General features: G+C 35.9%; 1 protein-coding gene and 2 long non-coding RNA genes across 17 annotated transcripts in view; 2 read left to right on the top strand and 1 right to left on the bottom strand.

Moving 5' to 3' along the window:
- The window catches only part of LOC110910851 (zinc finger MYM-type protein 1), a 24,174-nt gene extending 3,891 nt beyond the window's left edge, over positions 1–20,283 (top strand). For 3 of the 8 annotated variants that reach the window (XM_022155432.2, XM_035984194.1, XM_022155433.2), the window contains exons 3-5: positions 12,445–13,221; positions 19,751–19,874; positions 19,977–20,283. In XM_022155432.2, coding sequence (XP_022011124.1) covers positions 12,451–13,221; positions 19,751–19,831 — 852 coding nt within the window. In that variant the 5' untranslated portion in view covers positions 12,445–12,450 and the 3' untranslated portion in view covers positions 19,832–19,874; positions 19,977–20,283. Of the gene's footprint in view, positions 1–9,512; positions 11,972–12,444; positions 13,222–19,750; positions 19,875–19,976 lie in introns of those variants that run through there. The other 5 variants (XR_002576519.2, XR_002576520.2, XM_035984196.1 and 2 more) reach the window with 3 other exon arrangements.
- A 25,332-nt stretch (positions 20,284–45,615) lies between these two features.
- On the top strand, positions 45,616–50,322 carry LOC110910856. 6 transcript variants are annotated; one of them, XR_002576528.2, is made up of 14 exons: positions 45,616–45,960; positions 46,034–46,112; positions 46,282–46,356; positions 46,498–46,548; positions 46,717–46,817; positions 46,903–46,967; positions 47,039–47,161; positions 47,380–47,716; positions 47,811–47,898; positions 48,168–48,219; positions 48,484–48,589; positions 48,802–48,995; positions 49,082–49,163; positions 49,810–50,322. It is a non-coding gene; the product is annotated as an uncharacterized LOC110910856 (long non-coding RNA). The 6 variants fall into 6 exon arrangements; XR_004881717.1 differs by having other exon boundaries at positions 47,320–47,716; XR_002576523.2 differs by having other exon boundaries at positions 47,294–47,716; positions 48,799–48,995.
- An 8,956-nt stretch (positions 50,323–59,278) lies between these two features.
- On the bottom strand, positions 59,279–59,922 carry LOC110914835. Of its 3 annotated transcripts, none has more exons than XR_004881714.1 (2): positions 59,554–59,922; positions 59,279–59,444 (listed from the first exon to the last, which is right to left on the bottom strand). It is a non-coding gene; the product is annotated as an uncharacterized LOC110914835 (long non-coding RNA). The 3 variants fall into 3 exon arrangements; XR_004881715.1 differs by having other exon boundaries at positions 59,565–59,922; XR_002578634.2 differs by having other exon boundaries at positions 59,571–59,922.
- Between the last annotated feature and the right edge of the window lie 12,167 nt (positions 59,923–72,089).

Here is a 72,089-nt window from a genome sequence, read left to right as displayed (position 1 = left end):
TTTGAGGTTTTGTGAAAACAGTTTACGAAAAGCAGATGTACTCACAAAAAGAGTTTATAAAAGGGGATGGCTCACATTGTAGATTTAAGTAAAACTAAAGCTTCCTGGGAATCTCCTGGTTATTATCTATTACAATTAAACAATGCACACATGTTAGTAAAATAACCCAAATCATATTAACCGTACAACTCGAGACAGAACTCCAATGGCTGAGTCAGGCAGAGCTTTGACATGCATTATGGAGCCCTAGATCAATCGGGTGTAACACGAGACAGAATTCCAACGACTGAGTCGGGCAGAGCCAACATGCGTTACGGAATCCTAAATCGATCGTGTAGGGTAATAGCAGGGTTATAGTACTTACAACGAGGTAGAGCTTCGCTTTATAGTGGGTATTATGCCCGAGTATAGTAATAGCGTACAGAATATTAGAGAGAATTCAGAATTTTTGAACGAGGAACAACTGAGCCTCGATCTCCTATTTATAGGGCTGGACTAGGGCGGCCGCGTAAACCATGGCTAACTCTCCCGCGGCCCGTGAGAGAGCACATGTCGAGTATAGGCTTGGCCAGTCATGGCCCTAGCCTTGATGAGTCACATGCCTTGTGGCGGTCTGCCTTGACCGGCACTCCAGGCCAGTCGCGGCCCGCGAAGGACGAGGGTAAGGAGGTCGCACCCCGCGAGCAACTCCTGAATTTTGTTTTTCTTGAATTTAATAAGTATAAGGGTATTTAGGGTCCGTTTCTCGCGTACGAGGTATATTTTAGGACATTTAGGGGTGTCCAAAAATATTTTAGGAGGGCTGTTATAGTTTGGCTCAGAGTTTCCAGTAATCATGGCTGCAAAAGTGGGGTTGCAGGTTCAAAAACCTACCCTCCACCATCCTTGCCACACCATCGTCATCCTTGCCAATAAATCAATCGGCACCACGGGGCACCACCGGCACCACGAGGCACCGCTTGCAAAATCGGTCACATGTAATCACAAAACCCAACAAAAGCCAGCCGACAGAAGCACCCATCAACATCTCTATTAATCACAAAACCCATTAAAAATTCAACAGAAGCCAGCCAATAGAAGCACCCATCAACAGAAGCCAGCCAAGAAGCACACAAAACCCATCAAAAAATAAAAAAACATACCCAAAAATCAAAACAAACCCAGTAGTTACCGGAGTTGGAGTCTGCTTCTTCGGCGGTGGTGGCGACGAAGGGGGCGGCGGTGATGGTTTTGGTCGGCGTAGTCGCCGGACAGGAAACAATATGGGGATAAGAATGGGTGTCGGCTTGGTCAAAACCTGCAACCCCCCACCAACGTTCATCACACCGTTATCGGCTGGAGATATAAAATCACCGGTGGTTGAGGTTGGGGTGTTGAATGTTGCCGGAGGAGGAAGGTGGAAGACGTTTTAGGGTTGGGGTGGAGGTGGGAGACGTTTGCGTGTGTGGAGGTTTCTAGAATGAAGTTGGTGTTGAATGAATTTGAGAGAGAGAAAGATGAAAATGAGGTGATTTAAATTTGAGAGAGAGAAATGATTTGATGGTTTGATGGTTAGTCAGACTTTAAGAGGAGAGAGAGATGATTTGATGGTTTTGATTAAATGACTATATTACCCTTTTAGTTGTCATTATCTGATTGGTGGAGAGTGGTTCTCGCGGTTCTCGCAACTGGGGTTGGTTTTCATTTTATCGCTCCCATATATATATATATATATATATATATATATATATATATATATATATATATATATATATATATATATATAGGGTAATGCTAGACAAAAAACCCTAAAATTCGTATCTAAAAGCCGCCTATCTCAGAGGAACATTCACAACTGTGAAGACTCGTCAGTTTTCCTTGATTGCAAGAAAGAGTGCGGGTAACTTGAGTCCATGAACGATCACCCAGGTGATAATGTTTCCATTTCGAGTTGTAAGTAGGCTAGTGACAAAATCCATGGCAGTCTGTTCTCATTTCCATATATGTGTTTCTGATTGTTAATATCCCACCTTGACCTTCCCACATGCCAGACTTCCTTCCCATGCGTGGCTATGTGGGCCTTCAGGCCCGGTCACCCGTACATGGTCTTCCGGTTTTAATACATCCTATCAAAACTCAGATGAATAGGATATCGAGGCCTGTGTGCTTCGCCTGCACCAGTTCCTTAAGGTTGCTGTACAGTGAGGCCCATATTCGTTCCATGAAGTAGCAAATATCGTCCGACCTGCCAAAGGTTGCTTCCCCATGCCCCGCATGGGTCAATCTTGAGAACTCTCCTCCTTCAGTTCTTCAGTTTGAGCAAGACGAGTCTGATCAGGTATGTTAGAGTCGATAGCAAGCTGCCAAGCTCGTGCACGTCCAGGTTTCACGGTCCTATTCATTCAAAAGTTCCATCCAGCGGTGCCATCACATGTTTAGCTTACACGGGAGGCCCTTGTGATCGGTCTAGGTAGTGCATTTGGTACCGTCCAAGTAATGCCTCCAACTTAAATCCAAAGACTAGGGCTTCCACCGCGGTTCGTGACTCGTGCAGTTCTTCCTGTAAGTCCATTACGTAAGTCATCACTTCCTCGTGTTGTGTCGGCGTGTAAACATTGCAGAGTTGGGATTCGAAAGCTGAAAAGACGTCCTCCTGTTTTGTCCTTCACGAACACAGCACCCTACTGTGCTAAAGAGATTTAAGCTACGTGATCTTCGAAAATCCTGTGGTGAATCTGCAATAGAGTCTAGTGTGACCAAGAAATTGCTGCATCCTCGAAGGGATCTTTGGTGCCGAACAATATCTAACGAAATGGGTCTTTAGCGAGATCCACGTGTATTCCCACTTTGTTGATCATATGACCAAAAAGGTATCTCTCGAATCCAGAAGTTACCTTTAACAAGACTTCGCGCGGAGTGGCTCTTCCCTCAGGAGCCCTAAAATAAGATACAAATGCCGCCCATGATGTCCCTTCCTCTTCGAAATGATCCAGAACGTCATCCATAAATACGGTCAATTCATGTGGTCCATAAAACTGCTGGTGCGTTGATCAACTCAATGATCAGGATGTACAAAGTCGAAATGGCTGTATTACGTTCGATATGCCGTTCTAAGAGCATTCGCCTGTTGGACTCCCTTCTGATGATAGTTCGTTCGTTAGTCAATCCTTGAATAGAAGTTCGACCCTCGCAATTGGCCAACAGGTTGTCAACACATGGTCGAGACGAACAGTTCTTGACTGTCACCTTGATGAGTTTTTGATAATCAGCACACATGTCTAACGATAAAGCTTATCTTCACGGGTATAATCGGGGCTCCCCGAAGCGAAAAACTAGGTCCGACAAAACTTTTGTCCAATACTTCCTGTAGTTGATTAAACAGTTCTTGCAACCCTCCTGGTGCTAGACGGTATGAAATATGAGTAATCAGGGTTGCATCTGGCGCGAGATCAACTGAGATTCTTCTTCTACAATTGTGGAAGTTGACCGGTAAATTCTACGGGCAGAATATCGAGAGAAATCATGAACAACTGGTGGATCCTCGATCCTCTCTTCCTTAACCCTAACATCAGTAACGGTTGCTAACGTAGCGGGGTAATCTCCCTGTAGATACTTCTTGGTCTTCATGGCTTAAATGGCACTAACCTTTGTACCACTCTGATGCTTTAGAACAAATAACGATTTTCCACAAAAAAAAAAAAAAAAAATTTCTCCTCATCGGGTATGTCTGCGTGATTTCTGCATAACCAATCCACACTAACTACTGCATTGTAACTATTAGGGATAGTAGAAAGAAGGTCGACGTCGAACACTTGTCCCACAAGGTCGAGTTTACATCCCAACGGACATATAAGGTTTCATTTGACTTGCCCTTAGTTGATTCCACAACAGGTTCGGTTTCAAGAAGCATCAGGGTTAAGCAGAATAGTGATGAAGTGATTAGTTACCAAGAACATGTAGGCCACCATGTTGTTATAATCTTGGCGTCGCCCACGCCAATCCTAAATGTCCCTCCATGAGCATCATTTCCAGGGTTGTTGTACTCGTTGCGAGGATTTCCAGTACGCCCGTCGTTCCCTTGGTTGTTGTCGTTTGATTTAACAACGACCACTCTAGTCGTAGGCACCTTCATTTTCCATACTGTTGGTTACCATTACAAATACCTTGATGTTGTCGTGACTATTGCCTCTAATGCTGTTGTTTGAAACGGAGCTCTACGATCTTTCACCGACAGGGTCCACCTCTTCACATTCCATGGTACGTGCTAAGGCACTACTCTCCGTGCGGGGAGTTTCACATTCCATTCTACAGTCAGTTGTCATCGCTTATGTCCTGATTGGTTCGTAATGGTTGTCTCACATCAGTCGCTGACTAGGGTTGGAGATTCGGTTGTAGTCACTTTGCTGGTGTTCGTTGCCGATAATCAGGGTTCTCCAATTACTGAGGTCGGTAAAATACTACGCTCACCCTTTTGTCCATCGATCTAGCAGGTCAATTGAGTAATGCGCGGTATGCTGCGGGAGTGTTGCAGAAGTGATCACACTTCGGAGTCTAAGACGTCAATACATAGAGTTCCATCAAACGAAGAGAAGCGAGAAAGGTATAAACCAACTCAAGGACGTTCGTGCAAGCACCTAACATTCTACACGTTTCGTTAGGCGTTCAGATGTGTGTTCAAGTACAACTCGATAGCATCGAGATTCGTAAGGGTTCAGAGAGGAGCGAAAAGATGATGTTCGAGTAAGAGACAATCACTGCTATGACTCCTATAGACTATTATGTTTCTTATCGATCAAATAACGGAACGGAACCCCTTTTCCACTTGTTAAGCCTCACTGGGACTCACATGCACCCCACATTATTATTGTGTGTGCACCCACAATAATATTGCGATTTGCATGCTCATTTCAGTTCCTCTTAACTGATATAACCCTACAGACCTGCAAGCATGCAGACAAGTGTGTCAGACGACGCTGGTGAGTTCAAAGTTTTGTTAACGTGTTTAAATACCAGTTACCATATTAAAACGTTGCACAGTTTCGATGATTTGATTTGATGTTGTTATTAACTCGATTACCGTATGTGGCGACTAGATGTGAATGCCCAACCCCAATGCCTCCATTTAGGCATTGGTCATGAGGTCAAGGTATCAAACAACCTTGAATATATGTAAGGGGTCTTATATGTACACGATGAGAATGCCCAACCCCAATGCCTCTAACTAGGCATTGGTCATGAAGTCCAGGTAATTAGTTCACGCCCGTCCTTTCGGCCCGGTGTGAGGGTGCCAATCCTAATAGCGCTATCAACTAAATACCTCGTTGCTTCTTCAGCAACATGGTAGATGTATGGGGTCTTACATGATTTATACTGTGTTCAATAACCAACATCCCAAATAAACAGTTTACCCAGTATTCCCTTTAGAAACGTTTACCAGATGTCCCAAACCACCGGGACGCATGCTTAGAAAAGTGCAGTGAACTCACCTTGGTTTGCTCGGTAAGATTAGTTACTCGTTAAACAGTTGATCAATCAAATCCTATCGTGGTTACCAGAGACAGTCAGTTTCGTGTACACGTGAAACATGTGTTCTTTGCATTTATCACACAGTTTACAAATAAGCAGAACGCATATCATTACGCAAGTCATAGCAAGTGTTTGGGTCCTAGTTTCAATCACAACACAAGTTAATATCACACCATGGTACATGTCAAGTGGTTTGGTTCACATTCAGGTAAGCATATAAGTTGTGACAAGAAATCATGCAACGTAATTAGTCAATTACCAACACGTATTCATCTAGCAAGTATCTGGGCCTCATATGATTCTATATTTCAACTTCATGTCTCAATAAACAATTTGCAAACCAATACATATGTCCTGAAAATGGACGGCCTAATTATCATGCAGAACCTGACCAAAGCCAACCCCTCCCTAAAACTTGTGTGACTGGGCTTCTGTGCAAAGGGCTGGACCCGTGGCCCAGACGAGCCCTAGGCCCACGAGTGACATGCGACAAGTTGAGGGTGTGCAACCCAATCCCAGACCTGGCCCCAAATGGCCCAGCAGTCCGCATAGGACTGTGTGGCTGACTGGTGGTTTACGGCCCAAATTAAGTTGATGCGAAGCCCAAGTGTTCAACTAGTTTATTAAATCACATCGATGTGCAATATCTGTGAACATATGCGATCATTTCCCCTAGGCCTTAATTCATGAAATCGGTTACACGTTGCCCAATTGCTCAATTCAATCAAATAATACATCACGTGATTTACTTGTTCAAAAAGTTGAGGCCCAGTAGAATTGTGATTTGTGTTAATATTGTCAGCCATGCTTTTGACAAAAGAATTAGTCATTCAATATATTCACATGAGATTCATTATTGCATTCAATCAAACAGTCTATATACCATGTGATATGTCAGCCTAATGAGATCAAGTGGTCCAATAAAGGAATTGCCTAATCTAAGTTGTCTGCCACTTAGCTTTTGTTTCATTCACAATTGTCAAACCCATGTGATATCTCTTGTTTATAACCATAATTCAAATCGGATCTTCCATATTATATCACACAATCAACAATCATTATCAACAAATCAAATATATATACAATCAAGTTTAAAACATAAGCCAAGGTCACAAACACCTATCGGTTACATTCAAGTTCGCGTAATACATGTAATTCGGGTGTGTGATACTAACCAGTTAGCGGATAAGACAAGAGGTGGGCGAGAGATTAATTCCAAATCCAAGATTGCCGCAGCGAATTACAAGAGGGTGTGCTAGGGTTTTGGGTGTATCTTTGTGTTTGCAACCATAAAGCATGCATTCGAAAACACTATATAGCGATTCGGCCCTGCCCTTGGGCTTTATATTGGGCTGGCAACCGGACTCTCTGATGAGGGGGTTTGGGCCGAGGTGAAATGCAACGAAGAAAGGGTTGCGGTCGTTTAACGTGTAACAATAATCTAACAAATACTTAGCATATAGTTATGATACGTGACGGAACATATGCGTATAACCGTGACGTTTATTATTGGTATGCAACAACTCACGACCATTTATTCGTAGTGATTAGGTGTAATTAAACAGTTTTAGTTATACTTAAGAAAATGTAGACACAAAGACGAAGTATAGAAGGACATGAATAATAGCGATACAAATCAAGTGTCACGAGTTTAAACAAGGTTAACCTTGGGAATACGGGTTGTCACACTTCCCCTATATATATATCCATCCTACTCTCTGTCTTCTTCATTCTCTTTCAAACACATGATGGTGCGTGGTGGTGCTGCTGTTGGGGCTGCAACGAAAGAAAGAAGGTGAGATGGGGAGTTTAGGTTTAGATCATCTGAATCTAGTTTTGTTACGAAGGAAAATTTAAGTTTAAAATAGATTTAGATCTGGTTTTTGTCATGAAGGAAAGAAAGATGATTTTTGTTACGGAGGAGAGAGACTGATATGATTTAAAGAGAAAAAGATGTCAGTGTAAAGAGAATAAATGAAAGGTAAAATGTCTAAATTACCCTTCTAAAATGTCCTTTTCTTTTTGTGACATGACGCGTTTTAATTGGTTGAAATAGGTTCTTATGGTTTTCACAAGTGGGCTTCTTTCTTCCTTAAACCGAATCCTATATATATATAGGGTCAGGATTTAGAGAAAACGGTGAAAAGTGTGAGAACGGTGAGAACGCTTATGGGTCGTCCGATCAAAACAATCCATGGACTAGATTGCGCGGTGGCGTTTTCGTAAATAACATCAATTTTCTTATGTGGGACGCGCTTCGTTAAGGGTAAAAGGGTCTTTTACTGCTCATATTCAAAATGCCATCAAATGATAAAATGCCATTAAAAAAAAGCCATTAAAAACAAAACGCCAAAAATTAGTGATAAAACGCGTTGGATATTACAGGAAGATGAGATAACACAATAACTGAATTTCAGTTATTAACATTTATTAGAAGAAATTCACTCCTAAATCACGCGCCAAAAACAGCATTATATAAACGAGGTAAAACATAGCTTCCATAATCACTTCAATCTATATCCAATTCTGCAAAAAAAAAAAAAAAACATCTTTAACCAAAAACACCAACTTAACCAAAACGCCAAAAAATGGCAACAATCGTTTCTTGGAGATACACTCTGGGAATCAGGCGGTACATCCTCCGTTTTGACAACAGAAGGAGGGTGTATTTAAGATGGTCAGGGCAATTCTGAAGATGGAAGAAGAGATACAGAGGGCAGTCTTATCCCTTGGCATCGCTCTAGACAACGAATGCCATGAAACACATATGCTTATGAAAGCATTAACTAGGAAATTTGGTCCAATCAAAGCAGATGTGAAGCCGGACCCTGTCATGACATCATGGCGTTTTGATAATGAAACAGATATGGTGACCGTTGCATACGACAGCGGAGAACAGGAAGTCTACTGGCTAGAAAACATCATGACAAAGCAGCGTATTGGTTTCGTGGAAGAATTGCATAACGCCACTTGTACCAACACAGAAATAGACACAAAATTGGAGTTAATGCAAGACATGTTTAAGTGGAGGCTTCAGAATCTTCAGGAACAAGAAGCTGATGAAGGTGAAGGTGATGACATGGATGAAGATCCAGATGAAGACTCCAAGGAGGAAGAAGATGACGCAAGTGATGGATACTATTCGGATAAAGTACCTTCTGAAGAAGGCTTTTAATTTTTTTTCCTCTTTTTTTTTCTTCTGTGTAATCTCCTTTTTTTAAGATAATTAAATGATATATTTCTCTCTTTATTAGCAAAACGCCAAAAAAAAAAACTAAAAATGGTTATTACGTACAAAACGCCAAAAATAACAAAAAATATTTTTCCTGCTTAATATTTTATTTACTCCGTTATCGTATTTTGTCATCTTGATCTGCATAACGCCATTTAAAAAAACGCCAAACTTAGAAGATGGGACGTCTATCACCTGGCAACAATCGTTTCTTGGAGATACACTCTGGGAATCAGGCGGTACGTCCTCCGTTTTGACAACAGAAGGAGGGTGTATTTAAGATGGTCAGGGCAATTCTGAAGATGGAAGAAGAGATACAGAGGGCAATCTTATCCCTTGGCATCGCTCTAGACAACGAATGCCATGAAACACATATGCTTATGAAAGCATTAACTAGGAAATTTGGTCCAATCAAAGCAGATGTGAAGCCGGACCCTGTCATGACATCATGGCGTTTTGATAATGAAACAGATATGGTGACCGTTGCATACGACAGCGGAGAACAGGAAGTCTACTGGCTAGAAAACATCATGACAAAGCAGCGTATTGGTTTCGTGGAAGAATTGCATAACGCCACTTGTACCAACACAGAAATAGACACAAAATTGGAGTTAATGCAAGACATGTTTAAGTGGAGGCTTCAGAATCTTCAGGAACAAGAAGCTGATGAAGGTGAAGGTGATGACATGGATGAAGATCCAGATGAAGACTCCAAGGAGGAAGAAGATGACGCAAGTGATGGATACTATTCGGATAAAGTACCTTCTGAAGAAGGCTTTTAATTTTTTTTCCTCTTTTTTTTTTCTTCTGTGTAATCTCCTTTTTTTAAGATAATTAAATGATATATTTCTCTCTTTATTAGCAAAACGCCAAAAAAAAAACTAAAAATGGTTATTACGTACAAAACGCCAAAAATAACAAAAAATATTTTTCCTGCTTAATATTTTATTTACTCCGTTATCGTATTTTGTCATCTTGATCTGCATAACGCCATTTAAAAAAACGCCAAACTTAGAAGATGGGACGTCTATCACCTGGCAACAATCGTTTCTTGGAGATACACTCTGGGAATCAGGCGGTACGTCCTCCGTTTTGACAACAGAAGGAGGGTGTATTTAAGATGGTCAGGGCAATTCTGAAGATGGAAGAAGAGATACAGAGGGCAATCTTATCCCTTGGCATCGCTCTAGACAACGAATGCCATGAAACACATATGCTTATGAAAGCATTAACTAGGAAATTTGGTCCAATCAAAGCAGATGTGAAGCCGGACCCTGTCATGACATCATGGCGTTTTGATAATGAAACAGATATGGTGACCGTTGCATACGACAGCGGAGAACAGGAAGTCTACTGGCTAGAAAACATCATGACAAAGCAGCGTATTGGTTTCGTGGAAGAATTGCATAACGCCACTTGTACCAACACAGAAATAGACTCAAAATTGGAGTTAATGCAAGACATGTTTAAGTGGAGGCTTCAGAATCTTCAGGAACAAGAAGCTGATGAAGGTGAAGGTGATGACATGGATGAAGATCCAGATGAAAACTCCGAGGAGGAAGAAGATGACGCAAGTGATGGATACTATTCGGATAAAGTACCTTCTGAAGAAGGCTTTTAATTTTTTTCCTCTTTTTTTTCTTCTGTGTAATCTCCTTTTTTTTAAGATAATTAAATGATATATTTCTCTCTTTATTAGCAAAACGCCAAAAAAAAAAAAATACTAAAAATGGTTATTACGTACAAAACGCCAAAAATAACAAAAATTATTTTTCCTGCTTAATATTTTATTTACTCCGTTATCGTATTTTGTCTTCTTGATCTGCATAACGCCATTTAAAAAAACGCCAAACTTAGAAGATGGGACGTCTATCACCTGTAAAACTGATAAAAGCTTATCAACACAATAAATACAAAAACAGTAACCGAAAAGACAATTACTTTATTACTATCATTTTTTACAATAAAAAAGTCCCGCCTAAACTATGCGCCAAAAAACTCCTATAAGACAGGGGTCTATACACAAAGAAATTGATCACACCCAGAAAACACAAACGCCACATCCTCTAGAAACCACTCACTTTAAAACGCCACAAATGGCAAAGCTTTCACTGAAATGGATTCATCTTCTGAGGGGGTTATCTCAATAATATTTTGCTGAATGAGATGGACAAATATTCAAGAAAAAGAGACTGATGACAGTGCTATGTCATCATGTGAGCTTTGTTCTTGATGAATATCGGCATGGAATAAAGGGATCAACACAAGTGTAAAATGCTATTTTGGACTCCATTATTATAAATAGCATCAAGCAAGAGTTGATCTTCAATGACATGCCACCAAACAAAAATATCACACCAAAACACAGGATGCCACTAAGCAGCCTCTTCTGGAAAATACGGGGTTTATATAGGAAAGTTTGCATCTAGCTAAAATATTCAAAAAAGGTTCAAAACGCCAAAACAAATTCAAGAAGATAGAGGCTTATGACAGTGAAGATTCGGAAGTGAAATTAGATTACCATTTTTTATTTTTTTATTTTCATTTTATACTGTTTTGATATCAAGTTATATGTTGTTTTGTTATCTAATTCTCTACAAATAAACTACATTATTATATAAAGCGCCAAAAACTACAAACACCAAAACGCTAGAAGTATGAAAACTAGGAGAACAGGTGCTGGCAAAGCACCTTGTAAAACAGGGGCGGACCCACCACCATGCCAAGATGGGCAGGCGCACCCCCGGGGAAAAAAAGAAATAGTGTTATTATCCGACCAAAATCCCGTCCGCACCCCTTGGATTTTTTCGACCGCACCCCTTGGATTTATTCGTCCACACCCCTTGGGATTTTTTCGTCCGCACACCTTAGGTAAAAAATATTATGGATTGTATTAAAAAAGAATTAGTAAAGTCAAATTTTTCTTTTAAAAAAACAACCTTATATTATATAAACTTATACTACCTAAACCCAATCCAAATCCATTATATAAACTTATCAATAGCCCAATAATAATCTAGCCCATTAACCCACCTAAATTAAAACTAAAACAATTAAAATAAGCCCAAAACCCTTCAACTTCAATTACTCTCCCGCGTCCCTTCTGTGCGTGCGACTGCATCTTCATCAGCGTCCATCGACCATCACAGCAACAACATCAGCAGCTGATATCAGCCGGAATCCGACATCAACGTGACCGGAATCCGCTCCAAACCAACCGGACACCGACAAACGGTAAGCTTTTATGTTTTTTATATGACTTTTCTTGATATTATATGAGAAAAGGGGTAATAAAAAACATAAATAGGTATGAAAAATCGTGTGTTTTGACGTTGCGTATAATTGTTTAGATGATTTTTAAGATGATTATTTTATTTAGATGATTTTTAGGGATGATTACACAATTTTAGGGCTTGATTATGTTATAGGAAAGGAAACCATATATGAATGTTTGTTACGGATGTTTGTTGATCTCCTCTGCATATACTAATTACTAAATGCTAGTGGTTGAATAGTTGCATAGTAACTGACAAAAACATATATGAACATATGTAACTGGAAATATAAGGTTCATGGAAAAAGATCTTTTTTGGAGTCAAAATAGTTAGTTTTTTAAGTGTATGTGTATAGCGGTTAGTTTTTAAGTATATTGTGATTTGGAATTTGATTGAATAGTTGAAAATTAAAATTGAAACATTATGTTATAGGATACCATGAGTAGGGGCGTTATGGCGCGATTTCTCAAGAGGAAGGTGGATACATCTTCCGAATTAGTTGATGTGGCTACTCTTCCTTCGGATCCGTATGATCGCAAGCCGATAGAATCATATAACGTGAATCAACGAGATGAGATTAGAAGGGAATATTTACTAAGAGGACCATATCAACCAAGAGGTATCGAATTCCCACAAACAACGTTTCAAGGTGACGAGCTAAGAAAATTTAAGGAAGAATGGTATGACAAACATGAGTATAAGGGATGGTTAGAGTACAGCTCAAAATCGGATCGCGTGTTTTGCTTATGTTGCTATTTGTTTAGGATCCAATTCGGAGATCATAGAGACACATTTATGTGCGGTGGGTATAACAATTGGAAAAAGGTACATGCGTCACTTAAAAATCATGTTGGTTTAGTTAATAGTCTCCACAACAAATGTTTCCAAATGAGTGCTGATTTAGTTAACGAAAATCAAGCGGTATACACACAATGGGACAATAGGACCACTAAGGAGAAACGTGAATACCGACTTAGACTTAGTGCTTCTACTTTGCTTGGGAAAAGGTTGTTGAATGGCGGATTGACGTTTCGTGGACATGATGAATCAAAAGATTCATTAAATAAAGGGAATTTCTTAGAGCTTTTAGAACTCATGGGTGAAATGAATGAAGAGCTTGCTAACGTTATCTTAGAGAATGCACCCGCGAATAACCAAATGACAAGTCCTAAAATTCAAGCGGACATCAGACATTGTTATTCTCAAGAGGTAATCAAACAAATTTTAGAAGAACTTGGTGATGATGTTTTTTCTTTATTAGTAGATGGATCATGTGATGTATAAAAAAAAGAACAAATGGCAGTTGTTATTCGTTTTGTTGATAAAGTTGGGATTGTTAAGGAGCGTTTTATTGGGCTTGTTCATGTCAAAGAGACAAGCGCAATAACACTCAAAACGGCTATTCATGATATATTGGCACGTTATGGGTTAAGTTTGAAAAGGATTGACGTGTTTGACAAATATATAATTTAGTTTGATGTTCTTTTGTCTTACATGACCGACCCGATCGGATACAACCGATTTTTATACTTATGTACCTAGGGGCCTAAAATTTTTAAAAATGTTCCGCACCCCCATGGAAAAATTCCTGGGTCCGCCACTGTTATAAAAAGTATTAAACGCCAAAAAATTCACTAAACGCCAAAAAATTGGTCTTATTGTAATCTTATGCAAATATTAATGACTCGTAGTGAATTTTTATACAAAAACAACACAAAACGCCAAAAAAATTGACTAGAAAACGCTATAGCGCCAAAAAATTATCTATGAGACAAAAACAATTAATTCAACACCAAAAAGTTTAATAAATACAATTAACGCCAAAAAAAAACTTAGAAACCAGAAAATATTATACCGCGTTGGGAAAATAAAAGAAGATTGAAAAGACAGAAAAACCCCTTCGCCCTTCTCCACGTCACGTGACACGTGTTGGGCCAGGATGTGTTCTCACCGTTCTCACACTTTTGAGCGTTATCTCCTGATCCCGTTTCTATATATATATATATATATATATACATACATACATACATACATATATATATATATAGGGGACGGTTCAAATGAAAACCACTTTTATTGTGAAAACTCGAAAACTAATTAAAAAAAGCCTAAAAAACACACAAAATTTTTTTTTTCAATTTCTTTTATAAAGATCGCTGGGTTTTATATATAAAAAAAACTTTTTTTCAAAAAAAAAAAAATTGTGTAGTGCACATGTGTAATAATACACATGTGTAGTACACATACACATGTGTAGTATTACACATGTGCACTACACAAATTTTTTTTATATATAAAAAAAACCTGCGAATTTTGGTTTGCAAAAAAAAAAAAAAAATTTGTATGTTTTTTTGGCTTTTTTTAATTAGTTTTCGAGTTTTCACAATAAAAAGTGGTTTTCATTTGAGCCTTCCCCTATATATATATATATATATATATATATATATATATATATATATATATATATATATATATATATATATATATATATATATATATATATAGGGTCAGGATTTAGAGAAAACGGTGGAAAGTGTGAGAACGGTGAGAACACGTATGGATCGTCCGATGAAAACAATCTATGGACTAGATTGGCGCAGTGGCGTTTTCGTAAATAACATCAATTTTATTACGTGGATGCGCTTCATTAAGGGTAAAAAGGTCTTAACACTTCTATACCAAAACACCAAACTAATGAATAAAACGCCATTACGGACTAAAACACATCCCTATATAAAAAAACATCCCAGACATAAAATCACACCCCCAGAGCCTGAAACGCCATATTTTCTACTATATACCATTCATCTTACAAACGTCAAAATTCCCAAAACATCAAACACACCTACTAAAAAAACGCCATATTTTACTATATACCAATCATCTTAGAAAACGCCAGAACACTCAAACATCAAAGATTCCAAAAAATCGACGTTTCTTTCATATACACTATTTCCTCAGTAAAACGCCAAAAATGGCAAATATCGTTTCTTGTCTATTCAATATTGTTCTACGCCAAAGTTTCGAAGAATGCATTCTTCCCTAAGGTGCTGTGACTCAAATAACATTTTGCTGCACGAATTTGGACAAATCATAAACAAAAAGATGCTGGTGTCAGACTTATGTCATTTTTTGTGTTTTGTTATTGATGAATATTATAATGGCATGAAGAGACGAATGACACTGATGAGTTGTTTGAATATACATATTCAAACAAAAAACTCATGTCATCTTGTCTTTCCAAACGGCCACAAAAACACGAGCATGACAAAGCCAAACCGCCAGTGAACATGTTTCAAAGAAGAAAGAGACTATGATAGTGAAGATTTGGAAGATGAATTGTTTCTATTTTTATTTTTTTAATTTTCTTTTTCTGTTGTTTGTTATGTATCTTTCAACTTAGAATAAAAAAATACATTATATTAATAAAACACCAAACTGTCATAATGTTTGTGAAACGCCATAATGCAGTAAAACGCCAAAAACTCCCAAACTATAATAAAAGTAATTTGCAGAAGTATTATTAAAAGAAAAAAATGAAAAAAAAAACGCCAAAAACTACTTAAAGCCATTAAAAAACGCCAAGCTTGGGAGATGGAAAGTCTATGACCCTAAAAACTCATAAAAAGCTGAACAAAAACAGTAAAAATACACAGTAACTGAAAAGACGGCTACTTTATTAATATCATTTATTATAAATAAAATCACGCCTAAACTATGCGCCAAAAACATCCTATAAAGAGACGTCTCTGCACAATCAACTGATCACAAACCAAAAACAAACGCTATATTTCCTAGAAACCATTTACTTTAAAAGCGCCAAAATAATAGTTAAAAAGCCACAGATGCATAACCTTGTTTCTTCTATAGTGAGTATTATTCTGAATGAAGTTTCACTGAATGGATTCTTCTCTGAGGTGGATATCTCTATAAGTTTTTGCTGAATGAGATGGACAAATATTCAAGAAAAAGAGACTGATGACACTGATATGTCATCATGTCACTTTGTTCTTGATGGATATATTGATGGCATGAAGGGATCAATACATTAGAGCAGGCGTTGGTTTTCAACATGTCATCAAACAAGAATATATCAACCCACAATAAAGGATGCCACAAAAAATAAGCATCTTCTAAAGACGGGCGTTATGTAGGAAAATAAGGATCTACATAAGGTATTCAAAAACAGGTTCAAAACGCTAAAAAAAGTTAAAGTAGAAAAGGCTGATGACAGTGAAGATTTGGATGAGAAATTAGATTATAATTTTTAATTTTGTTTCATTTTCTATTGTTTGTTATCTAATTCTCTGTTGTTTGTTATCTAATTCTCTACTAATTTAAAAATATTGAGTATTAAACGCCAAAAACTACAAACACCAAAACGCCTAATAGTGTGAAAACTGAGAGAACGGATGCTAGCAAAGCACGATGTTGCTATATAAAACGCCAAAAACGCCAAACAAAGTATTAATCGAAAAATCAACACTAATTGACAGATGAAATTGAACGAAACAGTAATTGCTAAACAGTAAAATGAAGAGACGGTAACATTATTGACAAACATTTATTATATTAAAAGTCACTACATGGAAAATAGAATTTATTTATCTTTTCAAAACGCCATAATTGCCTGTCAAATTATAGGTCTGTATCCTACATGGCATAACACTTGATAGAAAAAAAAAATAATAAAATAAATATCAAGAAAATTACTGATATTTTTTACATTATAGGCCTGCATCCTGATCTAAAAATAATAAAAATGCCAAACATACTTAAAACGCCAAAATATTTACTATGATCCTGATCTAAAAACAATAAAAACGCCGCGTATTTAATAAACGCCAAAAATGGAAAGGTGATGTGACACGCGTTTAAAAAAAAGAAATATGAAAGGACAAAAAAGCCCCTCCACCCTTCTCTATGTCGCGTGACACGTGTTGGGCCAGGATGTGTTCTCACACTTTTGAGCATTTTCTCCTAATCTCGTTTCTATATATATATATATATATATATATAGAGAGAGAGAGAGAGAGAGGTTAACGTACAAGAGCCCTTATCCTACATTACGTATGCAATATTTCAGCCGTCAGATCTTCATCCCACATTGAAATCGCATATTGGTTTTTTGTAACAATTTCGCATGTTGGTTTTTTAACATGCGATTTTATCAAAATTACCACATGCGAAATTGTTATAAAAAACCAACATGCGATTTCATCAAAATTATCACATGCGATTTCATCCATGCTATTTTATAACATGCGATTTCACATCACGTACGTAAAGCCATTTTGTGCAATACACTTTTTCTATATATATATATATATATATATATATTATAGGGAAAGGGTAAAATGAGTTGTCATGGTTCTCACAACTCGTTGTGGTACTTAATTGAACCGAAGCTTATACATATCTATACACCTATATAAAGCATTTCAGATGTACCGAAATGTAATTTCTTGCACAATTTTTAAAATAACATGTAAAAGGTCAAGTTAAAAATGCCTGTTTTTTTTTATCATTTTGTTCCCTTTATGCCCCTCCTCACACAAAATGGATACACCATTTATCAATATTGATTGATTCTCTCTACGCCGTTCCCTTCCCCTTCAATTCCATTATCAGTTCTTAAACTCAACAGTTCCTCTTTCAATGCAATCAATAGATTCTTTAATTCAGTTGTTCCTTTTCAATAACCCCGTCGAAACGGCCACCCCACATATTAAGAAGTCCTTCTGAGATGACGTCGAGTCAGTGATAATGGTGTTCGGATGATGGCGGTGGTATGTTGTGGACAACGCGAAGCCCTAACAACGGTGGCTTTAGGGTTATGTCGCAAGTCAGTCAGGGGTTGTTAGGATTCGGGCAAATGAATCTTGTGGTAGATGATGGTGAATGTTTGGTTTTCCCAGTAGAAAATTCAGTAGCAAGTAAGATTTCTCATGTGAATATTGAAACCCCTTTCTTCTTAGCCTACCCTTCCTCCTTGAATGATACGATTCATCTTCATCTTTTAAAACATGTATTCCGTATAAATTAAACGAAGTTGATTTTGGGTTTCATACTTTAAACCAAGATGGTGAAACGGTCTCAATTCTGACATCATGTTGTCCTTATAACTCTGCAATTGTCCATATATTCTGGCTAACTCAATAGCTTGTTTAAGCTCGGCTTGATTCGAGCTTTCAACGAGCCGATCTCGAGTACTTTACATACGGTTTGGCTCGTTGACACCTCTAATGTTAACCAACCAGCTTATAGGTGACTCGCCGGCTAATGTTTTATTTTCATGTTTATGAATTTGAGCTAATTTGCATGCGCAAGTTATCGCAACTTTGAAATCAAGTGGTAGTGGTGGTGGTGGCAAGGGTACTGGGGAAAAACTCCTTGACACTGATGTAGCGTACACATGAGTGGCTATATGTTTATGAAATTTTAGGAGCCGTTTCTGACCCGTTAGATGAATATAAAAGAAAAGTGGTATCCATCATTGATGAATACTTCTCCACTGGTGATGTTGATTTAGCTATATCTGAACTCAGGGAACTTGGGTCAGCTGATTACCATCCTTCATTAAGAGACTTGTGTCAATGGCCATGGACAGGCATGATAGGGAGAAAGAAATGGCCTCGGTTCTTCTTTCAACACTATATTCTGATGTCATCAGCTCTACACAAATCAAGCAAGGTTTTTTTATGCTTCTGGAGTCTGCTGATGACCTGGCGGTTGATATATACGATACAGTTGAGACTCTACTTTCTTTGTTGCTCGTGCTGTTGTTGATGATATTTTTCCCCTAGCCTGTGACCCAAGCCAAAAAATCACTATCAAAATCATTAAAAGGGTTTGAAGTTCATCAAACTGCTGAACAAAGCTAAATCTCGACTCCACATCATTTATTAAAAGGTACAAGAAATGATGATTTAGAAACACCAGAGACACTGGTATATAATCTTTGTGTTAAAACAGAAATAAACTTGCATCCCTTCCATGGTTGGCTTGTTTCTTACGAGCCCGGCTCGATTCAAGCTTTGTTTTTATAACTCAAGCTCGGCTCGTTTAATAATTGTTAATTAACTTTATATTAGTTATGATCTTTATTTCATATATAAGTTAGTTATTTTTTCATGATATTATAAATAGTATTTCTTATTATCTAAATATATATTTGATATATTAATTAAAGTTATATAAATAGTGGGCTCGTATAAGCTACCGAGCCGGCTTGAGCTCGATAAGCGAAGCTCGGGATTATTTCCCAAATGACCTCGTTTTTAGGCTCGGGCTCAAGCTCGAGATCGTTTAAGCTCGGCTCGTTTCGAGCTATTTTTTTAGCCAAGCTCGAGTAGGTATGCTCATTTGCACCTCTAATAGGTGCCATTTTTTACCTGTGTTATTATGCATGAGTCAATTTCGATTATGTAACAAATCAAAAGGCTCAAATAGAAAAACTAAAAGATGTGGTTTTATAGTGCTATATTAAAAAAGCATTCCGTAATCAAATCATTAAGTTGTTATAACCAAACGCTAGAAAATGGGCGAAAAAATGTATTTACATGATATAACACAACTCGGCCTGGGCAGCCCTCCTATTTTAACCATAATCCATTGACCCGTTAATTGCCTAATTAGCTAGGGGAGTCGTTCTACCACGTTAAGAAATATGCATACACCATCTTGCACATGTGTATGTATCTTTTGATGTATTCATAAACAAACTTTATGGAAACAGGAAAATCGCTTACAGAGGTTCAAGTTGCCCGAGCCTATAGTGTGCGTTGCGTTGGTGGTTTTTTGCAAATTGAGCTCTTAAGTCGGGTTCAGGTAGAAGCAACAGATGGAAAATGCTCTATATGGTCAGTATATTTTCTAAATATAGTTTAATTAATAGCTCATGCCATAAATTGTCCGAGTAGTTGGTAAAATCACTCTTTCTACCAATTTTTACCTGCATTTAGTGCCGAGTTTTCTGAATCGTCCAATGGCATGTCGCTGAAATATGATGCTAAGGAATTTAGACTTGCAATGAGAAATGTTTCCAGCGTGATACTTTGCTTGGTACATGACTTTCTACAAATGGTACATGCGCATGGTGTTGGGTAGTTTGAGAAGTGTGATAAACATGGAACAATGTGTATTTCTTTTGTTCTAATAACTAAATTTGTTGTATTACGAATTTTTTAAGCCTTGATTTCGTTTGAACTTGAAGCTATACATGTATTAATAAGTTGGTGATATTGATTTTAATCTAAGTGTTTATTTTTAGTTTAGTCTTTACAAAACCAGACAAACTGGTCAGATTTAAGAATTTGATACTTTCATTACACAATTAAATGGATAAACCTTTTTGTATAAGTAGATATAATATTTGTATAAGGTTGTACCATGACCTCCCATGAGATCCTTACTTCACTTTCTCGGACCACCTGATTGCCTGATGGTTATCATGTTTCCGTCACATATTGTCGACCAATGCAATATTATTAACTCCGTTGCAACGCGCGGGTTCCCCACTAGTGTATTATATGTCCTACTAAGTGCATATTTATTTATTAAACATGAATGGACTTATATAATTATTGATTTGGAATATTTATATTTAATTAGTAGCATTGATGGAAGTTCATTATATATATAAGTGGTGAAGGGCCATGAATAGTAATATGGCCATTGATTTTTAATAATTGCTTTTTCTCAAATGTATTTTTTTCTCATTTTAAATCACATTTTCTATATAATAATTATTTTTTTCTTTATTAAATCATATTTTCCTTATCGTTTAATTTTGTATTTTTTAATGCCTTACTTTAGTAAACTTTTTTAATATTTTTTATTTTAAAATCATGTTTCCTTTTTTTAGTAACATGGCCCTTTATTTTTTAGTAATTGTTTTTTTCTTAAATATATTTTTTTCTTTTTTTTAATCATATTTTGTTTATTGTTTAATTTTGTATTTTTTAATACCTTACTTTCGTAAACTTTTTTTTAATTTTTTAATATTTTTTTGTTTTAAAATCGTATTTCCTTTTCTTAAATCATATTTCCTTGATAACGATTCTTTTTTTTAAATCATCTTTTTCCTTTTTTCAAATCATATGTCTTTTATTATTTAATTTGATATTTCTTAAATAAATTACATTCGTTAACTTTTTCTAAAAACCTAAATATGTAGTTTTGCTTGGTTTTTTTCGACAATCAAGTATAAATATTGTCAAAAATGAATTTATATTCAAATTAGAGTATATATTTGGTATCATAAAATGGTACGATGATAAATTGAACCGACTATGACGATTTGACTATCTAAACAACAAACTTCATTTTAAAATAACTTTTGTTTTATATTATCGTTTACTATGTTTCGCCGCAACGCGCGACTTTATTAAAACTAGTTATTATTAAGAGTAAACTGCCATTTTGGTCCCTGTGGTTTGTTCACTTTTGCCACTTTAGTCCAAAACTCAAATTTTTTGCATCTGGGTCCCCGTGGTTTCAGTTTTATTGCCATTTTAGTCCAAAAATGAAATCATGTCATATTTATCTTATAAAATCCTGCAAATTTTGTCATTTTCCGCAGAGGCAAAATGATCATTTCTTTTTATAAATAAATACCATATTTTATAAGACAAATATGACCTGATTTGCCTCTGAGGAAAATGACAAAATTGCAGGATTTTATAAGACAAATATGATTTGATTTCATTTTTGGACCAAAATGGCAATAAAACTGAAACCACAGGGACCCAGAAGCAAAAAGTTTGAGTTTTGGACTAAAGTGGCAAAAGTGACCAAACCACAAGGACCAAAATGGCAGTTTACTCTATTATTAAAATTCAAGTTTTACAAAAGAAAATGGAATAATATAACTATTATATTATATTATATATATTTTGTTAGTGAAAGATGATGAATAGTAATTTTAATTTTATAATAATATATAGCTTTTTATTATTTTTTATTTTTAATAACATATTTTTAATTTTTTTTTCTTTTTTAAAACCATGTATTTCCTATATACCATTTTTAATAATTCTCTTTTCTTTTTTTAGAACATATATTATCGATTAACTTGTTATTTTTTAATAATTTACGCTTATAACTTTTTCTAAAAACTTAAGTACGTAGTTATGATTGTTTTTTTCCCGGACATTCTGTTGTAAGTTTTGTTAAAAACGAAATTGTACTTATAATAAATATTTATTTGGTATCATAAAACAGTACGATGATAAACTAAACTGTTCTAATGGTTTGTCTTTCTAAAGAACATGCTATATTTTCAAATCACGTTTGTTTTACATTATCATTTGCTCGGTTTCACCGCAACTCGCGACGACAAAAAAACTAGTTGTATTACAACTTGAATTAAATCAAAGTTACTTTCATAATTCATTAATATATACTCATATGTTTTATTTAGAAAATTTTATATGTATTACTGTAATTACACCAAAGTCCCAAATCACTAGTTTATATATATATATGAGAAGGATCCGTTAGGAACCACCCTTTATTACGAGAACCACGAGAACCAATGTGAACACAACCAAAAATACCTAAAAAATCTAAAAAACACATAATTTTTTTAATATTTTTTTCTCAAAATATCGCTACATTTCATTATTAAAAAAATTAAAAAAAATTAAAAATTTTTTTGCTAGTAAAAGTAGCGACTTTTTCATAAAAAATATTAATTTTTTTTTGTGTTTTTTAGATTTTTTAGTTCACATTGGTTCTCGCAATAAAGGTGGTTCTCGCATGAGCCCTACTATATATATATATATATATATCACCTCGCCCCGGATCAAGTAGTTCTCGCGGTTCTTACAACTCGAGGTGGTTCTCATTCTAGCGGCCCCCCTATATACACTTATATATATATGTATATATATATATGTATATATATATATATATATATATATATATATAGGGGAAGGTTCAAATGAAAACTACTAGTTATTGTGAAAACTAGAAAACTAAGTAAAACCCACTAAAAAGGAAGGGAGAAGACTTTTAATGAAGGATGGGTAAAATTGGAACAAAAAATATATAACTTTTCAAACATTTCCCATTTCTCCATACGTTATCTTTTTAAAACAAAAATGGCAACATAAGATCACAAATTTTCTTATCTTTCATTCAAGTATATTCGAGCATATTTTTTATGACATAAAAAAAGATTTATGGTGTCGTCTTGTTTTCAATACTATTATTATAGTAGTGCACATGTGCAATATAACATGTACTACAATGTGCATTACATGCTTAAAATTAGTTTTTTTAAGTCTAGTTTAGCTTTTAGGGTTAGTTTTTTTGGAGGTTTAGGATTAGGATTAGGTTTTTGGGTGTGGGGGGAGGGGGGTTAGGTTTTTGGGGGGTGGGGGTGGGGGGTTAGGTTTTTTTCGGGTTTATGTTTAGGGTTTAGTTTTAGGTTTTCGGGAGGGTGGGGGGTGGGGGGTTTAGGTTTTTTTTTTGGGGGGGGGGGGTTAGGCTTTTGGTGGGAGGGTGAATTTAGGTTTTTTTTTGGGGGGGGGGTGAGGGGGTGGGGGTGGGGGGTTTAGGTTTTTGGGGGCTGTCGGTGGGGGTGGGTTAAGTGGTTTAGGCTTTCCGTATTAGTGCACATGTGCAGTACAACCAATTTTTTTTTTTTTTTTTGAAAATTTTTTTCCATATATAAAAAGTAGCGATTTTTCTAAAAAAAAAATTGTATGTTTTTTATGTTTTTTTAGGCTTTTTTAGTTAGTTTTCGAGTTTTCACAATAAAAGTGGTTTTCATTTGAACCATCCCCTATATATATATATATATATATATATATATATATATATATATAGGGGAAGGTTCAAATGAAAACCACTAATTATTGTGAAAACTCTAAAACTAATTAAAAAGACAAAAAAACATACCAAATTTTTTTTTGTTTTTTTGCATAATAATTTTCGCAGGTTTTTTATATAAAAACATTTCAAAAAAAAAATTGTGTAGTGCACATGTGTAATACTACACCTGTGTATGTGTACTACACATGTTACACATGTGTACTACAAATTTTTTTTTTTTTTGAAAAAAAAAGTTTTTTTTCATATATAAAAACCAGCAATTTTTATAAAAAAAATTGAAAAAAAAATTTTTGTGTGTTTTTTAGGCTTTTTTCAGTTAGTTTTCGAGTTTTCACAATAAAAGTGGTTTTCATTTGAACCATCCCCTATATATATATATATATATAGGGTTGAGTTCATTTCAGAACTCTAAATAACCACAGAACTTTCAGAACTCCTAATAAACAATCATTTTATATATAAGTTTTTGTATTTAGGATCTTTTTATCATCTATTATATGTATTCCTTTGATTACATACATGTTAAAACTAGCTTACATATGTTTAATTGCAAAAATTATATATATGTGTCATAACTAATTACATATATGTAGAAAAAGTAGTTTACATATGTGTAATTATAAAATTACATATAAAAAATCATAAAATTACTCTTAACATGTATGTAATCGTAAAAATACACATAATAAATGATAAAATCATCCTAAACATAAAATTATATAAATAAAAGGATTGTTTATTAGGAGTTCTGCGAGTTCTGTAAATATTTATGGTTCTGAAATGATCCTGGCAATGAATGAAACTAAGGGGCTAGGAGCAAAGGCTTTCCTAAAATCTAAAAGACTGAGACAAGCTCCATATTTTTACTGGCTATAAATGCCCAAAACTTTTTATGGAGAACTCTCTCAGGTGAAGATTATGGGAAATGTTTACTGCTTTGGTAACAAATTGGATGAGGTTCTGTAGTTTTGTATAATAGAGTTAGATTCATAATAATCTTAAAAAACTGGAATATAAGAATATCTAACAAGAAACTAAGGGTAGGAATTAAAGCTAAGGAGACGGAATTTATTAAACCATAGAGAACTCTCAATCATCTTCGCCATTCAAAAAATTTGAATTCTTGAATCTAGAGTTTACTGAAAAACCCAGCCTTAAAAACATTAATACAGAAAATTATAGTTTTATTTGTAGAATTAAAGATAATTGTAAACATAGTCTACATACAGATAACCTACATTTAAACGCTTTAACAGATCTAGTAATAAATCTCGGTTATAATCTACAGAAGGATTCCATAATTAATAAACAGTTACTTGAAAAGATCTCGGTATATACAGAGGAATTTAAAAAATATTCTCAAAATTTAGATTATATAAAAGATCAAAATAACCAAATACTTAAAGAACTAAAGAGAAGTTGTTTAGAAAAACAAACAGAAAATATACATAATAATAATATACAAATAGAAGTAGATAAAATCACAGACGCTATAAACAAGCTTAACATTGAAGATATAAAAATTATTAAAAAACCAACACCATATAAACATTGGCAACCTCGAAAATGAACAACCAAATTTCAAGAAGAAGTAGATCTATACAAGAAGCTAGAAATTCAACAAGTAGTATACAAGATATAATTACATCTGAAACATTTTTAAATCGGATACTTAGACGAGGATCAGGGTCTAATAGTAATAAACAGATAATACAGATAGAAGAAGAAATAGATGTAGACAGAAATATGGATTTGTACAATCAACACCAATTAGACATATTAAACCCAAAAATATTATATCAAACAGGTATATTTAATGTAAATACAACGTTAATAAGAAGTACTAGAGAAGAAAGTCTCAGAGTTCTAGATAAAACAGTAACGATAGATTTATTATCACCTGAAACTATACAAAGAATTAAACACTCTGGTAAACACTTTGTACATACAGGGTTAATCGTCATAGGCATTAAAGCTTTAGGACGAAAGAATTTAGGAACTAAACTATTGGCATTAATATTAGATAAAAGTTGGAAAACAGAAATGAAAAAAGCCATAATATCAGGAATGGAAGTTGACTTAAGCCAAAATACAGCCTTATTCTATTGCACACCAGGAATATTAAAAGACATAAGAGATTTGCAAAATATAAAAATAGCTTTACAAACGAAAGGATATGAAAATTACGATGGAAACAATATAGTTATAAGTGTAGGAGTACTAGGAAAGGCTAGTAACAGTTCAGGAATGAAATACAAGGTAAACATAGATGGGATAGTTAAGGCAGTAGCATCAAAATCTATACAAATGATAGAACCGATTAAAATAGATCCCGAACAATTAACAGGTTTAGAATGGAATATAAACGATCTTCAAGAAAATGAAAAAACAGTTTTAATTCCAAAAAGGAGTTTTATATATGAAGGATCAGATGGTAAACAAAGTCTAAGATTTACAGATTTTAAAGAAACTACAAATGAGGAAAATAATGAAAATACTATGGAATATAGTTTTATGAATATACAACAACTAGAAGAAGATGAAATAAACCCAATATATGATACAGAAAATGAAGACGAAATAAACACAGATTTCTTAAAATTTAAAGAGGAATATATGGATTACACTCTAATAGATTATGAAGACGAGGAGTTAACAGGTTTTAAAACAGAAGAAACTAACAAAACAATAGAACAAATAATAGATAGAAAATTTACAGAATTAAATATACAAGAAGAAGTAGATAACATGATAATAGAATGTATAACAGACCTAGGCATGACCTATGAGGAAAGCTATAAAAAACTACAAGAATTCTATAATTTACCATTAGTAGAAAGCATTTTACAGGGAAAAACAATGTTAACAGATTTTTATAAATATGAACAAGCCTATATGGCTGCAAAAGAAGAAGTACAAGGAAAAAGACCTAGAATGGAATGGAGTGGAGATTCTAGTAATAGAACTTCACATGAAACCCTAGGAAGAGAACCCTGGACACAACCATCAATAGATTATAGTCAAGAATCAACATTAAGAGGAAGAGGAAGCAGGTTACCAATAGGACAAACATACAGTGGGAATATGTTGTTATTAGAACGGCAAAAACCCCAACTATGGATAGATGAAGTGTTAACATGGGAACAAACAGTAGTTAGAATGTGGGAAACAAATAAAAAAGATAGTATGGACATGTTTTCCTATCTAGAAACTACACTAGGACCAATAGCCCTAGGAATCTGGCAAAGTAAAAAAGCACAAGATTCGACAGAAATTAACAATTTAAAAGCTTTAGGAGATAATCCCTATAATTTCACATCACAAATCAGAACACTAATATTAGGGGTTGATCCAACAAAAAATAATAGCCTAATACAAGATACAGCTATTAGAAATCTAGAACAATTAAGTATAGCTGACATGAAATATATAAATGAATTTACACTAGATTTTACAAGATTGCTATCACAAACAGGAAAAGCAATGGATGATGATCTATGTGATAAATATTTTATAAAACTGCCAGGAGATTTAGGAAAAAATATACATGAGTCATGGAAGACAATATATGGAGAACACCACAATCTTGGAATAGGACCTAGAATAACTTATACATTCGGAATACTAGAAGATAAATGCAAAGAAGTAGCTCTACAAGAACAATTAAAAAGAAATGCATATGCATTTTGTAAAACAGCAATCTACACACCCCAGGCCTACGGGTTTTATGATAAAAAGAAAAATATAAGAAAAAACACTACTTATAACAAAAATTACAGAACGAATTATAACAAAAACAAATATGTTATAAAACCTCAAACAAGAAGATGTAAATGTTTTATATGCGGAGAAGAGCAACATTTAGCTAACAAATGTCCTAATAAAAATAAAAACATAGAAAGGGCTAGTTTAATAGAACAGCTACACGATTATGAAATAGAAGCTATTAAAACAGACGAATCAGATAATGAGTCAGTCTATAGTATATACAGTGAAGACGAAAAGCCAATAACTAAGGTCACTTACACATACATGAATATAGAGGAATGTCAACATGACTGGGTACATCAAAGAGGTAATAATTATATAAAATGCTCTAATTGTGGATATTATCCTAGCATAGAAAAAAGGTCACAATGTAATATATGCTTTCAAGAAATATGTTGCATTTGTATAAAGAAATTACACAATATAGATGTATGTACTACATCAAAAACTATAGATACAAGTACCAACATGATTATAGAAAGGATAAATAAGTTAGAATTAGCAACTGAATTATACAGTTTAAAATTAAGAGATATAGACAATAGAATTATAGAACTAGAAAGGAAGATAAGAGCTAACAAAGTAGAAGAATTAAGCCAAATGTCGATAGAAGTACCTGAAGAACAAGTGTTTATACAGACTCAAGGATCTATAAATATGATCAATATACAATGCCGTTTATGGCTTGATAATAATAAATTTTTGGACTTAACAGCATTAGTTGATACAGGAGCATCAAAAAGTCTAATATCACATAGTCTAGTACCAGAACAATACCATAAAGAATTAAAATATAAAGTTGAAAGCAGAACAATTGAAAACAGATTAGTTGCAATAACACACTACTTAGAGCCAGTAGGAATACAGTTTTTAGATTTTTCAAACAATTATAGCATAAAGTACGATATACCACAGGTAAATATAAACCCAGCATATATAAAGTCAAAAGACTTTGTTCTAGGATTAAATTTTATATTTGCTTTAAATGGTTCTATTACAGCAAATAGAAACTTTATTACACTCAGTAAACAAATCTATACAGTCCCAACAACAAGGTATATTAATATGTCAAAGATTGCACAGAAACGTGGTGGTCAAGGAAGTTTAGAATTTTTAAGACAACAAAAAAGAAATAATCCAATAGAAAATGAAACTATAAAACTGTTAACAGACTTTCTAAGTCATGAAGTAGAAAAAGGAAAAGATATTACAAAAAGTATAAATCACCCTATGATTTTACATTTAGAAAAACTTGGTCTTATAGGAGAGGATATTACAAAATCACATATAGAATACATATGCAAATTTAAACTAAAAAATCCAGATATTACTATAAGAACTGCTAATGTAGAATACAGTCCTTTAGACAAAGAAGAATTTAAAAAACAGATCCCTGAAATGATTAGCCAAGGATTAATTAAAAAATCAGAAAGTCCTCATAGATCAGCAGCCTTTATAGTAAGAAACCATAGTGAAATAAAAAGAGGTAAAGCAAGAATAGTATACAATTACAAAAGACTAAACGATAACACAGTAGATGATGGATACAATATTCCTAATAAAGACACTTTATTAAATCTTATACAGAAAAAGAAGGTTTTTTCAAAATTTGATTTAAAATCAGGATATAATCAGTTAAAACTTGAAGAAAGTTTTAAGCCATGGACAGCTTTTACATGCTCAGAAGGACAGTTTGAATGGAATGTCCTTAGCTTTGGGCTAAAGAATGCTCCTTCAATTTTTCAAAGATTTATGGATAGTATTTTCTTAAAATACGACTTTTGTTTAGTATATATTGATGATATACTTGTAGCAAGCCAAACAGTACAGGAACATGAAAAACATTTACAACAGGTGTTTGAAGAAATAAAAAAGAATGGAATAGTAATTTCCAAACGAAAAATGGAACTATTTAAAAGAAAAATATCTTTCTTAGGATTAGAAATAGGAAATGGAAAAATAGAATTACAGTCACATATCTCTACAAATATAATTGATTTCCCAGAGAAATTTGAAAACTTAAAACAAATACAAGCCTTTCTGGGACTGGTCAATTATGCCAGAAAATTTGTTCCAAATTTATCAAAGTTAGTAGGGCCTTTATACAGTAAAACAACAAAAAATGGCCAAAGGTACTTTAATTCAGAAGACATAAAACTAGTTAAAGAAATTAAAATGGCAATTAAAAATATTAAACCACTAGAATTACCACTTGTTACAGATTACATAATTATTGAGACAGATGGATGCAAAGAAGGATGGGGAGCAGTTCTCCTCTGCAAACCAAGTAAATATAGTCCTAAGCAAGAAGAGAAAATTTGTGCTTATGCAAGCGGTAATTTTCAAAACAAAACAAGTTGGACTAGTATCGATTTTGAAATACAGGCATTGATATATGCATTAGAAAAATTCAAACTATTTCTTCACAAAGAATTTACAGTAAGAACTGATTGTGAAGCTATTGTAAAATTTATAGAAAACGATCAAAGTAAAAAGATAAACAGGACCCGATGGGTTAATTTACAAAACATTATCCAAGGAAGTGGATATCAAATAAATTTTGAACATATTAAAGGGAAAAATAATGGGATAGCCGATATGTTATCTCGTAATATTAACAGATTGTTGCTTTTAGATGGACAGGAAAAAAGATAAAGGAAAGGCAATACTTATACATCCTACAAAGCCTACAAAATCCTCTCCAATGAATACATCATCTGAAGAGGAGAAAACAGAGAAACTCATGAGCCAGTCAATACAAGCAGCAAAAACACAGAGTTTTAGACAACTGCCTGCAACACTTACAGATCTCAACAATATTACACAGTTTTACAACCCGAGTCAATCAAAGGCTACAAATGTTCGTCCGCCAAAAAACAGGCATTTTACACAAAGGGCAAGCTCTCAATCACAGAATACACAAAATGCGGTTATTACCTTTGGTAATTATGCATTACAAAGATGTGATGATCCCAATACAAAGTTTCGTCCAATTATTGGGATGCAGTTAACAGAAAAACAACAATGTTTACTAGATAACCTGTGGCATATTCAAACTATGCCTCAAGCCTCAACCTTTAAAGTCCAGGTGTTAAATGCATTAAGCATTTATTTTTATGAACAAAGCAGTAAAACACCTGAGAAACCACAGAGGCCCAAGTTTACCCATTATGTCATATTTCGAGGCACAAAAATTGGTATTTTTAATAAATGGGAAACTGTGGCTAAACATATCCAATGCCCCAATCCAATTTACAAAGGCTTTACAGATTTCCAAAAAGCTATAGAAACAGCAAGAGAACATTTTGGGGTAAGTGGCTTTTACATAGAACCTGAAGAGGTTCAAACATTTGCAAACATGGCTAAAATTAAGCCAGAACAAATAATTAAAAATCAAGAAGAGTTGATCACTGAGTTACAAGATCAGCTTGTACAACAAGGAAAAAATACACACTCTATACAAGAAAAGATTGAAAATAGTCTGTTAAAACAAAAAATAAGTTTATTGGAAGCAAAAAATACACAGTTATTACAAAGGCTTGAGAAAAAAGATAAAGACAAAACAGATTTACACAGGACGTTTGAGTGTTTCAGGACCAGAATTCTTGATACACCTTGGCAGCAAAGCCTAAAACCAATTATAGAAAGATTCCCAGAATTTGAGAATCTTGTTTCACAGAAAGTTTGTGCAGAATTTCCTTTAATTTTGTACAATTTGCAACAACAGCTGATAGACATGGCATTCAAATTTGATAGCGAACAGCAAGGGTTCAAAGTGGTAGAAAGAACAGATGAAAAAGGAGATGGAACTGGTCTTCTATTACTTCAAATATATCATCCTACAAAATTGACAAATGAGCAGATAATTCAATTTTATCATCATGGTATGATCGATTATTTGGAAATAAAGTTAGACAGAAAAACAGAAGATCTTCTCAACCAGCTTGGAGAAAAGTTCATTCTAATTGCAGGAAATATGGCAATTAGATCAACGACTTCGATCATTGGTTGCAAAATAATTTCCTCATTCCCTTATACAGATGCATACACATATAGGCCAGCAAGAAAAAGGATTTTCATTGAACATAAAAGTAGAATCGGCCTTCAAAATCATCTACAGACATCAATGACAACAACTAATATAGAGTTTTCAACTCTACCTTGGTTAAGTCATTCAGATGAAAAAAGTCCAAATAATTTTACACAATTTATCAAAAAATATCAGGAAACCCCAGAACTTCCTGATTATTATCCATGGAGAAATTATCACTTGGTAGGTGAAGGACATTATATACAAATCTATACAAAGCCAGTCTGGAGAATGCTTCTACCCTTTGCAGGGGAAGGAGACACCTTGCAATTACAACACATTATCAATTTAGAAGAAGAAGAGGGCAATGACTTGGAAGACTGTTCTAGTCCACAATCCATAGACTCAACACACAGAGATTTCTAAAAAGACATGATGAAAACATTGACCTAAAGAGACAGCATTTCTAGACAGATTGTTGCCCAGCACATGCATCTGAAAAAGAATCCATTATTGTAGATAGTGCTTATTGTCTTTTTCTTTCTTTTATTTGTATCCGTTTATTTTTCTGACACTAGAGCAATATGTACAGTATTTTGTTTGTAGGATAGCTTTTCTTTTTGCCTATAAAAGGCATAGAATGCAGTTGTAAAAATCATCCCCATAATTCAATAGAAATTTCTTGCATTCTCATTCATCCTTATGGCACACTAAAATCCTCTCCGTCACTCCTTAGCCTAACCTCCTAGCCCCTTAGTTTCGTTCATTGTTCTTCATATTATATTCCAAAAAAAAAAAAAAAAAAGAGTCTTTTTTACCTTTTGTTACCTCTTGTTCACTCCGCTGTGCATAAATCTCAAGTTTTACTCAAGCTTCTGCCTTCCCATTCAGGAGCCATTTTCTTATTACCCACTGTAAGAAATTTTTATTACCCCCCTTATTTACTTTTTACTGTTATATTTTTACTTTTTACTGTTCTTTCTTTTAAAATATTTCTTATATATTTCTGTTATTTCTGTTTATATTTAGTTTTACATATCCATGTTTGTATTTATGTTTATATTTCTGAGTATAATAATAAAAAATTTAAAAAATTTAAAAAATTAGTATATACCCCCTCTGATATGGTATCAGAGCAAAGGCTTTCCTAAAATCTAAAAGACTGAGACAAGCTCCATATTTTTACTGGCTATAAATGCCCAAAACTTTTTGTGGAGAACTCTCTCAGGTGAAGATTATGGGAAATGTTTACTGCTTTGGTAACAAATTGGATGAGGTTCTGTAGTTTTGTATAATAGAGTTAGATTCATAATAATCTTAAAAAACTGGAATATAAGAATATCTAACAAGAAACTAAGGGTAGGAATTAAAGCTAAGGAGACGGAATTTATTAAACCATAGAGAACTCTCAATCATCTTCGCCATTCAAAAAATTTGAATTCTTGAATCTAGAGTTTACTGAAAAACCCAGCCTTAAAAACATTAATACAGAAAATTATAGTTTTATTTGTAGAATTAAAGATAATTGTAAACATAGTCTACATACAGATAACCCACATTTAAACGCTTTAACAGATCTAGTAATAAATCTCGGTTATAATCTACAGAAGGATTCCATAATTAATAAACAGTTACTTGAAAAGATCTCGGTATATACAGAGGAATTTAAAAAATATTCTCAAAATTTAGATTATATAAAAGATCAAAATAACCAAATACTTAAAGAACTAAAGAGAAGTTGTTTAGAAAAACAAACAGAAAATATACATAATAATAATATACAAATAGAAGTAGATAAAATCACAGACGCTATAAACAAGCTTAACATTGAAGATATAAAAATTATTAAAAAACCAACACCATATAAACATTGGCAACCTCGAAAATGAACAACCAAATTTCAAGAAGAAGTAGATCTATACAAGAAGCTAGAAATTCAACAAGTAGTATACAAGATATAATTACATCTGAAACATTTTTAAATCGGATACTTAGACGAGGATCAGGGTCTAATAGTAATAAACAGATAATACAGATAGAAGAAGAAATAGATATAGACAGAAATATGGATTTGTACAATCAACACCAATTAGACATATTAAACCCAAAAATATTATATCAAACAGGTATATTTAATGTAAATACAACGTTAATAAGAAGTGGGGAACAGTGGGGAACCGACTCAAACGAACTCCGATTGGACTCATTCCAGTGGCGTTGGAACCGGCTCGTCGAACCCTAACTAGGATCTCTTAACCCAAACCCTAAATCATAACCCCTAAACCCTAAATACATTAGGGTTTGGCTTTTAGGGTTTAGCTTTTAGGGTTTAGCTTTAGGGTTTAGGGTTTAGCTTTAGGTTTAACCTTTAGGGTTTAGCTTTTAGGGTTTATAGTTTAGATTTTACGATTTAGCTTAGGTTTTAGCCTTATTTTTTAGCTTTAGGGTTTAGAGTTTAGCACTTAGGATTTAGGGTTTAGGGTTAAGAGATCTTAGTTAGGGTTTTGACGAGTCGTTTCCAACGCCGCTGGAATGAGTCCAATCGGAGTTCGTTTGAGTCGGTTCCCCGCTGTTCCCCACTTTTTTAGTGTTCCTCAATGAACCTTCCCCTATATAAAACAGGTATCAAACAGGTATATTTAGGGGTTATGATTTAGGGTTTGGGTTATATCAAACAGGTATATTTAGGGGTTATGATTTAGGGTTTGGGTTAAGAGATCCTAGTTAGGGTTCGACGAGTCGGTTCCAACGCCACTGGAATGAGTCCAATCGGAGTTCGTTTGAGTCGGTTCCCCACTGTTCCCCACTTTTTTAGTGTTACCCAATGAACCTCACATTATATATATATATATATATATATATATATATATATACAATGAACTTCCACTGTTCCCCACTTTTTTAGTGTTCCCCAATGAACCTCGCCGCTATTGACCCTTCATGTCAACGCTGTTGCTTTAAATAAACCCCAGTCGTTGATCATGATAAATACAAAAATAAACCCCGTTCTTAATACATACATACTAATGTTTCACGAATAATAATATTAGTAATTATACTAATAGCGTCTTTAATTTAAGTTTACCAATTAAAACCCTGATTCTTCAAAACTAATTTAACAACCAAGAATCTGAATACTTAAACAACTAAAACACATGAGGATCATACATAAGTAATTCTCTTTTTTTATTGTTATACTTTAAATAAAAGAGGCAACTTTGATCACTAATTAAATAATTAAAATAATTGAGTTTGAAATATATAAGAGGAGCCACCGCTAGCACTTGAAAACCTCTACAGAAACTAAGCATTGTATCTAAAAGTGATTCAAGGCTTACAATCCATGTATATCGGTAGGAAGATGGTTGGGGCCATGCTTCAACCCTGTAGAAAAAAATCAAAGTAATTAAATAAACTAATGATTATTAAGAATCAAAAGCCGAAAAAAGAGGGAGAAAGCAAACACACCTGTAGACCGATCACCGTCACCTGTTGTCATTTTCTGAAAATGAAAATGAAAATAATTAGAATATGAGAGTTCTGAGGTTTACTGTAAAATATTACTTATACCTTTTGAAATCCAAATGTATCAAGTCGGCTGAGAAAGATGAAACCAAGCTGATAAGAACACATTGTCAGGCATCCCCTCATCATATCAATCCCCATCTCCTCTGATCTTGGTTCAAGCTTCAATAATATCTGAAAATATATCATCCGTAAGTGCACCTTTTAACTACATACGGTTGATTACAACAGACAAACAAACACCCTAATTAGCAGTTCAAACACTATAAGCAATTTATCCAATTCATTAGACCAAATCCTATTTTATAACAGTTAAATAATTCAAATAAATTACCAATTGTAGGAGATAGGTCTTCAATGGCATTATCAGAAGTAAAACTCAAAAGAAGAGAGCTTTTACCATATCCTGAATCCCCAATCACCAACAGCTTGAATAAGTAATCCAAATCCGAACCAGAAGACTAATCCATTTGCATAACATAATCAACCACGAACCTTGGAAACCAAAATTGATGTCGTAATATTTCAAATCCCAAATATAAAGCATAAAATAGAACTAATGGTGAAAAGAATACCTGTATATGCAAATTAAGCAAAAAAACTGATGGATATGAATTAAAATTCCAGATCTGGGTCGATGAACAGCAGAGAGGAAACGAACGCAGCTAGGGTTTTGAAAGGAATCAAACGCAGTTAAGAGGAGAGGAGGCTGATAATGATTTCGTGATGTGGTAACCTAATTAGAATGACAAAAAATCAATCGCTAGGCTTTACATAACTTTATAGGAGAGCAGTAAAAACCAAAAAAAACAAAAAAAAGCCAAAAAAAACCTTGACTTTATCACTCCATTCACATTATGAGTTCACAAAACATTATCAAAAACACAAAAAACCAACACAGATCTGAAAGTATTACACAGATCTAACATAGATACATCCCAAATCAGTAGAAAACCTGTTTAAAAAAGCTTGTAACACATAAAATCTAACAGTGTATAAACATAAACTACAGAAAAACCAAAAAAAAAAAACAAAAAAATGGTAGATCAGGTTAAAAAGAACCGTACGAATCTGGCTACCAAACGGTAGATCTGTGACATCGTCATCATCTTCCACCCACAACCACCATCGTTGATGAACCCAACGCAGATCTGTGTCATCTTCATCATCTTCCACCCACAACCAAACCGTAGATCTGAAATATTACACAGATCCGATTCAAATAACAAAAAAAGGATATGGTAAAAAGAAAGGTACCGAGAAACCCTAGAATCGCCTGGAGAAAGAGAGGAAATGGTGGTGAGGATAATGAGGAAGTCGATCTTGTGTCAGAGAGTTCTGACGGGTGGTCCATAGGACAACCCTTAAAAGACTTAATACAACGCATATTCTACACTTTATTCGGTTAATTGCTTGAAATAGATAACCACTTTGTGTTGGGTTATGCAGGTGCTAAAGTGCTCAAAAGGAGGGTTTTAGGAGGCACGGATGGATACTAGAAGTTGCGGGACTTAAAAAGAGCAAAAGAATGGAAAGATGGAGAAGTCATGGAAGGAAATAAAGCTCAGGACCGTAAGCTACGCCACCAGGCCGTAGCTTACGGCCCCCATCCAATGCCAAAATGACATGCCGTAAGACAGGAGCAACCTGGCGTAAAGGAACACTGACTGCCGTAAGCTACGGTGGTCTGCCGTAGCTTACGGCTCCTAGCTGACTTGTTGACCTGCTGCCTGCCGTAAGCTACTCTGGTCTGCCGTAGCTTACGGCGCCGACTGATCCTATCTTGTAACATATGCATTTATTGGCCATTTTAAGGAGATTTATGATGCCTAATCATGCAATTTCGGTTACTACTTGGCTAGAACGAGTTGGGAAGTATATGAAGAGCACTTGGAAGCTAAGAAACACATCTTGAAAACCATCTTTCACCTAAAATCATCTAGCTTCATTAGTCTTTGTTGGTGGAACTTGTGAACTTTGGTTTTATTTCTATTTTGTCATGATGTGTGTTAAAGCCATGAGTGGCTAGGTACTTTAATGACTATCTTGTGGTGAAGGTTTGTTTAGACTTTTGTGTTCTTATTTGCATTTCTAGAATATCAATCTCTTTTCATTTAAATTGATTGTTATGGTGTGTAATCGATTGTTAGTAACAGGTTGATTCTTATTTTAAACTAATTAGAAACCATACGTTCTTGGTGCCGTTGGCAATCGGGATATCATGGGTATAGTTAGGTGTGGGTAAGGGTTGATTGATCATCGGGTGATAACCTCACGTTCTCGGAATCTGAGTACTTCGTCCCCTTTCATCACTGCAATTGTTTATGCATGAACTATGTCTATGTAGTTCTTTCTAGTTAAATGATTAACACAAAAGTTGAAGCAAACCGGATACACAAGATAGTCGTTTATTTCTCAATTGTTTACAACTTCAAGTTTCATTTCGCAAATTAGTTAATTAATCTTAGTTTTTAAAACCAATCAAATCAAAACAACTCGTGAATTTTATTTTTCTTGCAATTAGTTTAATTTTAGTTAACTTAGATAACTTTCAAATAACACATTTTCCACAAACTCCCTGTGTTCGATACCCGCTTACCACTATTTACATAGTTGTTTTTGGGATTAAATTTGCGTGACCACGACATCACGTCAAATTTTGGCGCCGTTGCCGGGGAGTAGTGCGCAACGTGTGTTATTTTTGTTTTTGCTTTAAGTTTGTTATTTTTCTGGTTTACGCGGGGTGTGTTAGTGTGCAGGTATTTACAGGTGCATGCGTACTAGGAGCTCTCACAAGCTATCACCATTGGCGTTTGATCCGGAAATCGAGCGAACTTTGCGAGCAAACAGAATTTTGCTAAGGGAAAATACAATCAATAGTTCACCAACAACACCAGTTACACCAATTCGATACATGGATCCACCACCACCACCACCCACTACGGGTGAATTTACCTCATCATTCATACCAACATCCACTCAACCTTCACCTAACACTACCATTCCACCAAATACTACCGAACCCACCATACCTCAACAGGTTACACCAACCCACACCACACAGCCCATTACTACCCAAGAAGAACCAACCGTCACCTTTAACCCTTCCACTACTATACCACCATTATCCCATTTTTTCCCGGGTGCGGGTCCGTCATATTCGAGCCATACTATGGCACCAATTTCGTCTATTGTCCATGCTACACCGTATCGACCACCAAATCAATCGGGTTTCCAATACTCGACTATTCCATTTGGGCAATCATCGGGAATTCAAGGAGATGGGTATGATGAAGGTTATGAGGAATTTGAAGGTTTTGATGAAGAAGGATACGGTTATGGGGGTGATGGAGAGCAAGGGGAGTACGGTTATACGCAAGGCCAAGTACAAGTGATTCCAAATGTTGGTGGGGTTCAACAACAACTCATACCTCAACATATTAGGCCAAGGCCACAAGGGCCGCAAATGCAACGTCCGGTTCCTTTGCAACAAGTTCGACCACAACAGGTGCAACCGCAAATTCAAAGGCCAATTCAACAACCAATGGCACCACAAGGGCCTAGGCAAAGACCAATGGGTCAAGTTCGTCCACGAGGTCGGTTTGGTGTACCAAGGAGGCATCTTAGAGAAAATGCGAGAGGTATTGAAGCGCATTTTAGACCGGTGATAACGCACAATCCTTCACCGGTGGTTATTCCTCATAACAACCAAGGGAGAACTTTTGAAGTAAGAACCAATTCTTTACAAAGTTTGCCAAAATACAAGGGGCTAGCAACGGAGGAGCCTTATTTCCATTTGGAGGCATATGACTCGATTTGCAATACTCTTGGGAGTCAAGGTTTTTCGGCCGATGATATCAAGTTGGTATTATTTCAATTTTCTTTGGAAGACAAGGCAAAGAAGTGGTTCTACACTTTGCCTTCGGCATCTATTTATACTTGGGCGGAAATGCAACAAATTTTCCTAGACGAGTTTTATACCGCCCAAAAGACCAATGATGCTAGGAAGGGGTTGAGGAGTTTCCAACAACAACAAGGCGAAATGTTCCATGAAGCCTTCGAGCGCTTTAATATGATGATTAAAAATTGTCCACACCATGGGATTGAGCTTTGGGAGTTAATGAACGCCTTCCATGAGGGGTTGTGTGCCGAGGATGCACGTGATCTAATGTCCATCACAAATGGGACTTTTGGCACAAATTATGAAGATGAGGATTGGGAGTTCTTGGAACAAATGGCCATTACCTCAAAGAGGAAAGCCCAAGCGTCAAGGAGAGCACGACCGGCCGTTACTCGAACACAAGTGCATGCGGTTGATGATGGTAACATACAAACTTCTAATAAAATTTATGATGTTTGTGCATTGTGTAATGAAATAGGTCATGCGGCTGAAAATTGCCAAGGAGGTGATGGGCAATATGAAGAGGTTCATGTTGTGCAAGGTCAAGGAGGGGGTGGTAGAAACTATAATATGAATTCGAACACTTACCACCCCGGGTTGAGAAACCACCCAAACTTTCGGTATGGGAACCCGTCAAATCAAGCTAACCCGAATTTCCAAGGAAACCAAGGATTTCAAAGGCAATATCAAACGGGTCAAAGCTCTTCGGGTGGTAATGAAGTGATGGAGATGTTGAAAGCAATGCAAGTTGAAATGCAACGAATGAATCAACGTGATGAGGTTCGGATGCAAAAGGACGAGGCCCGTGATAAAGCTATTCAAACTTTGACTACTCAAATGGGTCAACTTGCTAGTGAAGTGGCAATTTTGAAGAAAGCAAAAGGCCAACTACCAAGTGATACGGTGACAAATCCCAAGAATATAAAAAGCGTTAATATCAATGTGGTAAGCACCGTTCCTAGTACCGAATTTAATGAGAAATGTCTAACCTCTTCGTGTCAAATAAATGCAGGTTTGAAAAAGGATGCCGAAGTTGAAATGGACAAAGAATATGGAGTGCCAATCGTGCCTATCCGCGTGGGAAAATTAAAAATCCCTCACGCATTGTTGGACTACGGGGCAAGCATGAGTGTGCTACCAAGCGATCTATATGACATGTATGATTTCGGTCCGCTTGAAGATGTAGACACCATGGTGAGCTTGGCGGATGAGAGTTGGAGGCGTCCACGAGGAATAATTAAGAATGTTATGATTCAGTTGGGAGAGTTTGAATACCCGGTGGATTTCCTAGTTTTGGACTATGCTTCTACCAACATGGCATCACAACAAAGGGTAATTTTAGGTCGACCGTTTCTATACACGGCAAATGCGCAAATTAATTGTAGAGACGAGATTATTACCATGATCGAAAAGAACCGTAAGTTGTCTTTTGATGTTCAAACTAAAGTGATTAGCTATGAGTCCATTAAGGGGAAGAGTGGTGAGTCTAGTGTTTGTATGAAAAACGTGTTTCAAAGAATGAGAAGAAAGCAACCACCGGACCGTGAAGAAACACATATGGGGCCAAGCAAGAGCATATTTGATTACCCACCGAGTCAAAATAAGATGGATGCATTTTGCTCAATGGCACATGGAAGTGATGGAAGTGATGGGAACCGGTTCTTTGAGCCACCATAAATGGGGGTGGCACGGTCTGGCTGAAGACCTCGAAACTTAGCGCTGCTCGGGAGGCAACCCGGGGTTTTATATTGATCTTGTTATTTTTATTTTTCTATGTTTCAGGGCCATGGTAACACTCAAGTGTGGGGAAGATGTGCGGAGATCGGTGTGAAGGTAGTGAGAGGAAGTCAGGTTTTCTACAACATTTGTTGTATCAAACTTCACCAGGTCGATGTACTCTTTCCTTAGTCTTGTTGTGTTCTTTAGCTTGGAAATATTGGTAGTTAGTTGTTTGCTTTTGTTTATGGTTGGGAGGTAGGGTGGTGTTTTGATGTTGATGTGTTTGTTGGGTTGTGAAAGTTGGTGGTGTTTTTTTTTAAAAAAAAAAAAAAAAAAAAAAAAAAAGCAAATGTGAGTGTTCTTGTTGAAAGCGATCTTTCCCTCAAGACCATACATTGGGACAATGTATCCCAAGTGTGGGGATGGGGGAAATTTTTGAGAAATTCAAAAATTTTTGCAAATCCAAGCGAAACGTGTAAAAATTTGAAAACTTGATATTGTACCATTTAACACACCGACACCCATTCTTAGTCTTTTCTTGGTGAGGATTTGAGCCACACATGATTGTTATTGATATTTCATTGTTTGAGTGGCGTTGTGTGTTGTGTGTTAATAGAACTTGTGTGTGAATACTTGTTAAATCCTAGAATTAGCATGCTTTTGAAAATGATAGGGGGACTTTTAGGTAGCCTCGTCTAGATGTGTGAGAGTGCGGGATTGGTGGGTTGGACCTCATACGTTACATATATGAGCTTGGTATTGTGAGGGGTGGGGGCTTGGTCTTTAGAAAGCTATGTTTGATCCTTAAGCCATTCGATTGAAACCCAAAGCCTACTTCCTATATAAATTATACCCTATTGAGATGACCCGGTTTAGGAATTTAGTTGTGATTGTGATGTCTTTGTATATATTGTTGAGTTTTATGTGTTAAAAAAAAAAAAAAGGAGAGAAAAAGAAAAAAAAAGAAGAAAAATATGAGAAAAATACAAAAAGAAGTCATTAGTGCAATAGTAGTTTAGAAGTTTATGATGTTTTGTACATAGTCGTTTGTTTTGGAAATAAAACCGGGTCAAATCAAAATTAGCTCTTATAAATATGTTCCACCATTTTCCTACCTTTGCACTTAGCCCCATAACAACCCGTAAGTTCCTTTGATTCAAAAGCATGTTAGATATTGGTTGGGAGGAAACTTGATTTTCATACAAGCTTATTGTCGCACACACACACATATACGCATTGAGTGGTTTAGCATAACTTGCTAATTTTTCTTGTCACCGAGAGTTTTTGTGAGGGGTATGTTTTGTGGTATGATAAAAAGTTAGTAAAAGGACGGCACTTTAGTTTGGTTCGCACAATTGGTCGCTTATGGTTAAAAATAGTTTGTGAAGTGGTTGCTTGGGACAAGCAACGGGTAAGTGTGGGGATGTGACGGGTGGTCCATAGGACAACCCTTAAAAGACTTAATACAACGCATATTCTACACTTTATTCGGTTAATTGCTTGAAATAGATAACCACTTTGTGTTGGGTTATGCAGGTGCTAAAGTGCTCAAAAGGAGGGTTTTAGGAGGCACGGATGGATACTAGAAGTTGCGGGACTTAAAAAGAGCAAAAGAATGGAAAGATGGAGAAGTCATGGAAGGAAATAAAGCTCAGGACCGTAAGCTACGCCACCAGGCCGTAGCTTACGGCCCCCATCCAATGCCAAAATGACATGCCGTAAGACAGGAGCAACCTGGCGTAAAGGAACACTGACTGCCGTAAGCTACGGTGGTCTGCCGTAGCTTACGGCTCCTAGCTGACTTGTTGACCTGCTGCCTGCCGTAAGCTACTCTGGTCTGCCGTAGCTTACGGCGCCGACTGATCCTATCTTGTAACATATGCATTTATTGGCCATTTTAAGGAGATTTATGATGCCTAATCATGCAATTTCGGTTACTACTTGGCTAGAACGAGTTGGGAAGTATATGAAGAGCACTTGGAAGCTAAGAAACACATCTTGAAAACCATCTTTCACCTAAAATCATCTAGCTTCATTAGTCTTTGTTGGTGGAACTTGTGAACTTTGGTTTTATTTCTATTTTGTCATGATGTGTGTTAAAGCCATGAGTGGCTAGGTACTTTAATGACTATCTTGTGGTGAAGGTTTGTTTAGACTTTTGTGTTCTTATTTGCATTTCTAGAATATCAATCTCTTTTCATTTAAATTGATTGTTATGGTGTGTAATCGATTGTTAGTAACAGGTTGATTCTTATTTTAAACTAATTAGAAACCATACGTTCTTGGTGCCGTTGGCAATCGGGATATCATGGGTATAGTTAGGTGTGGGTAAGGGTTGATTGATCATCGGGTGATAACCTCACGTTCTCGGAATCTGAGTACTTCGTCCCCTTTCATCACTGCAATTGTTTATGCATGAACTATGTCTATGTAGTTCTTTCTAGTTAAATGATTAACACAAAAGTTGAAGCAAACCGGATACACAAGATAGTCGTTTATTTCTCAATTGTTTACAACTTCAAGTTTCATTTCGCAAATTAGTTAATTAATCTTAGTTTTTAAAACCAATCAAATCAAAACAACTCGTGAATTTTATTTTTCTTGCAATTAGTTTAATTTTAGTTAACTTAGATAACTTTCAAATAACACATTTTCCACAAACTCTCTGTGTTCGATACCCGCTTACCACTATTTACATAGTTGTTTTTGGGATTAAATTTGCGTGACCACGACATCACGTCAAGTTCCTCATGTGATGATAATGAGGAAGAGAGAAGTCGATCTGGTGTTGGAGCCCTAGAATCGACAGGGAAAAAGAGAGAAGATAAGGAGAGGAGCGGCGATTGTTTTGTCCAGCAAACCCTAATTTTGATGACACGAGTTCTTTTAATGGCCACGTGTTAAAAGAAGATTTCAACACATTTACGCTTAAATGGTTGTATAATGTGCTTAAAATGGTTGTACAATTGCAAATGACCATTCTTGCCCTTCCTATATGCTTATTAAAGTAGTATATATATATATATATATATATATATATATATATATATATATATATATATATATAGGGTCAGGATTTAGAGAGAACAGTGAAAAGTGTGAGAACGGTGAGAACGATTTTGGTGGTGACGTGTGGCATTGATGTTAAATTACACTACGGGTTAATATTGTCAAAAAAACCCACTCACATGAACTGGATGTTCAAAATAAAACGCCATAAAAACACCCAATTCAGAAAAACGCTAAACACTCAAAAGCTATTTTTTTAAGCTATAATTTACAACAGCTCAAAAAAAACCATTTTTTTAACGCCATAAAACACTCAAAAAGTTAGTTTTTGAGCTATAATTTACAATAGCTCAAAACAACCATTTTTTGAACGCCATAAAAAAAACTATTTTTTTGAGCTATAAATTACAACAGCTCAAAAAAACCATTTTTTTTGACCCAGCTCCTAGTTAAAACGCCATAACAAAAAAAAAGCTATATTTTCAGGGTCTAAATCGTAACTTATAGTGTGAACAACTATAAACAAGTGTGAATACAAGTATTTAATTAGTTTTTTTTAGCCAGCTCCTAGTTAAAACAACATAACAAAAAAATCTATATTTTCAGGGTCCAAAGTGTAACTTATAGTGTGAACAAGTGTAAACACAAGTATTTAATTAGTTTCAAGCCATCTCCTAGTTAAAACGCCATAACAAAAGAAAAGCTATATTTTCAGGGTCCAAAGTGTAACTTATAGTGTGAACAAGTGCAAACAAGTGTGAACACAAGTATTTAATTAGTTTCATCATACACGTAGCTTTGGGGGAATGTGATTGGAAATAAAAGAATTCATACTCCAATGAAGACATACAGAGCTCCCAGTTAAAACGCCATAACAAAAAAAAGCTATTTTTTGAGCTATAATTTACAACAGCTCAAAACACCCATTTTTTTGAGCCATCCGCCTAAATTAATATTTTTTGAGCTTAGAAAAATCATCATTTGTACTGTAAAAACACCGTAAAACATGCAGTTCAGAAAAACGCCATGAAAAACTCAGTTGAAAACGCCATAAAACACTCAGTTCAGAAAAAACACCATGAAAATAACTAGTTAAAACGCCATAAAAACACCTAGTTCAGAAAAACGCCATGAAAATACCTAGTCTAAAACGCCATAAAACACCCGGTTCAGAAAAACGCCATAAAACCCAGTTAATTTTTTCTCGAAAAGTATATCAATAGTATACTCATTGGAAAGATAAAAAAAACGCTGAGTTTTATGGTGTAATTTTTTTCTAAAAATAATCACGTATAAAAAAGTTATTGTTGTTTAAATATGATGGGGGAAAATAGCATGTGATTAGCATGTGCACCTTTGTTTGGATCTTCCTATTTTACCCCTCCTGGTAGTTCCAAGACCCCTATTATTTACAAAAATGCCACCGCATCAATCTCAGCCACAAACCACTAAGATCTTGTGGCTGAGAATCGTTTTCACCGTTCTCACACTTTGAGACGTTCTCTCCTCCTGATCATGTTTCAATATATATATATATATATATATATATATATATATATATATATATATATATGTGTGTGTGTGTGTGTGTGTGTGTGTGTGTGTGTGTAGATATATATATATATATATATAGGTAAAGAGTACTGTACAATATTGCTTATCGTAATTACGTACGCTTCAATCTCAGCCGTCAGATCATCTTCCCGCATTTTAAAATCGCATGTTGTTTTTTTAAAACAATTTCGCATGTTACCCGTATTAACTTGACCCGTTTTTAGTTTGACGGATCCAATATAATCTTTCTATCACTCTATCTAAACCACAATTCGTTTCATCCGCCGCTCCACCTTTCTCTACAAACCCTAGATCCTCCACCGCTCCTCCACCTTTCATCCATGGAACCGGTCGTCGCCATCACCGTCTTCTCCCCTTCTCCACTCCAACAGTCGCTTCATGATCTAGGGTTTCACTGAGAAACCAGTCGTTTCATGATCTAGGGTTTTTCTGTAGATCCGATGCTATCTCAACAGATTCGACACCAGATCCGACACCAGATCCGACACCAGATCGATTTCTATAGCTTCTTTCCCGGTGGCTTCAAGATCCGACACTATCTCAGTAGATCTGACACCAGATCTACTGGTTTGACTGTAGGGTAGGTACCTTTCTTTTTTACCATATCTTCTTTTTTTTTTTGTTGTTTGAATCTAATCTGGGTAATGTTTCAGATCTTCCGTTTGGTTGTGGGTTCGTCAACGATGGTGGTTGTGGGTGGAAGATCTGGCCAGATCTATGGCTCTGTTCTTTGTAAGTATATATTTTTGTATTGATTAGTGTTTTTGTTTTCTTGAAATAGAAATTTCTACGATCTGTGTTGGTTTTCTGTTTTTTTAATGTTTTGTGAATGGATATACGGAGAAAGTCTCATTTTTACTGATTTTTAAGCTAAAAATGACTAAATTTGTTTGATCTGCAGAGGTATATCTTACAATCAGATCACCGGTGAATCCCATACAATATCGGGTCTCTCCAAGATCATTTGCTGAATGAGGTTATTTTCTGAATTAGACAGTGTCGTTTTGCTTTCATATAAAAATATCAGTGCTTCGTTATAACATAGACTACTTTAGTAAACGTTATGAACTATCAGTTGTTGAACCTAATGTTTCTTATGAAATGGATCATGTAATAGGTAATATATGATGCAACTTGTGTACGATTGCAAGCTGGACACCAAGCATAGGTAATAAATATATGATGCAAATTGTGTACAATTGTAAATAAAGGAAGTAATCTGTACGGGTAGACGGGTTGGGTGCAATGATATTATTCTTTATGATGAACAATATATTACATTCTTTTTATATCCTTCATCGGTGGTTGAACTATAAAAACTTTTTGGCATTTGCAGAGTTATTTTTATAGACAACTTATAATGACTGGTAATATAGAGGTTGATGCTATTAATAAACCTTACCGTCCAACTCTTTTGGAGCCGTATCTGAAAATGAGGTTAGTATTGTTATTTTGGATTGTAAATTTGAGTGTTTTCTTTGGTATATTAAGTGTCTCGATTGGATTTGTTATTAATCGTCAGGTCATTACTCAAATTTGGGTGCTCTTTTAAGAGATTTTGGATTTGCTGGCATATTGGATGTTTGGGTATGTCTTGTCATTTGACTTTGTGCTTTTCTAAACTTTAGCCTTACTTTGTAAGGGCCATTTTGTTTCAGGCAGAACATGACTTCTGTACACTTGGGAAACGCTTTGAATTGGAAGAATTGGGCCCAATCAAATGGTCTATGATGGCTAAGCATTTTGAGCGTCAAGGGAAATTGCCATATGCATATCATGCTGTAAGTTGAAATAATGTTTTCTAGGTGGTTGTCGTGTTATATAGTAAACTTGTACACCATTTCTTGCACTTTAATGAGATTACTATTGGAAACAACCATTATAATTTTATTTGATTTTCTTTTTAAATACAGGGCATACACGACTGTTGCTGGATCAGACAAGTCTTTCAGTACTAGAGACATATCTGATGCCCATTACATGCTTGCTTGTGTGCTAGAATTAATATCAGTGGAACCAATAGGGAAGTTATGCCCGTCGAGACACAAAGACCGGATGCAATATTGTCGAATAAGTGTTGTTATGACTACTTCATTCATTCACTAAGGGTGAATTCAAACAAATAATGGATGGTTCTCTCTGGGTCGGGCATACGAACACCCCATTGTTGTGTATTTTAAGTCTTTCTTGCATACGAACACCCCATCTGGTATATTGATCTCTAAAATTGCACAGATTGGTCCAATCGTGTCCGTATCTCCATATATGCGAATGCACGTATAGGAGCTGGTGCACGGTTGATTAATTGTATCGTTCTTGATGATGTCGAAATCAAGGTACAGGATTATATGTCAAGATAATGATACAGAATTTACAGTTTAGCACTTGCCCGTGGAATTGTAGCTTAATATTGTTATTCGGTTGTCTCAGGAAACGCAGTGGTGATTCATTCGATTGTCAGCTGGAAATGTTCGATTGGGCGGTGGTCACAAGGCAAAACTTGGAGTCACAATTCTTGGTAAGCTATTTTTAACCTTTTGAGAAAGTTATGATAAGTTAACTACAGGTAATAATCTCATACATTGAAAACTTCTGAATAGATTAGCTCATTTTCTACGTGTGACCCATTATCAATTAAGTACTCATCGCATTGACTCATTTCTAAAATTCAAGTGAAGCTTTTAATGTTGAAGATGAGGTCGTGGTGATCAACTGCATTGTCCATCTATTTCAGTTTTCATTTCTACGTTACATACATTCTAAGTATTATTTTTATTTGATTTACAGGTGTGTTTTGCTTCTTGGGATTGTAGAGTAAAATGCCATTTTCATCCCTGAGGTTTGGCTACTTTTGCGAATTTCGTCCAAAGTTTTTTTTTTCGCATCTGGATTCAAAAGGTTTGAAATCTTGCCATTTTCACCCGACTTTTTAATAAAAAACAACTAAAAGACAGAAATGCCCCTCATTTAACAAAGAAACAAGGATGGGGTTAATGAGTCGGATAAAAATGCCAAGATTTCAAACCTTTTGGATCCAGATGCAAAAAAACAAACCTATTGTAATTTAACTTTTACGTATTGACTTTTTTTTGCTGATACAAAGGGATCACGAAGTTCATGTGGCTGGGGACATGGTAAATCGGCAAGAGGAAGAGGAAAATTCAGAGCTACCATGATTGTAATGACTTTTGTTAATTGAACTGGCCAAGGTACATTTTTATTTCAGTTCTCACATGGCAATTTATGGACTTCTGTATTGGTGCTTAGATTCTGTTTGGTGTCACTTTTGACTGAAGCAACCATAGTAGATGTTAAAATCAAAGTTAGTTTTATGTCAAATTGAAAGTTGGGAAAAATAGTTATGTTGGTATATTCATTGATTATGTTTGTTAGTTTTTTACTGCCAAAAATTGTTCAGCAGGTGGGTGGAGCTACTGGTGTGTGTCGCTCAAAGTGCTAAGCTTAAGTAAGTGCATGGGGGTGACAAGCGATGGTCTTTCAAGATGTTCTGAACTATCTGTATTGAAGCTTGGGATATGTCTAAATATGACCGATGAGGGGCTTATTTTTTATCGGGAATGGATGCAAGAAACTTATAGAGCTCGATTTATACAGGTTTGAAATGGAAAATTTACTTTTGAGGGTTGTAATTATAGTGCATTTGAACATGAATAAATGGTGAATATGTTTTTGTTGCTTAGGTCAATTGGACTTACGGATAAAGGCATTTCTGCGGTTGCTCGTAGGTGCACCGGCCTTGAAATGATCAATAGTTCTTACTGTGTAAGCATCACTGACAGCTCATTGATCTCTTTATCAAACTGTTGTAAACTAAATACACTTGAAAGCAGAGGATGCCCTCTAATTACATCTTCAGGGCTAAAATCCATTGCGATCAGGTAAAAACGGGCCACATAAAAAATAGTAAAATGCCATTTTCGTCCCTGAGGTTTGGTCAGTTTTGCGACTTTCGTCCAAAGGTTTTTTCTCCGCATCTAGATCCAAAAGGTTTGAAATCTTGCCATTTTCACCCAGCTTGCTAACTCCATCCATTATTCTCCGTCAAGTCAGGGGTATTTTTTGTCTTTTTTGTTAACTTGAAGAGCAATTCGGTCTTTTGAATACATGTACATTATGTGAAAAGGACCGAATTGCCCTTGGTGACAAAAAAGACGGAAATACCCCTGACTTAACGGAGAAAAATGGATGAAGTTAACAAGCCGGATGAAAATGGCAAGATTTCAAACCTTTTGGATCTAGATGCGGAAAAACAAACCTTTGGACGAAAGTCGCAAAACTAGCCAAACCTCTGGGGACAAAAATGGCCTTTTACTCTAAAAAGTATCAATTTGGTTTTGGTTCGCCTATAAGATTTTACTAACACCTACGTCCCGTTATCATGTGGTGTTTCTTTTTTCTATATGAACAGGGAGTTTGTGAGCAGGGTATGGTGCATTAAAATAGTGTCGCCACAAGAGGTGCAGCAACTGGGGAAACAAGGGGTCAAGGTTCTTGACCCGGTTCAGATACAGAAACCCTGAGACAGCTGCTATACTCCGAGCCAGCAAGTACTGAACCGACGTCTCCTCCGTCACAAACCCGCCACCGTCTCTGTCGTCTCCTCCGCCACAAACTCCACACCCTCTGCCGGCATCTTCATCAGCGACAACATCTTTTCCGGTGAAGGTATCATCATCACTTCATGAGCGCCGTAGTTGATGGATTTGATGTGTATCTGTGTAAATGTTTTAAATTTTGTTGTGAATTTGTTTGATTTTGTGGAGTTGTTTTGGAATTTGATAAATGGATTTGATGTGTTTCTGTGCTTTAAACGGAACAATATCTTTGTATTTTGTAAGCGCATAGATGCAACTTTTAAACGGGCTTCCTTATTTTTAAGGGAATTAAGAAATGCATGGGTATTATATCCCTTTATCCTAAATGTAGATTAGAACATGTCAATAGGAATGATTTTTCATATTTTTTTGGTCTTCTATATGTTGTATAGGGATTTTTTTTTTTTACTGTACTGTATTACTGTATTACCATATGCTAATAGCCTAAGAAGAAATAGGACACCCAACTTGTTCTTTTAGGTTATAGTTTTTCGGAAAATAGTGGGTTAATTGTTCTGATAGTATACAATATGCATTGTGGTCCGCCCACTTTTGCTCTTTTAGTGTTGGAAGATCTATTTGATAGTTAAATAGAATTAGAAAACTGGATACTGTGAAAAGATTGGCATTGCTACTAATCTTAAACATGGTAGATTGGCATGGTTCACATCTCAAGCTCCTATCTTTTTCTCAAATCTGAACTTTTTTAATTAGTTTTACAACAGTACTTCCGGCCGTATAATCACCAAAGCTATATTGAAAAAAAAAAACTGACTCGACCCTACCCGGAACCTGTTCTGACCCGGACCCGTTTCTACCTGAACCATAACAAGTTTTGACCCGAACCCGTTTTGACCCGAACCCGTTTTGACCCATGACCTGACCCGACCCGTTTGCCAGGTCTAATTTTACCCTTTTTACTCCACGTTACCCCAGTGAAATAATTTAACCCGTTTTACGGGCTTCACCAATTTTTTTATTTATTTTAATACTGTTCATTTAATTTTAGTATTATTGGTTTAATGGTTTAATGGTTTAATTTAAAGCGCTGTCAACATCGGTGACGGTAACTCTACTCCTTTAACGCGTTGACGCAAGCCTTTTGTAACGCTTGGGGCCGAGTGGTATTTAATGGGCTTCATGAGTCCATGCAATCTGTAATGCGCGGGGCGTTACTAGGGATAGGAAAATCGGGTTTTTTTATACCCGGAACCGGTTCCTAACCGTATCCGGTTCTTGACTGAGTTTGAATGGAAGCGGTTCTTGTAGGAATCGGTTCCAGTTCCTTCCCGGTTTTAAACCAAAAATACCGGAACCGATTCTAACTGATTCTGGGTAGAGTGTAACACGTTTCTTCAGGTAACTTATAGAAAAAGTTGCAACAACTGTTGAAATCGATTCCAACGGCTATAATGCCGTTAGGAATCGATTTATAGCCATTGAAATCGATTTATGGCTCAAAACCGAACCGCCCAGTACATAGCCCTAAACTCACCAACTTAAGTGATATGTTTCCCGCCGCATCGCGCGTGTAAACGACTAGTATATATATATATATATATATATATATATATATATATATATATATATATATATATATATATATATATATTCATGCGAGAACCACCTTATTGCGAAAACCGCGAGAACCAATGTGAACACAACCTAAAATAGCTAAAAAAACCTAAAAAAACCTAACCCCCACCCCCAAAAAAAACCTCACCCCCCCCCCCCCCCAAAACCTAACCCCCCCCCCCCCAAAGCTAAATACTAAAAACTAAAACCCTCAAAAAAACCTAAAAAAACCTAACCCCCCCCCCACCCCCCCCAAAAAAAAAACCTAACCCCCCCCCCCCACCCCCAAGCTAAAATGCTAAAAACTAAACCCCCAAAAACCTAAAAAATCTAAAAAAATAAAAAAAATAAAAAAAAATCTAAATTTTTTTTTATTTTTTTACTATTTTTTATGTTCAAATCGCTACTTTTAGTAGCCAAAAAAAATTTTTTTTTTAAAAAAAAATTTAAAAGAAAGACAAATTTTTTTTGGATACTAAAAGTAGCGATTTTTATATAAAAATAGTAAAAAAAAAAATTTGGGTGTTTTTTAGATTTTTTTAGGTATTACTGTTTGTGATCACACTGGTTCTCGCGGTTCTCGCAATAAAGGGTGGTTCCTAACGGATCTTTGTCCTATATATATACATATATATAGGGGAAGGTTCAAATGAAAACCACTAGTTATTGTGAAAACTCGAAAACTAATTAAAAAAGCCATAAAAACATACCAAAAATATATTTTTTTTTGCATACCAATTTTCGCTACTTTTTATATATAAAAAAAATTTCAAAAATTTTTTTTTTTTGTAGTGCACATGTGTAATACTACACATGTGTATTATTACACATGTGTAATACAATTTTTTTTTGAAAAAAAGTTTTTTATATAAAAAAACCTGCGATTATTATAAAAAAATTGAAAAAAAAACATTTTTATGTGTGTTTTAGGCTTTTTTTAGTTAGTTTTCGAGTTTTCACAATAAAAGTGGTTTTCATTTGAACCATCCCCTATATATATATATATATATATAGGTAGAGGATCCTGTACAAAGTCCTACTTTTGTGAGAAGGGTGAGAAATAATGTGGTGTTGACAAGTGTCCTAAATCTAAATTAATTCAAAAGGGTGAATTAGTAATTTTCTATTTCTTTCAGTTAGTTAATTGATTAAAAGATAACTGCCCAAAATAACCGCCACCCTTTAATATAGGAATTCGAATTTAGGAATTAATCTACGAATTTGTGTAGTGTTATATAATTCTGTAGTGCAACCACCATTCAGAACTGTATAGTATTATATATTTTTTATATAGTGTTATATAGTGTTATTTGGTGTTATATGGTGTTATAATATGGTTTTTGGTGTTATATAATTATGTAGCGCAACCATCAAAAACACTATATAACACCATAAATTATTAGTGCAACTACCATTCAGAACTGTATAGTGTTATATATTTTTTATATAGTTTACATGGTGTTATATAGTGTTCTTGGTTATATAGTGTTAGGTGATGGATGCATAGTGTTATATAGTGTTATATTTTTCTGGTAGCATGTCTATGATGGATGTATAGTGTTATATATTGTTATATAGTGTTATATGATAGATGTATAGTGTTATATAATAGATGTATAGTGTTATATGATGGATGTATAGTGTTATATGACGGATGTATAGTGTTATATGTTTCTTGCGGCAGTTACATATTTTTGTATTTTTAGAATTGAGGATCGATATAATTTAGCAATTAAATTTGAATAGCTAGTTTTTAGGAGATTAATGGGGGTTTTGGTTGTGTAGGATATGGTTACCATATTTGAAACATTAGAAAAGACACTATTGCCCTTCAATTTTACATAAGGTCCTTCTAATTAAAACACAATTTACATTTTTATACCCTATTGATCTCAACCATTAGATCAAATATCCAATGGTTTAAAACACTTCTTACCCTTCTCACATTTTAGACACTTTTTACCATATCCCTACCCTATATATATATATATATATATATATATATATATATATATATATATATATATATATATAGGGGACCGCTAGAATGAGAACCACCACGAGTTGTAAGAACCACGAGAACCGCGACCCGCGGGTGGCCGTTGACCACGAAATTTTTTTTACACCTAGATCCGTATATTTTAAGACCGGGTGTAAATTTTGGGTTCAAACGGCGCACCCGAGGGGGTAGTTTTTTACGCCCAAAGTTTGGTTAAAAAAAAAAGAAAAATTAAAAAAATTAAAAAAACCCAAACTTTGGGCGTAAAAAACTACCCCCTCGGGCGCGCCGTTTGAACCCAAAATTTACATCCGATCTTAAAATATACGGATCTAGGTGTAAAAAAAATTTCGTGGTCAACGGCCACCCGCGGGTCGCGGTTCTCGTGGTTCTTACAACTCGGGGTGGTTCTCATTCTAGCGGTCCCCTATATATATATATATATATATATATATATATATATATATATATATATATATATATAGGTGAAGGATGTATAGAAAACCCACTTTAATTTAGAAAACCCGGGAAACTCAAAGCTCCCGATGTTTTTTTTTCTTGAAAAAATTTACACATGTTATATACATGTTGTTAAGGGTTTTGGGCAAAAAAAAATCAAAAAATCGCCGAGTAGATATTTTTTTAAAAAAATAAACTAGTTTTCGTGTAACACATGTTACATTCATCTGACATATTTGTAACATGTGTTACATGAAAACTTGTTTATTTTTTTTTAAAATATCTACTCGGCGCTTTTTTGATTTTTTTTGCCCAAAACCCTTAAAAACATGTGTATAACATGTGTAAATTTTTTCAAGAAAAAAAAACATCGGGAGCTTTGAGTTTCCCGGGTTTTCTAAATTAAAGTGGGATTTCTATAGATACTTGCATTATATATATATATATATATATATATATATATAGGACAAAGATCCGTTAGGAACCACCCTTTATTGCGAGAACCGCGAGAACCAGTGTGAACACAAACAGTAATACCTAAAAAAATCTAAAAAACACCCAAAATTTTTTTTTTATTTTTTTACTATTTTTTTATATAAAAATCGCTACTTTTAGTATCCAAAAAAAAAAAATTTTTTTAGCTACTAAAAGTAGCGATTTGAACATAAAAAATAGTAAAAAAATAAAAAAAATTAGATTTTTTTTGATTTTTTTTTATTTTTTTAGATTTTTTAGGTTTTTTGGGGGTTTAGTTTTTAGCATTTTAGCTTGGGGGTGGGGGGGGGTTAGGTTTTTGGGGGGTGGGGGAGGGGGGTTTAGGTTTTTTTTTGGGGGGGGGGTGGGGGGTTAGGTTTTTTTTAGGTTTTTTGAGGGTTTTAGTTTTTAGCATTTAGCTTGGGGGGGGTTAGGTTTTTTTTTTTTTTGGGGGGGGGGGGGGTTTAGGTTTTTGGGGGGTGGGGGGTGGGGGTTAGGTTTTTTTAGGTTTTTTTTAGCTATTTTAGGTTGTGTTCACATTGGTTCTCGCGGTTCTCGCAATAAGGTGGTTCTCGCATGAACCTTACCCTATATATATATATATATATATATATATATATATATATATATATATATATATATATATATATATATATATATATATATAGGGAGCCGCTAAAATGAAAACCACCTTCAGTTGTAAGAACCGTGAGAACCACTCTCCACCAATCATATCTTGCCAACAAAAAGGGTAGTTTAGTCATTTACCCCAAATGTCAAATCTCACCCTCTCTCCTCATTTAAATCTCACCCCTCTCTCTCTTCCTTTTAAATCTAACCATATCTCTCTTCATTTTAATATCACCTTCTCTCTCTTTCTTTTTAATCTTTACCTTTTGTCTTCTTCCTCATTTTGTGTCTTCACCCTAAGAGACACCCAAACATGTGAAGTTGATGAGTTGTTGGCCGATGATGATGATGACCAGTACCCACCCCGGTTCTCCGATGATGATGGTGTTTCCGGTGACAACCACCAGCCAAACACTCCCCCCCTCCGTCTCTACAGTAATCGCCGACCACCCTCCAGCCGTCGATGATGATGATGACCATACCCACCCCGACTGACCACCGCCGCTTATCCCCTCTCCCACCTCCTTCTCCATTACCGCCGACACCTCTGATTTCCGATCACCTTGCCGCCGCACCCACCATCGGTCACATAAACCCACTGACTACTTCCTACCACCGACCATCGGTTCCAGGTATGAATTGTGAGACTGTGTTGATCAAGGTACCTACACACCGGTCACTATGGATTGTGAGACTGTTTGGATCAAGGTACCTACACAAGAATCAAGGTAATTTAAAGGAAGATTCCTTTTTTACTGTTAATGAAACTTTGTTTTACTGTTAGTGAAGCTTGTTTTATTTTACTTGTTATTGAACTTTTAGGGATAATAGTGAAGGTCATGTGATCAATGAAAATGACAGTAAGACGTCTGTTATAGATTTAGATGTTGAGATTCTTTCTGTGGAAAAAGAAAATGGAACATTGGGATTGTTATGTAGGTATTGATTTTGGTTATTGAAAAAGATGTTAAGTTGTTAAATGTAGATGTTTAGTTTTATTTTACTGAATTTTTGAAGATTGTTATGTGGGTATTGATTTTGGTTATTGAAAAAGATGTTGGAGTGTAAAAATGTTCTAAAACAAGTAATTTTGGTTATGTGGGTACTGATTTTTCGTATAGAGATGTTCTAAAACAAGTAATTTTGGGGCTGTAGGTTGGAGTAGCGGCTCGGGTTTCGGTGGGTTTATGATGTTGCAACGAAGGTGGGTGCGGTAGGTTTGGTGGTGTGGCAGTGGGTTTGGTGGTGTGGCGGTGGTTTTGGTGGTGTGGCAGTGGTTGATGTCGACAGCTCCGATGTTGGGTTTTGAGGCCGACGGCTCTGATGTGTGGTGGTGTGGCGGTGGGTTTGGTGGGTGTGGTGGTGTGGCGGTGGGTTTTGTGGGTTTTGAGTTGTGCTCTTTTGAATCTGTAGGTTCTTTATATGGTCGATTGGGTGGCGATGATGAAAAAAAACCGTCGATTTTGATGAAGATGGCGCGGCAAGGACGGCGAAGAGTAGGTCTTTTAAACCTGCAACCCCACTTTTGCAGCCTTTTGATTATCAGATAATCTGAGCCAAACCCCGTTTATTTTTTCGAGATACACTTTTTTTGATGTTGTTGGTTTTTTATCCCCCCCCCCGAGTCGATGATGATAACGATATATCTGAGACATCTCCCGAGTTTGCGATTTCTGGTGCGTTCGTTTTTGCGTAAAGAAGTTTTTGTAAAAAAAAAAAAGTTAAACCGTAAAACTTTTAACGTAAAACGTAAACTTTTTAACGTAAAACGTAAAAAGTTTTACGCAAAACGTAAAACGTAAAAAGGTTTACGCAAGACGTAAAAAGCTTTACGTAAAACGTTTTACGTAAAAACGTAAAACGTAAATAGTTTTACATAAAACTTAAAACGTAAAAAGTTTAACGTAAAACATAAAACGTAAGAAGTGTCAAAATCGGCGCGTAAAAAACGGCGCGTTAAAAAACGACGCTTGAAAAAGTCGGGCGTAAAAACGGCGCGTTAAAAAAACATAAAACGTAAAAAGTTTAACGTAAAACGTTAAAAACGGCGTGTAAAAAACGGCGCTTGAAAAAACAGCGCGTTAAAAACGGCGCGCTAAAAAAAGTCGGGCGTAAAAATGGCGCGTTAAAAAAACGTAAAACGTAAAAAGTTTAACGTAAAACCTTAAAAACGGCGTGTAAAAAATGGCGCTTGAAAAAACGGCGTGTTAAAAAACGGCGCGTAAAATACGGCGCGTTAAAAAAACGACGCTTGTAAAAGTCGAGCATAAAAACGGTGCGTTAAAAAAACGTAAAAACGTAAAAAGTTTAACCTAAAACTTAAATTGTAAAAAGTATAAAAAATCTTTTAAAAAAATCTGAATTTAAAAATGTTTTTAGTAAAAAAAGTTATGTTTAAAAAATAAAAAGTAATATAATAATACAAAAAACTAATTAAAAAACAATAAAGACAAAAATACAAAATAGAGTCATTTTACTAAATTACCCTTTTGAATTAAAATATTAAAGACATAATAAGACAAAAAACATTTAATATTATTTTTAGTTACTTTTAATTTCATCCATTGATCTTGTTGATCTAATGGCTAGAAACTGGTTCTCGCGGTTCTTACAACTGGAGGTGGTTTCATTTTAGCGGTCCCCTATATATATATATATATATATATATATATATATATATATATATATATATATATATATATATATATATATATATATATATATATATATATATATAGGGCAAGGATAAATCGAAAACCCACTCCAGTTGACTAAACCCTGAAAACTCATTAATAACCATTGATTAGAAGAGATGGATGGTTGTGATGTGTTTGAGTATTATCTCTCTTACTTTTTATTAAATTAATCATTAAATAGTACATGTAAGGGTAAAATGGGAATGGAGAGTTACAAATATATTCTTAGGAAGATGCAACTGCATCTGACTTGACTTCTGACTTCCTTTTGATGTAACACATAATTCAAAATACATATTAAAAAAAAGAAAAAGAAAATAGTTATGACAAATCCTCCCTAGTTTCTCGTGCATCTTTTTCTTATTAAAAAACACTACAATCTGTATATCACCCTAATATTCATTCATGAGATGATGGATTTTTTTTTAATTCATATGTAACATTTTACAAAAAAAAAATACAAAAAATAACGTTACATTTTCTGTCTAAATTCAAAAAATGTAAACACCTAGTAAACAAGAAAATGCTTGTTTTTTTTACCATTTAAAGGATATCCACATACAAAAAATGTAACACTTTGTTTCTGTAACATACACTTTATTTTTACAATAATCTAAAAACGTGTAACAATTCACTTTATTTTTTGTAACGGGCATTATTTCTATAACACAAAAAAAAATGTAACATGCATTTTTGTTTTAATTGATTGTTACATTTCTAACACACAAAAAAAATGTAACAACACACTTTGTTTCTGTAACAGTCACTTTATTTTTACAATAATCTGAAAAAATTGTAAAAACACACTTTATTTTTACAACAATCTAAAATAGTGTAACAATGCTCTTTATTTTGAGTAACATACATTATTTATGTAACAAGAAAAAATGTAACATGCATTATTTATTTGATGGTTACATTTCGTAACTAAAACATAAAGAATTGTTATGAGAATTGTTACATCGAAAATAAACTTCATTAACAATAATCCAACATAAGTAATGTAACTTGCAATGTTACAAAATGTATATAAAAAATCTAACTTCATTAACAAGAATCCAATAACAACAGATTTTTTAGATTCAATCATCATAACATTAAACAAAGAAAGTTAACATTATAATCCAATACATAAGAACTTAAAATCAAATTGTTTCCATTTTTCAGATCTGAAAACAAAATTTACACAAAAATTGATAAAATCGGTAATAAAAAACAACATATACAGAAAATAAAAAATCAAAAACATTCATCTTCTTGAACAAAAAAATAAAAAAAAAAGTTGTAGATCTACAAAACACAAAAAATTGCAAATCTAAAAAAAAACTGAAAACAAACATACTTAGATCTGGTAGATCTGGTAGCATCTTTTCGGAGCAACTTCAACCGGAGCATCTGGAGCATCTTCAACCGTTATCTGAAGCATCATCTTTTGGATCTGGATCATGATGATTCGAAGCATCTTTTTTGGTTCGGGGCATCTTTTTGGTTTGGAGCATGTGGATGATGATCTTTTGATGTTCATATGTAGCCATGGAACCAAGCCACCATGTGATCCAAGCCACCATGATGTTCATATGTTCATATGTGGATGATGATCTTTTGATGTTCATAACTTCAAAAAAAAAATAAAATCAAGATACATAAAAATGATGTTATGAAAAACAAAGATCCGGCCACTAAAAAAATCATCAGATCTACAACAAAAAAAAAAAGATAAAGACATTCTTATAACTTTCACCGGATTTGTTGACCACCGCCGGATCTTGAAACCACCATCGGATCTTGAAACCCTTGTCAAGGAACTACCCGAGCCCACCTTACAAATCTATCGAACCACTCAAAGCACTAAATCAACCAAGAAAACCAGTGGTTTTGGTGATGATTTGTGGTGGATCGATGGATATCTCGTACGCCAAGAAACCGGATCTTGAACTACACCGTCACCGGATTGTTAAGATTGTAGATCTAGAGTTTGGGTGGTTGATTATGAAGGGTTTTAATAAGAACAAGAATTTTTTTGTTTCAAACCTTAGATCTGGATGGTTATCCATAGAGAGAGAAAGAGAGAGAAGTGTGTGTGGTTTTGTGGTGATGAGGAGAGAAGAATGAGATGGGGTATAATTAATATGTCAGCACAAAGCTTTTCATGTCTAGTGCAAAATTCCAAAATTACCCTTTATTTCATATTTTACATAAATGTCGTGGAGGCTTCTAGTCCACACAATTGAGTTTTCTAGGTTTTCTTAACTGGAGTGAGTTTTCTCATTATAATTAGCCTATATATATATATATATATATATATATATATATATATATATATATATATATATATATATATATATATATATATATATAGGACAATGCTAGATAGAAAACCCTATAAATTTGAGAAAACCCTAGAAAACCCAACCTCCCGACCTTTTTTTTTTTTTTGAAAAAAAATAACACATGTAATATACATGTTTTTAAGAGTTTTGAGCCAAAAAAATCAAAAAAGCGCCGAGTGGATGTTTTTAAAAAAAATAAACAAGTTTCAGCAACTTTCATCACTAACATGTGTTAGACAAAAAAGTGCTGAAACTTGTTTATTTTTTTTTAAAAAAAAACACTCGGCGCTTTTTTGATTTTTTTGGCTCAAAACTTTTTAAAAACATGTATATTACATGTGTTATTTTTTTCAAAAAAAAAAAAGTCGGGAGGTTGGGTTTTCTAGGGTTTTCTTAAATTTTTAGGGTTTTCTACCTAGCCCTACCCTATATATATATATATATATCATAATCACGCATGGGACTATAATCACGCACGTTCTATGATAATAACGCACGTTATATTTTTTGTCATGTATGTTAATGTAGGTTAAGCCCTGATGTACATTATACTTTATCTATATATATATATATATATATAGGGGATGGATCATGAGAAAACTAGTTTAAATGAGAAAACCAAAAAACTAGCTAAAAAAACCTAAAAAAATACCAAAAAATTACCAAAAAATTTTTTTTTTACAATTTTTTAAAGAAAAATCGCTACTTTTTATGTATGGAAAAAAATTTTCAAAAAAAAAAAAAATTCTTTTTGTTGTACTGCACATGTGCACTAATACGGAAAGCCTAAACCACTTAACCCACCCCCCACCGACACCCCCCAAAAACCTAAACCCACCCCCACCCCCACCCCCCTAAAAACCTAAATTCACCCTCCCACCAAAAGCCTAACCCCCCCCCCCCCCCAAAAAAAAAAAAAAAAAAAACTAAAACTAAACCGTAAACATAAACCCGAAAAAACCTAAACCCCCCACCCCACCCCCCCCCCCCCCAAAAAAAAAAAAAAAACCTAAACCCCCCCTCCCCCACACCCAAAAACCTAATCCTAATCCTAAGCCTCCAGAAAAACTAACCCTAAAAGCTAAACTAGACTCAAAAAGCTAATTTTAAGCATGTAATGCAATTGTAATACATGTTATATTGCACATGTGCACTACTATAATAATAGTGTTGAAAACAAGACGACACCATAAATCTTTTTTTATGTCATAAAAAATATGCTCGAATATACTTGAATGAAAGATAAGAAAATTTGTGATCTTATTGTGCCATTTTTGTTTTAAAATGATAACGTATGGAGAAATGGGAAATGTTTGAAAAGTTATATATTTTTTTTTTTCAATTTTACCCCTCCTTCATTAAAAGTCCCCCTCCTTCATTAAAAGTCTCCCTCCCCCTCCTTTTTAGTGGATTTTAGTTAGTTTTCTAGTTTTCTCATTTATATCTAGTTTTCTCATGATCCTCTCCCTATAATATATATATATATATATAGGGGATCGCTAAAATGAAAACCACCTCTAGTTGTAAGAACCATGGGAACCACTTTCTAGCCTTTAGATCAACAAGATGGATGGATGAGATTAAAAGTAACAAAAATTAATATTAAATGGTTTTTGTCTTAACATGTCTTTAATATTATAATCTAAAAGGGTAATTTGGTAAAATAACTCTATTTTGTCTTTTTGTCTTTATTGTTTTTTATTAGTTTTTTTGTATTATTATATTACTTTTTATTTTTTTTAACATAACTTTTTTGTTAAAAACATTTTAAAATTCAGATTTTTTAAAAGTTTTTTATACTTTTTACAATTCAAGTTTTACGTTAAACTTTTTAAGTTTTACGTTTTTTTGACGCGCCGTTTTTACGCCGGGTTTTTTCAAGCGTGGTTATTTTTTACGCGCCAATTTTTAACGCAGTTTTTTTACGCGCCGTTTTTTAACGCCCCGTTTTTACGCGCCAACTTTTTAACGCGGTTTTTTACGCGCCAATTTTTAACGCCGTTTTTGTCACATCCCCAAAATCCACATGCGGAACACCACCGCTTGGAGGCGTGACTGACCAGGATCCAGCCACCAATTATACTGAGCCTTGAATTAATAGTAGAAATATTTAATGTCCAAAGTAGTTAGCAACATCATAGTTTAAGTTCGATAATTAGTTTAACAAAACAGCGGAAGCATAAACCAAATAGTTTTAAAGATAGTTCTTAGTTCAAGATAATTAACCCAACACACGGGTTTTGACGAACACTACACATCCCCAAGCAGCAGCTCCTCAGCCACTGGATACCTGCAAAGCATGCAGTAAGGGGTCAACAATAATGCTGAGTGAGTTCACTAGTTGTCCAGTTTTAGTTACCAAAAACTTAAGTTGTTTAGATAAAGCATTTATAATCACGTTGTGGGGAGCTACCCCACCTGTAAGCTCACTAAACTGTAGATACCGAAACTGTTGACGGAAAGTTGTTGTGCCCCGAGTCAATGTCTATCGTCATTGACCATGTTGCAAGGTCTACTAGTTCACGCCCGATCTCCCCCGGTCACGGTGTGAGGTTGTCAAACCTAATAGCGCTATCAACTAATAACCCGTTCGCCCCCGGTGATTAATCGGTACTGTACGCAGGGACTTAAAATGATAGAGTTTCGTTTAGCATGGCTAGTTGTGATTTATAAATAATATCCAAACGTATCTCCCCCGGAGATAGTAATTACCCATTCTGTTTTCCCCCGGAGTAATGGGTCAAAAGTGTTTTTCCCAAAGTTGGTAGTTTGTTCGTGTCCCTCCGCGGGACGCATGCTTTTAGTGTGTGAACTCACCTTGGGTTGCTCGGCAGATTAGGTTACTTGTCAAACACGTTGGTCACCACGTCCTAACATGGTTACCGGTATAGGTCAGGTTTGGTGTACAAGCAATCACGTAAAAATCTACACTTAACTAACACGTAGCACGCATGAAATCAGACAGTGGGTTATTGGGCCGGCCTTAACATTTACACAATCAAACAGTAACACGTAGATCAGTCAACAGGTAGCCCATATTAAACACATTATGGCCCAATAACCAAAGTGGACAGCCCAGTCGCAACCAGGTGGTCTCGAGTCGCAACCAGGAGGTCTCGGCTTGTCATGCTGTGGTTGCGAGTCGCAACTGTGTGGTCTCGAGTTGTCACGTTGTGGTTGCGAGTCGCAACCGTCGTAGTCTCGAGTCGCAACCGTTGCGGTTTCGAGTTGTCATGCTGTGGTTACGAGTCGCAACCGTTGCGGTTTCGAGTTGTCATGCTGTGGTTACGAGTCGCAACCGTGTGGTTTCGAGTCGCAATGCTGTCCTTTTCTTGTTCACGTGCAGATTCAGATACATCAGTCCAAATTGTACTATGTAATCAGGCCCAAATCAGGAAACAACCAATAAGGTTTCCACTAACACTTTTCCTAATCTGACCATTAGTAAACATAGATCAAACATTGCCCTTTTTGAAATCTTCAAACCATATTCAACAAGTTCATCCTATATTCATCATTTTTAGGGTTTTCATGTCAAACATAACCATACATTTTTATGAACCACATCACATATTTTAACAAGATCATTATGCAAAAACAAGAAAACATAGTTTGGTTGGCCACAATCATTCTTAAACTACCATTTTCTATCCAATTTTAAACATGTTACCAAGTATTTACACATAATGGTTTACACATATAGTGAAACTCACAAATCAACCTAAAATCATGCATAACAATTCTAACTAAACACTTTCTAGTTCATTTAATACACATAAACACACATAAAATAATCACTAACCGGTTGTGAAGAAGGAGCCGAAACAAAGGAAAAGGAACCGAGAAAATGGAGTGTCCGAGTGATGATGATCTTGACCGAGATTCTTGTGAGATCCGAGCTCGAAAGTTGGAAGAGAATGGGATGTTGTTTGGGGTTTTCTAGTGAGATAGAGAGGAGTGTTTGTGTGTTTGTGTGTAACACCTCGAATTTTTGTGTCCAATGATGTGTTAACACGTGTCATTTGTCTACACGTGGCATCTATAATAAATAAAGGACTAATTTTGACAAACCTTGAAAGTATATAAATTCGAGGGTTATAAATGTCAACAAGGGTAAATATACTGTATAGTATCCCTAAATAATGCTTAAACCTTCAAACGAATAAATTATAGATCATACAAAAATAAAACGCGGAAGAAAGTGAGAGATTACAAACTACAGGGGTTAACTGTGTCAACATGTTTAATAATACCTCTGAGTGACCCTTTAACGTTCCAAAGACTTTGTAACGGTATTATACCCTCACTAAAATAATATATATGAATTTCGCGAAGTTTCGATATGAAACGAGAAAGTTACGATCGAAATCGTAGAAGAAGGGTTAAAAGCGTCAACAGTGAAAGTTAAGGCTTTCCAATATAATTAATAAATAAACCGGGGACTTAATAATGCGGGTAATTAACACGAGGCCCCTATCGGTAAATAACCGAGGGCCAAACCGCAAAGTTACCCCTTCAAAACCGAAAGGCCAGGTGAATCATTACGAAAGATTTCGTTATTAATGGCCAGATTCTGTAATTATTACAAAAAGATTTAAAAATCCTGAAATCTTAACCTTAGGCGACCCGCGTGAAGGTTAGGGATTAGTTGAGGCGGGCCGCGAGCCTCCTCACTAATTCGCCTGATTTCTTAACCTTTAGGCGACCCGCATTAAAATGCATGGGAACTCCCATGCGGGCCGCGTAAAGTGCCCAGATGCAGAATTGTAGTAACTACTTGGCTTTTGGAGCTTTTGAATGATCAACAACCAATGTATGAGGCATGGGCACCCTACACTTGACCCATAACTTCAGGGGACACCTACCCATCACCCTTGACCTGTTGTAGTGCTTGTAATGATCATGCTTGCTTGACATTGGCTATAAATAGCCAAGTTTGGCACATAACATTCACACAACTCAAACAACACCTCTCTGATCATTCTAAGTGCTTCCAAGCATTCTCTTCTGCTTTATAAGCAAGAACACACTTCTGTAAGTCGTTCATAACCATTTTGGTTTCACATTTCCATAGTTATAGCTCATAAACGCAACCGTCGTAACTAACGGTTGTCATTACAATAACTCGCAAATGATTCAGTCTTAAGACGAATCAAAAGTGGTTATGAGTTGGTATTTACATGGGTAATAAACCTCTAAAATGGTTCCCCCTGATCACCACTCTAACTATGTCAAATGTCGAGTCAAACGTGCGGTTAAAAAGTCAACAGAAAGCTATTTTAGCGATTTATGCATAATCTGTAATGTATATGTTATGGAACCTGTTTTGATAATCATAAAACATGATAATAGGTATATAAACATGTTTGCGCTCGTTTGAATCGATCATTTACTATATAGAACCGGTTCGGAGCCGAAAGTCGCAAAAGTTTGACTTTTGCTTTGACTTCAGTTCTGACCCGTTTTAGTGAGGTATAAATATACCTTAGGACTCTCTTAGGACCAGGTCACATGTTGGTATACGCCTCTGTGGTCGGTTCATGAGTTATCCGAGTCTTTTACGTATTTCCGTCATTCGCCTAAAAGTTGACCGTAACGGCCTTTTAAAATTAAAACGAGTATTTCGGACACGTGAACGGACCAAAACCTTGCTTGATAAATTATAAGCATGCCCCTGAAGTTTCACGTCAATCCGAGGCCTAGAATGAGAGTTATGCTAAAAGGCGCACTTTTAAGAAAGTTTTGTAATTAACGGCGCAATTAGCATAACGCCCATCTAACCCAAGTTTTCGTCACCAAAACTTTTACCCACTGTGGTAAAATAATATTTTGGGAATTTTAAAGATTTTTAATAATTTTTACCTTGCTCATAACCTGCGGTTATGGCTACGGTTCGGTAAATACCGAATATGCCCTTTTTGGCCAAAACGGGAGTTCTACAAGGTCTTTTGACCCGATTCCAATTGCTACTGGTTTTAAATAATAAATAAAGTATTTTAAGCTTTATAAGCTGTTCGGGAAACTCAGATTTCCTGTAGAACTCGAAAATCCCTTTTAAAGTCTTTAAAATGACCGAAAAGCCCCTACGGGGCATAATATAAACTTAGACTCGTTACGGGCATTACGGAAGGTATCCTACTGATACCAAAATACTTTTAAGGCTTATTGACTTAGGAAATGAGCGTAGGACTCTTGTGGTTAACCGTTTCGCCTATTTGCGCACACGGTACGGCTCATGGAACTAGTTTTCGTGCAATAGCCGATATGGGTCAAATTATATTATTTGAACCCCAAAATCCAGAGTATGAACTATAAACCCATATAAAACAAGTCACTGAACTTGTTGGGTCCAAATCATACTCCATTCTCGGTTTTCGTCTTTACGTGCGAATTAACCATATCTATATATCGGAATCAACCGGTTTAAGCTACGGCTAATACAAGGACCATTAGGATTCTAAGAGGTTAATTAAAACCTTCGTTCCAGATTAGGAGCCCCAGTAAAAGCTATCGGTGACTTGATCTAAATTAAGGATTAATACTTGCAAAGGTAAATACTTTAACTTATTTCCCCTATATGGGCTTGGGTTACGGTATATTAATACCGCTTGATTGAGCATTATATAATTCCATCGCTTAGGTGGTTAATTGATTAAATATGATTGGCTCATTTAAACAGTTTTGTTGCTTATAAGCCTTTGGGGGGTTTAATGACCGTTGTCCCGGATATCCTTGGCATCATTTTACGAAATGGCCACGACCATCGACATCCCGGTGTAGGCGTACACCCGGTATAAAGTGTCGACATTAAAATTAAAAGACGTAGCCGTTGGTTTTTATACTACGGTTTTACGCAAACGTGGTGTGTCTATAAATCTTTAACCCGGCACGACCCGGGCTACTGAACGCATAAAAGAACATGTAAAACGTTCACAAGATCATTATGAATTTTCCCAAGTTAAAAAGAGTTTGTGCCTTGTGCATTCAAATCAATTTTAATAAACATTTTCAAATGTGTCAGTTGAATGTATTTACCAGTGTAAACTGACGTATTTTCCCCAAAAAGATTAAGTGCAGGTACCTAAACGTAATTGGCTGGTATTAGCTCCCTAGCGTCGGGATAAGCCTCGCAAGCTTGATTGCAGTATCTAATGGAACAATACTTTACCTTTATTTACGATCCGCTGTGGATATATTCAACCCTGTAATACATTTTGATATTACAATCAGAGGTTGAAATTTATATATTTATCTTATGCTTCCGCTGTGCATTAGATAATTGTGTGGTTTGACTATATTGTTGCCAACATCGTCACGGTAATCCCCCACCGGGCCCACCGGTGAGACACGTGGAAATCGGGGTGTGACAGGTTGGTATCAGAGCCAACATTGAGTGAATTAAACACTACCCTATTGTGTTTAATCTCAGTGACACAATTGCACATACTTGAGTCTAGACAAGAACTTAGGACAAATTCGGATTTTACTCCTTTTTGTCTTTATTTTCGATTTGATTTTTAATAAGTTTTGGAGCAGGAAAATGCCACCTGTTATATTCCGAGGAAGAGGAAGGGGAAGAAGAGGCCGAGGAGAAATCGTGACACATCACGATCAAGAAGCTGGACCATCTGGTACAAGACACCCTTCGATGACACGAAGCGAAGAGCCACAACGACGAAGAGATCTTTACGAACCCGCGAGGCATTCCACTTCACACAGCTCGACGCCATCCTACCGGCACTCCTTTGGACCAGATTCAGAAAATAATCCCAACAACCCACAACCTTCCTTCATACCTCTACAACGTTCGGTTTCGCACCGGAATTATGACGACCCTACTCCATACTACGTAGCTCAGTTTAATCCGGCTGACTACATACAGGAACCTTCAGGTTTTGTTCCACTAGGGCCACAAGACCATTTTTCTGAAGATCCCATGGAGGAAGATGAGGATCCAACTGAACCAGCTCGTGGTACGCCCACGCATCCGATAGAAGTATCTGATGGATCTTCATATCATGGTCCACAATATCAAGGCCCAGACAGCTTTATGGCCTTGTTTGACCGACATGAGTGGTACAACACACCATCTCATCAGACATCGCAACCGAGACATCCACAGGATCCCTCTGAGGATTCACGCTTTGAAGCAGTTACGCCACCACCTCCGCCACCGGCACAACCAGTTATACCTGATCCGCCGAGGCGTAGGAGGACCAATGCTCGTATGTCTACACGAGGAGGAGGGGGTAACCACTTCAGCACTCCTCGACATTCTAGTAGTAGCCACTATCCGCCACTACATGAAGAAGGACCTTCAAGTCCTATACAAGAAGCGAACTCCGCACCTACTGCACGAAATTCGCCACCATTTGGGTATGACCAACCCATACCTACTTATACGGGTCCGACGACTTACAACCCGTTCGAACCATCACAAGCACAATACAACTACGGCTATGAGCGCGACCCATATGTGGTGTCGGCTAGATATAATGCGCGCTACCCTGACGGAGCACATGGAAACATGGGACCACCGGATTACTCAGCTCATGGGTATCCAATACCTCCCAGACCTCCAGTTCCGCATCAAGCGCCACAACCACGATTCTCTCCTCCTGAACAGGAAGAAATACTCCATCGACTAGATCGAGTGGAGAGAGAATTCGAGGAAGAGAAGAAAAGCCACCGAGGATTTCTCAAGGGCTTGGCGAATTTACTAAAGGGCAAGAAGAAGAAACGTGACCATTAGCCCTTAATAGTTGTACTACTGTAATTTCTACTTTAAAATAAGTCCCTGTGTGGACAACTTATCGTATTTCAGTCCCTACGTGGACTTATCTTTAGTCCTTGCATGGACACCTATTTTATATTAGTCCCTGCGTGGACTTGTCACTTATTTTAAAACCTCTATGGAGGTATGTATTATTTGAAAGACCCGTTTAGGGCAATATGTAATTGTATTTGAGATTTTGGAATGTATGTTATGAGTGTTGTTTTAATACATATAAAATAAATCAAAACCATTCCTTTTATATTGATCTGCCTAAATAAAGAATCTTAAAAGGTGAAACCTAGCTTGGGGTCTTTTAAGATCAGTCAAGATGGTACGACCTAGCTGAAAAGATTCTGATTCCCTGTTAACCTCTGTACGCATGTTAACATTCATGGCAGATGTGATTCGTTAAAAATCACGCACGTCATTCTTATACAATAATCCTTTAAAGGATTTCAAACCCAACTAAATGATTTATAAATCGTGGGTTAAATCACCAATGAAGGTGATCAATACTAAAACATCCATTAGTGATGCAGTGCCTACGGGCCAGAACTATTAAAACATCCATTAGTGATGTAGTGCCTACGGGCCAGTATTATAAAGACATCCATTAGTGATGCATTGCCTACGGGCCAACATATTAAAACATCCATTAGTGATGCAGTGCCTACGGGCCAGAATTATTAAAGACATCCATTAGTGATGCGTTGCCTACGGGCCAGTATTATTAAAAACATCCATTAGAGATGTAGTGCCTACGGGCCAACCATATTAAAAACATCCATTCGAGATGTAGTGCCTACGGGCCGACCATATTAAGACATCCATTAGAGGTGTAGTGCCTATGGGCCATAATAATTGTCTTATAAAGACAAAAGGCAGTGGTAGTCTATGACTCTCTGTCAGAAAGAGATAAAAAGAACTACGGTTCAGATCTCTATGCCTTTGATTCTATGAAATCTCGGCTAATATTATAAAACATCCTCATGATTAGGCTTTATGCCGCCAATACTAGTTATATAGTTGAAATAGGATATATTCAAATCCTAATATTTAATGAAATAATAAGTTAACCAAATATGGTCTCTGTACCATGGTTGACAAATTGTCATAAAAGACAATCATATAATAATCTCCTAAATTAAAATTTTGTTATCTTCTGTAACAGATTCAAGTTACAATGGCGGATCCCAATGGAGAGAACAGCCACACAAACGAAGATGACTACGACAATGCGTCAGTACATTTGACAGGCGCACAACTGAAGGCTCTGATTGACAATGCTGTCCAGGCAGCTATTGATCGTCAAAATACTGAGTCTCAAGGCAGAACTGTGTCAAAACCACCCTCTAAACCAAAGACACACTCCAAACCACCCTCTGAACCCAAGAAAGATGACGACAAGCATTCGTCTACTGAGCACAGCGTTCACCGCGATAGAGAATATACTGATGCGTCCAGTGCTAAGGGTTGCACCTACAAATACTTTGTATCATGCAAGCCCCGTGAATTTACAGGGGAGAAGGGTGCGGTTGATTGTATCACCTGGCTGGACGAGATGGACACGATTGTGGACATCAGCGGGTGCGCTGAGAGGGACGTGGTTAAGTTTGTGTCCCAGTCATTCAAGGGCGAGGCCCTGGCGTGGTGGAGAGCTCTGGTGCAGGCTTCAGGTAAGACTGCCTTGTACAAAATGTCATGGGGGGAGTTTATTACCCTCATAAAAGAAAACTACTGCCCTCAACACGAGGTTGAGAAGATTGAGGCAGATTTTGTCTCACTAGTGATGACAAACTTGGATTGTCAAGCTTATCTGACAAGCTTTAACACTATGTCACGCCTGGTGCCATATCTTGTGACACCAGAACCTCGAAGGATTGCCCGATTCATTGGGGGCTTAGAGCCGGCGATCAAGGCCAGCGTAAAGGCTTCTAGGCCGACGACCTTCAGATCAGTTACTGACCTCTCCTTGTCTCTTACACTTGATGCTGTCCGTCTGAGGGCACAAAGGAGCAAGGAGGCTGAAAAGCGAAAGCGTGAGGATGATACCTCACGAAAGTCTGGGAAAAAGCACCGTGGAAACGGTGAGGGCAAGAGAGGGTCGGAGGCGAAAAAGGAGGGGCAAGCTGATGGGAGACCTCACTGCAAGGTCTGCAAGAAACCTCACTCCGGGAAGTGTAGGTTTGCGTCTGGTTCACAGTCGCAACAAAGGACTCCACCCTGTGGGCTATGCAAGTCCAAGGAGCATGAGACAGTGGAGTGCAAAAAGATAAAGGACGCAACCTGCTTTAATTGCAATGAAAAGGGGCACATAAAGAGTAATTGCCCGAAGTATGCCAAGAAGGCGGAAGAGACTAAGAAGACAAATGCGAGAGTTTTTCGCTTGGATGCAAAGGAAGCGGTCAAGGACGACAATGTGCTTACAGGTACCTTTCTCGTAAATAATATATTTGCAAGAGTACTGTTCGATTCTGGCGCTGACAAATCCTTTGTAGACCAGAAATTTTGCCAACTACTAAATATGCCAATCAAAACCCTCGACGTAAAATACGAAGTAGAGTTGGTAGACGGCACGATAGAAACCGTCTCTACCGTTCTAGAAGGATGTGAAATATCCATTAGGAACCATTCTTTTCCCTTATCTCTACTTCCTTTCAAACTTGCGGGTTTTGACATCGTGCTAGGCATGGACTGGTTATCCCATAACCAGGCCCAAATCATTTGCGGCAAGAGGCAAATAGTTTTAAAGACTCCGAGTGGTGAATCTCTTACCATTCGAGGGGATACGCATTACGGATTGCCCGAAGACGTATCTATGCTGAAAGCTTCAAGGTGTTTGAACAGAGGCTGTGTAATTTACATGGCTCAGGTGATAATTGAAGAACCAAAGCCGAAGATCGAGGATCTCCCTGTCATTTCTGAATACCCCGAGGTTTTTCCTGAAGAACTACCTGGTTTGCCACCAGATAGACAAGTGGAGTTCAGAATTGACATCATTCCTGGAGCAGCTCCGATAGCAAGAGCACCTTACAGACTAGCGCCAACGGAAATGAAAGAACTGAGGACCCAGTTGGATGAACTACTGGCGAAAGGTTTTATCAGACCTAGTTCATCTCCCTGGGGAGCTCCTGTCCTATTTGTAAAGAAGAAG

The sequence above is a fragment of the Helianthus annuus genome, chromosome 15 (assembly GCF_002127325.2).
Source record: "Helianthus annuus cultivar XRQ/B chromosome 15, HanXRQr2.0-SUNRISE, whole genome shotgun sequence".
Taxonomy (NCBI): domain Eukaryota; kingdom Viridiplantae; phylum Streptophyta; class Magnoliopsida; order Asterales; family Asteraceae; genus Helianthus; species Helianthus annuus.
This window is presented reverse-complemented; position numbering and strand designations above follow the sequence as displayed.